At 35.9% G+C, this 72,089-nt stretch overlaps 1 protein-coding gene and 1 pseudogene across 1 annotated transcript; one reads left to right on the top strand and one right to left on the bottom strand.

The window, feature by feature from the left end:
* Positions 1–34,472: 34,472 nt before the first annotated feature.
* Positions 34,473–48,771, bottom strand: LOC110580780 (NKG2-D type II integral membrane protein). The gene is made up of 7 exons (XM_021690443.1): positions 48,732–48,771; positions 47,165–47,272; positions 42,601–42,693; positions 42,133–42,168; positions 41,607–41,758; positions 40,948–41,051; positions 34,473–34,590 (listed from the first exon to the last, which is right to left on the bottom strand). The coding sequence occupies exons 1-7, from the start codon at positions 48,769–48,771 to the stop codon at positions 34,473–34,475; spliced, it is 651 nt and encodes a 216-aa protein (XP_021546118.1).
* Positions 48,772–52,541: 3,770 nt separating this feature from the next.
* LOC110580781 lies at positions 52,542–66,416 on the top strand (annotated as a pseudogene).
* The last annotated feature ends 5,673 nt before the right edge of the window (positions 66,417–72,089 follow it).

Here is a 72,089-nt window from a genome sequence, read left to right as displayed (position 1 = left end):
CGGTCTGATGTCTGTGACCTGGATGGGGTTTTCCTAATATCACAGATATCAAAAGCCAATTCCCTTTTTTAAAACTATTGCATATACATCTTTAAAAATTTATATTGACACATCTTTTTGTTTTATATTTCAATTAAATTATAATAATTAAGAACCTCAATTTGATTTTTAATAAAGAGCCAGGAAGAGAAAAAGCCCTGTGTGTTTTAGTTCTTAAAATATAAGTATAATAAGGGGCGCCTGGGTGGCTCAGTGGGTTAAGCATCTATCAGCCTTGGGCTCAGATCATGATCCCAGGGTTCTGGTATCGAGCCCCACGTCAGGTTCCTTGCTCAGCGGGGAGCCTGCTTCTCCCTCTCCCCTTGCTGCTACCCCTGCTTGTGCTCTCTTGCTCTTTCTCTCTCTGTCAAATAAGTAAATAAAATCTTAAATATATATATAAGTATAATAAGACTACAAACTGCACTCTTCACATTCTCGTATGAAGATTAGGAAAAATGCACTTAAGTGATGTTATGAAAACTACAAGACAATCTAAATCAAATGTTTAACTTGGGCTAGGAGGACACACATTATACTTTCTGGATATTTAAACTGTTTTGGCTTTGGGGCGCCTGGGTGGCTCTGTCGGTTAAGTGTCTGACTCTTGATTTGGCTCAGGTCATGATCTCATGGTCTTGGGATCAAGCCCCAAGTTGGGCTCCACACTCAGCAGGGAGTCTGCTGGAGATTCTCTCTTTCCCTCTCCCTCTGTCCCTCCTCCTCACTCTCTAAAATAAATAAATAAATATCTCTAAAATGTTTTGGCTTTGTTGTCCATGTAAATTAAAAATAGTATATTTTTAATGAAATTAAAAAATAGAGATAAACATAATGAAAATTAATAGTTTTCAATCCCAACTATCCCATCTCCCTGTTCTCTTCTCATAAGGCGATTTCCTCTTGGTTTTTTGTTTGCTTTTCTATTTGGGGTGGTTTTCTCTGAAGTGAACCAAGGATGGTCTATTTTTTATAATTTTGTCCAGAATGAATCTCAAGTGTTTTCATTTAGCCACAGCCAAGTATACCTTCAAATTGTTACTTTTCATATCATCACCCTATGAGGTGCCCAGAGCCCTATCTGCCTTTATTCTGAGAACTCGTGAACATTCATTAAGATTGCAAGATCAGTGAGGAAACAGAAGGTGCTAAATATGATGAATTAGATCTAATTTCAGACAGTCATCTATGTAAAAAAAATTGTCTCTACTGAGAGAGGAAAATTCCTGTAGCCTCCCATTATAGCTTAGGTGGTTTTTTCAATTCCCATATAATCTCAGGATATTTATGATGGAAACTCCTGGATTGAAAAGAAGATACTAGTCCTCCACATTAGGGTGCCTTTCTCACAGCATGATCCCATCATATTAGTGACACTGAGTCCATGACCATTAGACCCATTTTATTTTAATTAGTCTTCCTCCTACTCTTACCTGCATATGGCCTTCCTTCACCTTGAAAATATCTTTGTCATCGTTGGGATAGGAAAGACTTCTTTTATATAAAGGTCTTCCTATTAAATATCTCTTTTCTCTTCTAACGTGATTTCTGATATATTTTTCTGGGGAGAAATGTTATTTTTCTTTTGTTCTTTGTTTTTTTTTTTTGTTATGAAATGGGCTAATGCACATGGAAGGATCTAGTTGAGTGAATATCTCAGTCTTGAATGTGAAACTGATGAAAGAGGGTGAGGGAATGTCCACCCCCCCAGTAACAAAATAATATTGCCAAGAGTTAGCTTATCCTTCCTTAATTTTATCCTGTTACCTAAGTGTATTACTCTGAATGTATTGGTGCATGACAAATTATGATAAATTTAGAAACTTAAAACAGCACATGTTTGTATGTCATAGTATCTATGGATCAGGAGCTGAGCATAGCTTAGACCTCAGCTCTGGGCTTCACAAGGCTAGAATCAAAGTCGTGGCCACATTGAATTCTCATCTAAAACTGAGTCCTCTTCCAAGTTTATTCAGGCTGATGGCAGAATTTAGTTCCTTGTGGTTATAGACCTGAGACCCTTGCCTCCCAGTGGCTGCCTCTCCTTATAGATGGTCACACCGTGGATGCTTGCTTCTTCAAGGCCAGAAGGAAAGCACTCCTTTCTCTCTCACCTCTAGAGTCTTTTTTAAGTATGCAACTGATTAGGTCAGCTGTACCCACAATATTTTCTTTTTGATTAACTGAAAATTGATTAATTTAGAACCTTTGTTACATCTGGGAAATAGCCTAATCTTTCCATTTAACGTAATCTAATCACAAAGCAACATCCCATCATCTTCATAAATCTCACTGAAATTCAAGGGCCCATGATTATACATATGTACACCAGGGCATGGGAATTTTGAGGTCATCTTAGAGCTGCCTACCATACCAACATATTCCTTAAAAATATGCTGTAAGTGCTGCTACATAGTTTATTGAATTTAAATATTGCCTTTTGATTCCTGGTAAGATAACTAAGAATTGAATTCATATATGCCAGGACAAATAATACTTTAAAAATTTTTTTCCAATGTATTAATTCTTAGTTCCTCCACTACTGACATCTAAGTTTGCTTATTAAAGACAAAGTTTTTATACAGCTGGATTGAGACAGCTCTTCGCTTATCTCCAGGGATGCTTGAGAGTTGATTTTTGACTCTTGGCTATGTAGGGCAGTGAGCTAGCTAACTAAGTAACTAAGTCAGTTAACATAAAATCTAACTAGCATAAAAACTAATGGTAAGTTTTTTAAAAGTTCAAACTTCCTGTGTGGAACCTAGAACCAATTTGTTTATTTATAACATACTTGAGATAATTAGTTATATTTCCTGTCTCTACCATATAACCAGACTATACAGGAAACTTCTGTCTGAGCTCTCCTAAAACCAAGTTTTTGCATATAAGAATCAGCACAAATATCAGCAGTTTTATTCAGGGATGAATCATGCCTTTGTAGAAGTAAGAACATTGGGAAGCTTTTTCCTACATGGTTTTTTGCTCCCCAACTGCTTATTTGAATTTTCTCCTGCTGTATTATATTATGTGCCTTTTTAAAAAGCCTTATATGGGTATGCTTACTAAAATCTTATGACTTCTTTCAATTATCTAAACCTGGAAATCTTTGGAACATTTATCTTTTTTTAAGGTTTTATTTATTTATTTGTCAGATAGAGAGAGAGCACAAGCTGGGGGAGTAGCAGGCAGAGGGAGAAGCAGGCTCCCCGCTGAGCAAGGAACCTGACATGGGGCTCAATCCCAGGACACTGGGATCATTACCTGAGCCAAAGGCAGACAGTTAACCAACTGAGCCACCCAGGCACCCCTCTTTGGAACATTTAAACCCCCTTTTTCATTTCCGTAATTTTGGACTTTTTGAATTTTTTCTCTTTATGTTTTAGTGTAGGAGTTAGAAAGCCTTCTCTGGGGGCACCTGGGTGGCTCAGATGGTTGAGCGTCTGCCTTTGGCTCAGGTCATGATCCCAGGGTCCTGGGATCGAGTCCCGCATCAGGCTCCCTGCTCCTTGGGAGCCTGTTTCTCCCTCTGCTTCTCTCTCTCTCTCTCTCTCTCTCTGTCTCTCATGAATAAATAAATAAAATCTTTAAAAAAAAAAAATAGAAAGCCTTCTCTGAAGAGCTGGATGGTAAACATTATCAACTTCGTTGGCCAATCTCTGTTCAACTATTCAACTCCGCCATGGTAGTGCAAATGAAGACATCGATAATACATAAATGAATGGTTTGGCTGTGTTACAAAAGAACTTCATTTATAAAAACAGATGGTGGGGTAAATTTAGTCTGTAAGTCATAGTTTGCCAACCCCTGCCCAAATGGCTAAAATGAGAATATGTAGGCACAAACCCTACTCTCCATGTTGCCTCATCACATCTTAGCAGTTGTAAATGTACTTATTAATTTTACTGTACAAAACCAGTTGTGTCTTTCCAGCTCATTGTAAAAGGTAAAAATCCATAAAGTATATGTGTCGGCCAACCTGCAGTATGTCTGCCAATGATCTCATCTTCTGGTGTTCATACCTTTGTATAATTTCCTTCCACATTGTACCGGGGTTGATCTGTGTCACCAATAGAATACAGTGGGGATCATAATATGCCACTTCTAAGGCTAAATCATAAAAGATAGCATGGCTTCCTCCTCTTTTCTCTCTCGCACATCACTTGATATAGGGGATGCCAACTACTGTATCATGAGAAACCCTGTTGCAAGGACAGTGTGACAATGAACTAAAGTATTTTATGCATAGTGAGCAAGGAAACCAAGTCCAACGTCAGGTAATGAGACTTCCTCTTCCTTGACAGCTTCTAACTCTCCAGCCTTAGACAAACCTTCAGACGACATAGTCCCAGCCAGCATCTTGATGGAAACCTCATGAGAAACCTTGAACCAAATTCATTCTGCTAAGTTGTTCCAAGATTCCTAACCCTCAGAAAGTGTGTGATATAATACCTGTCTATTTTTAAGCTACTAAGTGTTGGAATAATGTATTACATAGCAATAGATATTTCAGATTTTGGTACCAGAAGAAACCATAAAGAAACAAACAGAGTACTTGAACCATGACAGTGGATGGAAGCTGGGAGGCCTGGAAAGACCAAAGCCTTCTGCCTGCACCTTTTTTCCCCTCCCACACCCAGTCTGAGCCCCCACCAGCTGGCAAGTCCAAGCCAGGCTTACTTGCCTTCATTTTTAGAGACACTTTTCCATTCACTGTAAATTTACTTAATTTTTTAAAAGATTTTATTTATTTATTTGAGAGAGAGAGAGAGTGCATGAGACACAGGCTCCCCACTGAGCCAGGGGCTCAAAGTGAGGCTCTATCCCAGCACCCTGGGATCATGACCTGAACCAAAGGCAGACGCTTAACCAACTGAACCACCCAGATGCCCCTACTCACTATAATTTTAATTGTTCACTTTGGAAAATTTGGGAACCAAAAACCAGATACAAGCAAAAAGTGAATATGTGTATATGACACATGTCTGTACACATAAATTAGTACACATGTGTATATGCAGGAGTTAAGGTTTGTCCACCCTTTATTGTGAAATACAACACACTTACAGTGCATGAAGCAGAAGGCGTGTAGTTTAGCCAATAGTCATCACATGCCTGCCATGCCACTGAAGACCCCAGAGACGGTCCTTTGGGATCACCTGCTATGCTGTCCAGTGGCCCCCATCCTGATTCTGGGCATACCATTTCCTTGTTGTTCTTTGTAGTTTATAAATATGTATCCCTCAACAGGTTAGTCTGGCTTAATTTTCAGCTGTATGTGAATAAAACGACCCATTTATATTAAAAAAAAAATGATGGAAGGTTTCTAGTGAGGGCGTACAGGGAAGTGAGAAACATGTTTTAGAAACTGGAGTAAGAAGAATTCTTACTGTTCAGTGGCATCAAGTTTAGCATCACTGTAATATGTGGAATGTAGAAAATGTACCTAATAAATTGAGTGAACAAGCTAAAGTTATTTCTAGCCAGATTGTTGAAGATAGGGCCTAGTTTCTTCCTCTTGCTTATATTACAATGCAGTAGGAGACCCATTAGCTAAGGAAAGGCCTTTAAAACAAGGAGCCAGAGCTCACTGGTTTTGAATATATATACACACAATGGACTATTATGCAGCCATCAAAAAAAACAAAATCTTGCCATTTGCAACCACGTGGATGGAACTAGAGGGTATTATGTGAGCGAAATAAGTCAATCAGAGAAAGGCAAGTATCATATGATCTCACTGATATGAGGAATTCTTAATCTCAGGAAACAAACTGAGAGTTGCTGGAGTGGTGGGGGTGGGAGGGATGGGGGGGCTGGGTGATGGATATTGGGGAGGGTATGTGCTATGGTGAGCGCCGTGAATTGTGTAAGACTGTTGAATCACAGACCTGTACCTCTGAAACAAATAGTACATTATATGTTAAAAAAAATAGAAGAAGATAGCAAGAAGGGAAAAATGAAGGGGGGGAAATTGGAGGGGGAGATGACTGGACTATGAGACTACAGACTCTGAGAGACTATGGACTCTGAGAAACAAACTGAGGGTTCTAGAGGGGAGGGGGGTGGAGGGATGGGTTAGCCTGGTGATGGGTATTGAAGAGGGCACGTTCTGCATGGAGCACTGGGTGTTATACGCAAACAATGAATCATGGGACACTACACCAAAAACTAATGATGTAATGTATGGTGATTAACATAACATAATAAAATAAAATTTAAAAAAAATCATGGCTAGTTGAGCTGAAAAGGACAGTGACAGAAAAAATACATACATACACACAATACAAACACACACATAGATATGTACAAACATACATAAATGGGAATCTTGGTGTCCCCAAATATTTGCAAGTAGAAAACACCTAAGAAAACTATGAAGCCACAAACAAATGCTGCCTTTAATTAAAAAGGAAGAATGATTCAGGGAGAGAACCAAGAACCTAGCAGTTTGGTCTAGGAGTTATGGAGAAATATTTTAGGGCAAAAGTAGGACTAAATCTTAATCAAGTAACCTTGGTATATTATTTTATATTATTATATCACCCATCAACTCAATCCTCTATCGACACGTATCATCTATAGCACATTTTCTTTTTCAATTCATCTGTCAATGGGCATTTAGTGTGTTTCTACATCTTGGCTGTGGTGAATAGTGCTGCAATAAACATGGGAATGTTAATATCCCTTTTGATTCTGATTTCATTCCTTTGGATACATATTTAAAAGTAGGATTGCTGGATCATATAGTTTTATTTTTAATTTTTTGAGCACTCTCCATACTGTTTTCCCCAGCAGCCACACCATTTTGCATTCCCACTAAGAGTATAAAAATGTTCCAATTCTTCCATATCCCGGCCAACACTTTTTTTCTTCTTTTTTTAATCTCTATTCTAACATGTATGAGACGGTGTCTTGCTGTGGTTTTGATTTGCATTTCCATAAAAATTAGTATTATTGAGCATCTTTTTATGTGCTGTAAATTTGCAAACGTTTTTTAAAATTTATTTATTTTTTTTATTATTATGTTCAGTTAGCCACTGTATAGTACATCATTAGTTTTTTAAATTTTACTTTATTATGTTATGTTAATCACCATGCATTACATCATTAGTTTTTGATGTAGTGTTCCATGATTCATTGTTTGCATGTAACACCCAGTGCTCCATGCAGTGCGTGCCCTCTTTAATACCCATCACCAGGCTAACCCATCCTCCCACCCCCCTCCCCTCTAGAACCCTCAGTTTGTTTCTCAGAGTCCACAGTCTCTCATGGTTCGTCTCCCCCTCCGATCCCCCCCCTTCATTTTTCCCTTCCTGCTATCTTCTTTTTTTTTTCTTTCTTTCTTAACATATATTGCATTATTTGTTTCAGAGGTACAGGACATCATTAGTTTTTGATGTAATGTTCAATGATTCATTAGTTACGTAAACACCCCGTGCACATCACAACAAGTGCCCTCCTTAATACCCATCACCCCGTTACCCCCTCCCCCAACCTCTTCCCTTAAATTTGTAAATCTTCTTTAGAAAAGTGTTCATTCAAAATTTAGCCTATTTTTTAATTGTTATTAGTTTTTTTGGTATGTAATTGTAAGAATTACTTATCTATTTTGGAAATTAACTTTTTTTTTATTCTTATGTTAATCCCCATACATTACATCATTAGTTTTAGATGAAGTGTTCCATGATTCATTGTTTGTGCATAACACCCAGTGCTCCATGCAGAATGTGCCCTCCTCAATACCCACCACCAGGCTAACCCATCCTCCCACCCCCCTCCCCTCTAGAACCCTGTTTGTTTTTCAGAGTCCATCGTCTCTCATGGTTCGTCTACCCCTCTGATTTCCCCCGCTTCATTCTTCCCCTCCCGCTACCTTCTTCTTCTTCTTTTTTTTTTTTCCTTAACATATATTGCATTATTTGTTTCAGAGGTACAGATCTGAGATTCAACAGTCTTGCACAATTCACAGCGCTTACCAGAGCACATACCCTCCCCAGTGTCTATCACCCAGTCACCCCATCCTTCCCACCCCACCCCCCACTCCAGCAACCCTCAGTTTCCTGAGATTAAGAATTCCTCATATCAGTGAGATCATATGATACATGTCTTTCTCTGTTTGACTTATTTCACTTGGAAATTAACTCTTTATCTGGTATATGGTTTGCAAATATTTTGTCTTATTTTATAAATTGTTTTGTCACTCTCCTGATGGTTTCCTTGATGTGCAGAAGGTTTTTAGTTTGATACAGTCCCACTTGTCTATTTTTGCTTGCTCACTTATACTTTTGTGTCATATCCAAGAAACAATTACCAAGACCAATGTCTTGAAGGTTTTCTCCTACGTTTTGTTCTAGGAGATTTATAATTTCAGGTCTTTTGGTTAAGTTTTTAATCCACTTTGTGTTGATTTTTGTGTATGGTATAAGCTAAGGGTCAAATTTTGTTCTTTGCATGTGGATATCCAGTTTTCCCAACACCATTTGCTGAGGAGACAATTCTTTTCTCCATTGTGTATTCTTGGCACCCTGTCAAAGATCAGTTGACTGTACATGCCTGGATTTATCTCTGGGGTCTTTATCCTGTTCTATTGATCTATGTGTCTGTTTTTATGCCAGTACCATATAGCTTTGTAATATAATTTAAAATCAGGAAGCTTGATGCCTCCAGCTTTGTTTTTCTTGTGTAAGATTGCTTTGACTATTTAAGATCTTTTGTTAGTCCATATGAATTTTAGGTTTTTTTTCTATTTCTGTACAAAATGTCACTGAGATTTTGGTGGGAATTGCACTGAATCTGAAAATCATTTTGAGTAATATGGACATTTTAACAATAGTCATCTGATCTCACCAATCAGCCTGGCCAGATATTCTGCAGTACCTCCAAACTTTGTGCTAAGTTCAACCCTCTTTGTTCTTAGCAGCTCCCAGTCATCTAATGTATGCAAGTCTTCAGTGCTTTGGCATAAGGGACACTGAATCCAGTTCCTCAGGAAACCTCTGTAAAAGTTAGTTATCAGATGCTCTTTCCACTCTTTTACTCCCCAGGGAGAAGCTAGGAGCTGGAGGGTTTTGTCCACTCACTTTGTGTTGGGCCAGGGGGAGGATCTGTGGAGCTATGACAGCCTCCAACCCACACAATCATCTCTGTTCTCATTGGTACCAGGCAACCAGACTCTGCTGGGTCACATTAGCCCTTCAAGAGGGGCTAGACCGAAGTCAATCCTATGGGAAGCGTCCCAGAAAGTTAGAACATTGGATGTGTAGTCCACTTCTTTTCCTCCCCAGGGAGAAGCTGGAAGTTGGAGTTTTGTATTTTCTCACTCACTGCTGAGTGGGCTATGAGGGCTATGAGACTATGATGACTACCAGCCCATACCACTGTCAAAATTCTCACTGGACACAAGCAGCTAGATTCTGCTGGGTGTTATCAACACTCTGAAATAGGCTAGACAGAATCCAGTTGTTTGGGTAGCCTCTGGAAAAGTTAGGGCACTTAGACACTCAGCCTACCTCTTCCTTCCACAGAGAAAGCAGAGAGCCTGGAGTTGCCTCCTGATTGCATAGACCTGAGCCAGGGTAAACATTATGACAAGAGGGTGTCTCAATTTTCCCTACTGGCTTCCAAGTGGGTAGTTTTGCACTCACCCAGGCTACATGAAACCTCTCAGTTAGTTTTAGAATTTCTCACAAAGGGATTCTGTCTATGAATTGTTATTGAATTGGTGTGTTTGCGGTTGGAAAGAGGGTCAAGGGCTTCCTGTTTTGCCATCTTGCTGATGTCACTGGCTGATTTTTTTTTCCCCTAGAAGGAAAAATAAAAATTAGCTTATATTATATTATATTATATTATATTATATATATTAATTAGCTTATATATATTTATAATTTACATGTATTTATATATACATATTTCCAGACTTAAGTGATATAAAATAGAGATGCTTATTACTCAGTTTCTAGTTTATATCTAAATCAGGTTTGAATTGCAATCAAATGTAGTTTAACTGTATTTAAATGGACAAAAGTAATCACCCTGTGTAAGTGAAAGAATTGTGACTGGATTCATCTCATGACTGGGAGAGCAACTGCCATTGTAAATAATGCCATAAAACATCTCCTTATAACACTAACTAGGACTTCTAATATTTTCTAATTACCTGTTGAGGTTTTCTGAACCATATCCTTTGAGATGCTTCTAGCCCCTATAAAACCTACAGTGTAAAATCCAATGTGATACTCTTTCTCTGTATGTTTTTACTTGCACCAGCATTAAAATTGTTAGACTTGCATTTTTTTTCAGCTATTATGGACTACAGATGTTTGTTAAAACACTAAATAAATAACACAGAGGTGCTGCGAAAGAGAGCCAATGCATACATGGAGAACACTCAGTTTAGCATTTTATTTTTATTTTTTTAAAGATTTTATTTATTTATTTGACAGAGAGAGAGACAGCAAGAGAGAGAACACAAGCAGGGGGAGTGGGAGAGGGAGAAGCAGCCTTCCCGCGGAGCAGGGAGCCCGATGCGGGGCTTGATCCCAGGACCCTGGATCATGACCTGAGCCGAAGGGCGCTTAAGGACTGAGCCACCCAGGAGCCCCACAGTTTAACATTTTAGAATGCTTAGTCACTGAAAACTAATGAGTCTTCCATATAAGCTTTTCCTGGGTAAGACTATGAAGTATATTTTAGAGTACAGATCTAAAAGAAAGGGTATTTTAATAAATATATTAGCTAAGCCTCCAGTTTCATATTGCAGACGTTGCCTTTTTTCAAATATCTCCCAGCTCTTCCCCAAATACATAAACTCAATAAGAAAAACAGATAAACCACACAAGACCCATGACCTTTCGCAACTCCTGATACGGAGTACCACAACCTCCAAATTCACCATAAGCAGATAAAAGAAATTTAACGGAGTTCTTGCTCCAGCCTACTACTTAATGCATATATGGTGAAGCTTCTGGGGATTTCTATACAAAGGACAACAGAAGGCATGATGAAGCCAAGACGTAATCAATCCAGGAAGATAAAACTGCAATAAGAAATTCCAAAATACTTAACATGGTTTGGGACTTGTCTTTCATAAAGGGTTTGAAATGTAAGACATGTGAGAAACTTGGAAAAGCACTTTTTTTCCCCTTGTGGGAGAAGCAGATAATAATGAAGAGGTGGTGCCTCTTAGAGATGCGAGTGTGAAAGCAATAATAATAACAATAACAATAATAATAATAATAGGGATTTAAGGATCCTGAGGAAAAGAAAAAGAAAAAAGACATGCCTTCCCCCCCCCCCCCCCCCCCCCCCCCGAAAGGAAACTGACAGAACAAGGGCAAAACTGACAGAAGAGGGAGCTCTCTGATTAGGAACCTTGTACCGGTACATGACTAGGCATAGAAAAAAACCAGACTACATCTGTAGAAAATCTCTTTAACAATTCGAGAATATGAATAAAATATTTTCTACCTACAAAAAGTCATCCATCTAAAAAAGAAAACAACCATAAAGCTGATGAAAACCATAGTGCCACACAGCAAATTAAATACAAGATCCTCACACAGTCATAAAAAGGAACAGAAGTGTCCAAAAAAAGATTGAAATGAAGCAGAAGTCAATGAAACTCAGAAAAGCAACAGATTGCCCAAAGTAAAGCGATGAACAGAGATTTACAAGGCAAATGGAAACATAAGAAAGCAGGTGTTGCAAGCCCCATACCAGGCAAAGAGGTATACCTAAAGAGAATTAAATGAGACCAAAAAAAAGGACTCTTTATAATCTTAAAAGATAAATGCCACTATGAAGATTAATAGTTATGAATCTATTCAATAAGTAATAGTGACTATATATTATAAAACTTACAGTTGATGCAAGAAGAAATAGGCAGTAACACATTACTAAAAGGTGGTTTTAACAGGCCACTGTCAATAGAGGACAACAAGTTTTGAACAAAATAAGTTATGTTATAGAAGCTCTAAATAACATAGTCAGCATGGTAGATATTTTAGGTATATACTGACCACTATACACTGATAGTAGAAAATATACCTTCTTTTCAAATGCATTTGAAGCATCCACAAAAAAATGTATGGATACTTTCTGATCTGGATGAAGTACATACATATACCTAGTTGTGTGAATATATATATGTACATGTATGTATATGTTTCTGAGTATTCTAAAATATTTTGCTTTGCAGAAAAACTCTTAAGGTATTCCAATGGAGTTAGGAAAATGGCATAGATGCTGATTATCTCCACTCTTTATTAACACTGTTCTGGTGGTCTTAGCCAATATAACTAGGCTAAAAAAAAAATAGGCAGAAAGATAAAAAAAAAAAACCCTCCATATTTGCACATGTGATAATATACCTAAATAATATGAGATAGTCGATGATAAACCTAACTCTAATAATAAGAAATTCAGTAAGTTAACAGGTTGTGGAGTTTTAATATGCAAAAATAAATAACATCTTGGGCACCTGGGTAGCTCAGTTGATTTATCTACCTTCCCTGGGTCCTGGGATCTAGCCCTGTGACGGGCTCCCTGCTCAGGCAAGAGTCTGCTTCTCTCTCTGCCCCTCTCCCTGCTCATGCTTAAATAAATAAATAAATAAATAAATAAATAAATAAGTAAAATCTTTAAAAAATAACATCCATTTACAGAAATAAAACCAGTAAGAAGACATGATGAAGGACAAAACTCTATTTACAATCATGATAAATAAGATGAAATATTTGAGAATGAACTTAACAAGGACTATTTAAAATCTATTTAAAAAAATGTAAAACATTCCTGGAAGACAAAAAAATAGACTTTAAAAAGGTAAGAACATCTATTTTTGGTTGGGATCTTTTCTTAAGTTAATTTATACATTTGAAATGATCCCTCCAAAATCCAATGACTGATGGATCTGGGCAAGTTGACATTGAAGTTCATATGGAAAAATAAACACAAAATATGTAGACTGCAAAAGCATAGCTATGAGGAAGTGCTAGACCTACTAATTATTGAAACATATCTCAACAACCTCCAGTTACAGTATGGTTGGTAAAGACACACAAATAGACAGACCAAAGGAATAGAATACAAAGGCCAGAAATAGTCTCAACTACATATAGAAATTTAGATTATGATAAAGATAGTGATCTTAAATCATGGGATACATGTTGTTTGGACAACTGGATAGCTATTTGTAAAAGGTTAAAATTAGATATATTCCTTAAACCATATACATTTATTTATTCCTATAAACATCAAAGGGATTATAAATCTAAATAAATAAAATGAATAGAAGAAAACTGGATATATTTCTCTATGATCTGGGGGAAAGATTTCTAATTATCTTAAAAATTTCAGTGCTATAAATGTAATACTTGAAAAAATATAGCTACCTAAATTTATTTTAATTTATATAGCAAAAAATACCAAAATCAAAGTAAAAATACACATGAAAAACTTGGAAACAAATATTTACAATATACATTACAGGTAAAGGATGATATTCTTTATATATAGAGAATGTTTAAAGACAGAAAAAAGACTAAAAATCCCCTAGCAAAAACATGGGCAAAAACCTGTGAACAGTTATTTCATATAAATAGATATAAAAATGACCATTAAACTGAGAAAACCACTGCAGTCATCATAAGAGAAATGCAAACTAAAGTTAAAATGAGATTCCATTTCTTTTATTTTTTATTTTTTTTAAAGATTTTGTTTATTTATTTGACAGAGAGAGACACAGGAGAGAGGGAACACAAGCAGGGCGAGTGGCAGAGGGAGAAGCAGGCTTCCTGCGGAGCAGGGAGCCCGATGCAGGGCTCGATCCCAGGACCCTGGGATCATGACCTGAGCTGAAGGCAGACGTTTAACGACTGAGCCACCCAGGCGCCCGATGAGATTCTCTTTCTAATCTGCAAATAGACAAAAATTCAAAAGCTTGATGAAGTTGAGGAGAAATGGGCATTTTCATATATTGCTACTGGGCATGCTAAAGGCTACATCCCCATGGAGGAAATGTCTCTTTTCCTCTCTTCTCTCCCTCCGCCCCTCCTCACCCTGCCCCCCCCCCATAGACGGAGAGTTACAGATATTGATATAGACATAGGCATAGCGATAGAGCTATAGTAATGGGTAACAACAGAGACACTCAACACACCTGATTGCATATTCATGTATTCCTTAAGTCAGCAATCCCATTTCTAGGAATTTATTTTGAAGGTGATGTGCAAGGGGAAAGAAATAGAAACCCATGGGACATACATGCGCAGGGAAAGGAAGCTGGATTAGAGACGGTATAATGTATCAATTAAGGGTACTCTCTGAAGCAAGATTCCCTGGGTCTATAATTTATGCGACTCTGGACAAGTTATTTTTTCTCAGTTCACACCTCAATTTCCCAATTAGAAAAATGAAGACATTAATAGCATCTTCCTTGCAGAATTGTTTTTAAGAATAAATGAGTTAGTTTAAGTAAAGTACGTGCAATTATAGTGGCCCATTCAATAAATGTTAACTCTTTCTAAGGGAGGAACATTATTTTTATAATGAAATTACCTTAAAAAATTATCTTTTGTTTGCTTATCTTTTGCTCAAATATTTGAATGCATTTTTCCCAAAATGATATTTGCTTTCATGGATTAAAACAAAACAGCAAAATAAAAAATTGCTTCTCACCTTTATAGGTGTTAATTTAAAAAAATCTTGTATGGTGTTACCCTTTTATTTACTTTTAGAAGTAAGTGTATTCTCTACTTTTGATCATAGTATTATCCATTGCTCACAAAGACACTTAATAAACGTCATTTATATGTATGGTTTTTCTTTCTCATCTTTTAAAAACTTTTTCTACCCACATCTTTTTTTTTTATTTTTTATTTTTTTTTAAAGATTTTAATTTAATATTCCAGGAGAGAGAGAGAGAGAGCACAAGTAGGGGAACCGGCAGAGGGAGAAGCAGGCTCCCTGCTAAGCAAGGAGCCTGACCTTGGACTTGAGGGCAGACGCTTAACCAACTAGCCACCAAGGCACCCCTCTAACCACATCTTTTCTATTTCTTACTGCAGCTCAAATTCATGATCTGGCACCACTCTTCTCTCTCCTGCACTCATGGTCCCTTGTATATATCTTGGGACATTTTTTTTTAATTTAAATTCAATTAATTAATATATAATGTATTATTTGTTTCAGGGGTGCGGGTCTATGATTCATCAGTCTTTTATAATACCCAGAGCTCATTACAACACATACCCTTCCCAATGTCCATCACCCAGTTACCCCATCCCTCCGCCCCCTTCCCCTCCAGCAACCCTCAGTTTGTTTCTTATGATTAAAAGTCTCTTATGGTTTGTCTCCCTCTCTGGTTTCATCATGTTTCATTTTTTCCTCTCTTCCCCTAAGATCCTCTGCCTTGTTTCTCAAATTCCACATATCAGTGAGAGATCATATAATAATTGTCTTTCTCTGACTGACTTACTTCGCTTAGCATAAGACCCTCTAGTTCCATCCACATCATTGCAAATGGCAAGATTTCATTTTTTGATGGCTGCATAATATTCCATTATATATGTGTGCGTGTGTGTGTGTGTATATATATACACCACATCTTCTTTATCCATTCATCTGTTAATGAACACCTGGGCTCTTTCCACAGTTTGGCTATTGTGGACATTGCTGCTATAAACATCGTACCCCTTCGGATCCCTACCTTTGTATCTTTGGGGTAAATACCCAGTAGTGCAATTGCTGGATCATAGGGTAGCTCTATTTTCAACTTTTTGAGGAACCTCCATACTGTTTTCCAGAGTGGCTGCACCAGCTTGCATTCCCACCAACAGTGTAAGAGGGTTCCCCTTGCCAACATCTGTCATTTCCTGACTTGTTAATTTTAGCCATTCTGACTGGTGTGAGGTGGTATCTCATTGTGGTTTTGGTTTGTATTTGGGAACATCATTTTTAATGGAAGGTATGTGGTGCATGATTTCAGAAAAATAATAAGAAACTAACCCCTGTGTGTCAGCATGTGCCTGGGCCTGAAATTATTTAGGGCAATGCTTTTGTATCAGACAGTATAATTAATATTATAATTAAAAGACTGACATGTAAATATGCTTTTTACATTCATCTTAATTTCCTATTCTTCTGTAATTTATAAATCATTTTGTGCATTTTTCCCAAGGGTCTTAAGGAACAGATTGTATTTATAGTACTTGTGAATTCTGAGTGAGAAACTGAATTCATCTGGTTAAATTATGATCTACAAAATTCTAATATAGAAAAGCAAAATGAGACCAAATGTAAATGTCATAATGTATAATAGCCTTATATTAGCATTTAGCATGTTTGGTGGAATATCAAAAAATGACTCAGACTTACTAATCTTGGACATTACACTCTTATCATTGACCTCACTCTTCATGACCTTGAACTTCTGGTAATGTGAATTAACATTTTAACAACATTGAGGGATTTAGGAGGAAAAGCCAGTACCAGGTATTTTTATTTTGAGTAAATGAATATAAATGGCTTATATACCACAAATCAATTTTATGGAAAAGAATCCCAGGCCTCTTCCAGCCCCCAGTGCCCCACCAGTTCAGTATTAGCATATCTGCTATGGAACCTCCCCTGAAACCAGGTACAAAATTGTTTTCTTTTTTCCCCACATACTTCCACAAAGGTATATATACAGCTAGAAATAACTCAGAATACAACCTTCACTTGCATTGAGAAGGATATATTCCAAAAGAGTAATTTTATTTGTGACAATGGTAAAGTAGTTCAGATTTAAAGGCTCTAGCGGCTTAAACAAAGCTGAATTTGAATTCTTACTTGAATTCCTATTATATTTGAGACCCTGAGCAAGTAATATTATTTTCAGAGCCTCAGTTTTCTCATCTATACAATGGGAATATCTACTTTGTGAATTTGCTGAGAAATAAAAATAAATACTTGCAGAGCAAGCATATAAAACAGAAGTGAGAACAGAGTAGATGTGCATTAAATTGACTTCACTTGCTGTCTTCATAATGCTAGATTTCTAGGCTTCTTTGCCATTTTATTGTCTTCAAAAGCTCTGGAAAGATGCTAACAGGGGTAGGGAAGGAAGAGCACAAAGAATCTTACTGGAGAATAAAGTAATTCACTAAAAAATTATGGAGTTAGAGGTCTGAACAGAATGTCTTCCTTTTCCAATGTTTCACTAGCCAGATAACTATGTATCAAATAAATGACCTAAAGACTAAAAGATACTTTCATGTATTTATTGTATGGATCCTGGACCTTTCTGAATTCTCTCCAACTGCTTTTCACCTTTAAGACCTCCATCCCCTGAGTTCTTATCTTAACCTCTCCCCTTATCTCTCTTGCTTCCCCTGGACTGGTTCAGACTGTCCATTAAGGTTGATTTCTGAGACTTTAGGAGCACTGCACTTTGTATTGACAATCATGGTGTGACTCTTGTTACAAAAATGGTAAGTTTTTCTAGAGGAGTCTTTATGAAATTCAAAGCTTTTCTGAAGCATTTTGATCATAAAAGTTGTATTTCACCAATATATAACATGTCTTTTATTTCATGTTTTTCCCGAAAACCAAACCTAATCATATGAATATCTAATGATTCCGTCAGTGTTTTCGAAACACAGTTTTCAGGCAATATCCTCTCCAGGACCCACCATAACCACTCAGAAAGTAGGTTCTAATATGTATTTGTGAACTTCTGTGGTTGATTTAACCTGAAAATAGAGGGTTTTCTGCACATCACCACTCAGGAATGTGAGGGAGTATAACAAGGTAATAAAAGTTCCCTTTTCTCGATGTGGGAGAGTCCAATTCCAATGTTCTCTGAGATAAGGATAACAGCAATGTTCAACATCTGTATACTAAATGGATAATAGAAACATGAGCTCAATTTGACAGATTTTTCCTATGTGCATATGATTATGTAATAAGTGATAAATAAAATACCACAAATATTTCGGTGAATTCTGATGACCTGCCTGAGATTGCTCATAGCCCTTGCTTTCTTAACTCTCCCTTTGCTTCTGCTGTTAACTACATGACTCAGGAAAAAGTACAAATATTTTGCATTTCTAAGTCTTTCTTATTCTAGGAGCTCCAACTCAAAATCCAAATGCTATATGAATTCTTTCCTGAAGGCTTCCTGAAATGGTCCCTTATTCTTCCATCGTCAGGAAGCACTTCTTTCATAACTCATTTTAGTGATTTCTGTGCCATTCATTTGGCAAACACTTGAGTCCTTACCATAGGCTATGTCTTATGGACACTAAGGGAGAGGAAGTAAGACGCCATAACCTTTGGGGGAAAATAAAAACACTTTCTGAACACCTATGAAAGTTTTACCATTGAACTACCTAGTTATTGATGCTCAAGTAAAATTATTTTCTTAATTTATTTGCAACTAAACAAAAAATTCCACCATTACACAAGGGTCTTTCCTGACTCAGGAGAGGTGCAAATGCGATTTCTTTTGCCTGTTAAGCTTTTCCCATTTACTGCCCCCTCCAGTTAACTTCTCTTCACCCTTGAGAGCTCAGCTTACAGGTCACTTCCTAAAAAAGGCTTTGTCCTGAGCACTCCTATCCCATTCTCTGCTATAGGTTCTTTTAGCATACTATAGTTGTTTTAATACTTTCCAAAAGAATAACTTACTATAATTAATAAATTATTGGTAATTTTATCATCTTACTCTTTACCTCATCTTTTATAATATAGTGTAAAAGATCAGGTCTCACTTGTGCACAGTTATATCCCCTGAGTGCATCACACTATAGTTTATATAGTAGGTTCTCAATTAATATTTATTGATAGAAAAAACAAATAACAAGTGGTTTTTGACTGAGTAAAAACCAGTAAAAATTTTTGAAAATTCCAATATTGTTAACTACGTTTTATTTTTCACTCTTACGCTTTGGCTGCTCGTTGTGGATGAAGAAAGGAATTTACCAGAGAGCTAGGTTCTCTGTGCTACTCAGAATTCCATTATACTTCAGTGGGAAAGCACAGATGATTTAGTATGTACTTAATCTTGATTTTACACATTTTCCTTTGGCAGGCAGTTAGATCTTGGAAAACAAACTAGCCATGCAAGTTGAATGCTTTGATATGGCTCCTTATTCAGATATTAAAATTGATAGGTATCTTTGAAAAAAAAAAAGACTTCTTAATTTCCTGTACTTTGAAGTACTCATTACAAAACTGGGATAAAAAACAGGGTGCTTCATGGAGTGTAAACAACATTTAAGGGAAAATTCAATAAGAAATCATTCATATGTATCTAAAAATATAGAACATTGTGATGCCATGAAAATAATGCTAAAATATATGTATTCTATGTTGGCTGATGCTGTTTACAGGCCACTTAAGGAAACTTCTTAGTTGCATTTTTACCCTTTAGATGATTATAAGTAAAATATGTCTTATAATTTGAATGCTTAGTTTTAGAGTAATAAATACAGAAGATATGGTTTTATTTATTTATTTATTTATTTTAAAGATTTTATTTATTTATTTGAGAGAGACAATGAGATACAGAGAGCATGAGAGGGGGTAGGGTCAGAAGGAGAAGCAGACTCCCTGCTGAGCAGGGAGCCCGATGCGGGACTCGATCCCGGGACTCCAGGATCATGACCTGAGCTGAAGGCAGTTGCTTAACCAACTGAGCCACCCAGGGGCCCCCAGAAGATATGGTTTTAAGAATTACTGCATGCTTGGGAAAAAGTGGAACCTGTGCTGAGTGCAGAATCAACAGGGAGCGCCACCGGTAGTTACCCTTCCAGATAGCACTGATTTGGGATGTTGTGAGGCCAGGACCTCTGATTTTCTATGAACGTCATATTTCACGAGAACTTTAACAACCTTCATAAAATGTTTCTTGTCGTTTATCCTTAGGTAAATGAAATTTTTCTGGTTTTGTTTTGTTTTTGTTTTTCCATGGGTGGATGGGCCTGATAATGAGAACTATGAGCCATAGGACTGTCGCCTCTTACTAGAAGTTAAAAATGTTTTGTGATTGACTAGCCAAGTCTGAATCTGGGCTACTGACTTTAAAAAGAAAAAAAAAAAATGCATGGTAGCAAGAGCAGATTGGATTAATTTGATGTATTTGTCCTTGTTTCTAAACAGAGTTTTATGAACTCCCTACTACCTGTTTCCTGGACTGGGCTTTTTTGTAATGAAGATTGTCGAGGCTGACTCTGCTCTGTCCCCAGTCTATATGTTTCTGGCAGTTGGATATCTTTTCTGATCTTTGTAAATTTATTTTTATATCTGGTCAGTGCAGGTTACATCTAGTAGCACTGCAGTGAGAACATGTCTTTCACACATAAAATGTGTGCAAAAGAAAAACACATTTAGCCCCACCCAGAACTTCCAAGTTTATGCTCAAGTGTCATGGAAGTTAGCAGTCCTATGTCCTATGATACATTATTTTATGTCAAAATACTCTTTTCTGCTTTTCCTGTGGTATAAACATATGGACATACACACTATCCCTGATTCATCTGCTTTGGCAGTCAAGAGAAATTTATAAAGCCACTATTCATTATTCTAGAAGAGTCCACCATTCTTAGGTCTCACACTTTTTCAAAGATTTCAAGCTCATTTTCCATATATTTGTAATCTATGAATCACAATTCCAGTAATAATTATGGAATATGAATATTAATGCAATCCCAAATGTTCATCTCTGGTGTGTTTTCTCAGCCTGGATCAACCAATACATCTTAAAGAAAACAGAAATAAAGTATATAATACAGTACATACTCTTTTTGCCTGCATTCTTTGACTCAGGATTATATCTGTTTGGTTCTTTATTACTGTGTAGGTTTCCATCAAGTGAATATACAACAATTTATCAATTCTATTCTTCTACGTGTGATGGTTATTTTGGTTGTTTCCTATTTTTAATGTCATGAATGAAACCTCTCTAAACACTTTTGTATATTTTGTACATGCTTTTTTGCGATTATGTGTTCTCATTTCTCTTGTATATGTACTGAAGAAGTAAACTTCTAAGTTATGGTGTGAGCATGTATTTAGTTCTAGTGGATAATAGCAGTTTTATAAAGTGCTATAATTTTACCAGTAGTTTTATGTGACTTTCTGTTGCTCTACATCCTTGCCAATACTTGGTATTATCAATCTTTCTAATTTTACATATTCTGGATCATATTATGTATTGATATGTAACTGTAGTTTAAATCCCCATTTCCCTAATAATTAACGGTACTGATATCTTTTTGTTCATTAGAATATCCTCTTCTACGTAATGTCTTTTAAGTCTTTGAGCATTATTTATTGATTGTAAAAATGTCTTTTACAGCAACTTGTCAGATATATGGGTTGCAAATATCTTTTCTTATTTAATAACTTTGGTTTTCAATGTCCCTTGTGAACAGAATGGAGTTTTTCTATAAGTAGAAAATTTGATTAATAAATTCTGGTTAATAAATTTTTTTTCATTATGCATTATCCTTTTTTATCTTAAGAAAACTTTTACCTATAAGATCATGAATATACTACATTTTTTTTCTGGAAATAATTCTTTTCAAGTTAATTTTTTTTTGTCTACAGTATAGATGAAAATTACTCCATTTCTATCAAGAGCTATTTATTGAAAAGGTCATTTTCTTCACTGAATTGCAATGACACCTTTGTCGTAAATCAGGCAATACATGTGTCAGTCTAATTCTGGTCTTTCAATTATGGTGCAGTGATTTATCCTTACACAATACTATTCTGTCTTAAATACTATAGCTTTATAGTAAATCTTGACATCCAACGGTTTTTTTCTTTCTTTTATTTTTTAAGATTTTATTTATTTATTTGACAGACAGGGAGCACAAGCAGGGCGAGCTGCAGGCAGAGGAAGAGGGAGAAGCAGGCTCCCGGCTGAGCAGGGAGCCTCATGCGGGGGCTCGATCCCAGGACTCTGGGATCACGACCTGAGCCGAAGGCTGATGCTTAACAACTGAGCCACCCAGGTGTCCCTTATTTTTTTTTTCTTAATAATTTATTGATTGTCTTGGATATTCTTCTAGGTCATGTGTGTGTGCATGTGTATAAAAGAGAACTGATAACCTTAACAAAACTGACTCTTCACATCCATGAACAAGATTATCTGTCATTTTATTTATGTTGTCTTTATTTTCTCACAGAAAAGCTTTGTTGATCTCAGTAGAAATGTCTTGCAAAACTTGGTGCTAGATTTTTTCCCCTAAGCATTTGATAGTTTTTGCTGTGATAGGAAATGGTTCTCTTTATCTACATATTTTCTAAATTTTTATTGCTAGCAAATGTTTAAAAATTTGATTATTTTTGGCTTTATTGAGGCATAATTGGTATATAAGAAATACATCTTTAAAGGATACAATTGATTTGTTCTGTTATATGTGTATATCCATGAGATCACTATCAAGATAAAAAACATATCCTTCTTGCCCCCAAATTTTCTTATGCCTGTTGTCTTCTGTGGCTGGTGGTTCCATTTTAGCTCAATTTCAAAACCTTTGCTACGTTGCTTGGGGTCTGCCTTGTTTGTGAACCTTCAGTTCTTATGTAAGATTTGCATACATAGTGGGATATAGATCACAGTTCAGTTCTCAAAGTCTTTGTTGTCTTGGGTTTGTTTCGCACTTGTGAAGCTCATTGGTGAATCCCGGGCTTCTGTCAGCTCATACACAAAATTAAGGTATACTTTTTCAAACTTTCTCCTCTCTGAAATTTCCTTTATTCTCTCCAGAGCTCCAACAGTACATTTTCCTGTTTCATTTGTTTGTATGTTTTCTGGGCAGGAAAATACATTTCTCTCAGAATTTTAGCTTTCTCTGCTTCAATCTTTTTTTTATTTTTTCTTTTCCTTTTGAGAATGCAATGACACAAATGTAAAACCCTATTGGTATTATCCCACAGCCCTGAGTCTTTTTAAAATATATAAATATTTCTTTCTCTTCTTTAGATTAGATAATTTCTAATGATCTATCTTCAAATCACTGGCTCGTTCCCCTATCCTTTCTGTTCTGTTATTAAGCCCACCTACTGATTTTTTATATCAAATATTGTATTTTTAGTTCTAAAATTTCCATGCTGTGGAAGTGCTTATGCATATATAAATGAATATAAATGTTATATAATATCAAAAGCTGGATCCTGGAAATGTCAAATAAAATAAATCACTAAGGTATTTGATAAAGGAACAGAAAGTCAGTACCATAGAGTTATAAGTTTAATACAGCAAAAAAATGTTACTTCCATAACACAAGTTGAAAGCAAAAAATATCATTAGTTTTGGGTACACAATGGGAGTAAATTGGGAAAATTAAAGGGCAGCAGGTGATCTATCAGCAACACATAGTATCAAATTGCTCCTAGAAAGAAAAATTTGAACTCACTATAAGCACTGGAGTACTTAGAAAAAAATTTACAGCTTCAACATTAAAAAAAAAATTACATTCATAAAATCCTCCACATGGATTTTACTTAAACTTTAAAGAAACTTACCACTATCTACTTAAACTAGTCTAGAACATAATACAATGCCTCCAAATTTATTTTTTGCAGCTCACAAATATTTACCAAAACTTGATAGAATATTCCAAACTTGTAAGCTGATTCATTTGCGACTAAAAAAGAAAAAAAAATATAATAAATTTCAAATGTATATCAAAATAGTAATGCATCATGATAAAGTAAGAAATTTTACAGGAATGAAGGTTTCCAAGATTAATTGCATGAGCACATTAGAGAGAAATACCATTAGTTACTAAACTTATTTGATAAAGGTTGACAAAAATTTCTCATATGAGCTCTACGTAAAAATAGAAACAGAAGAAGAAATATTGATTTAAATTCTACTACCCCACAGTAACATCAAACCTGCAGAGTAGAGAGAAATTTGAGGGTATTTTCATTAAAAATCTTAAAAATTCGAATGGTTAGATATCACCAGTACCAGTTGATAGTATTTTTTGGAGGTTTCACCTAATGCAATGAGGTAAGAAAATAAATTACATAATATGAAATTGGAATAGAGGCAGCAAAATAAATGGTATGTTAATATATATGGTTATATCTTTAGGAAATCAAAAAGGTCCTTGTATCAAATCTTTTTCCCTATTATGTTATGTTAATCACCATATATTACATCATTAGTTTTTGATGTAGTGTTCCATGATTCATTGTTTGCATATAGCACCCAGTGCTCCATTCAGTACGTGTCCTCTTTAATACCCATCACCAGGCTAACCCATCCCCCCAATCCCTTCCCCTGTAGAACCCTCAGTTTGTTTCTCAGAGTCCATAGTCTCTCATGGTTTGTCTCCCCCTCCGATTCCCCACCTTCATTTTTATCTTCCTGCTAACTTCTTCTTTTTTTTTTATTTTAACATATAATGTATTATTTGTTTCAGAAGTACAGGTCTGTGATTCAACAGTCTTACACAATTCACAGCGCTCACCATAGCACATACCCTCCCCAATGTCTATCACCCAGCCACCCCATTCCTCCCACCCCCACCACTCCAGCAACCCTCAATTTGTTTCCTGAGATTAAGAATTCCTCATATCAGTGAGATCATATGATACATGCCTTTCTCTGATTGACTTATTTTGCTCGGCATAATACCCTCCAGTTCCATTCACGTCATTGCAAATGGCCAGATTTCATTCCCTTTGATGGCTGTATAATATTCCAGTGTACATATATACCACATCTTCTTTGTCCATTCATCTGTCGATGGTATCTTGGCTCTTTCCATAGTTTGGCCATTGTGGACATTGCTGCTATAAACATTGGGGTGCACGTACACCTTTGGATGCCTATATTTATATCTTTGGGGTAAAAATCCAGCATTGCAATTGCTGGGTCATAGGATAGCTCTATTTTCAACTTTTTGAGGAACCTCCAAAATGTTTTCCAGAGTGGCTGCACCAGCTTGCATTCTCACCAACAGTGTAAGAGGGTTCCCCTTTCTCCGCATCCCTGCCAACATCTGTCGTTTCCTGATGCTAATTTTAGCCATTCTGACTGGTGTGAGGTGGTATTTCATTGAGGTTTTGATTTGGATTTCCCTGATGCCGAGTGATGTTGAGCACTTTTTCATGTGTCTGTTGGCCATTTGGATGTCTTCTTTTTTTTTTTTTATTCTTATGTTAATCCCCATACATTACATCATTAGTTTTAGATGAAGTGTTCCATGATTCATTGTTTGTGCATAACACCCAGTGCTCCATGCAGAATGTGCCCTCCTCAATACCCACCACCAGGCTAACCCATCCTCCCTCCCCCCTCCCCTCTAGAACCCTCAGTTTGTTTTTCAGAGTCCATCGTCTCTCATGGTTCATCTACCCCTCTGATTTCCCCCGCATCATTCTTCCCTCCCACTACCTTCTTCTTCTTCTTCTTTTTTTTTTCTTAACATATATTGCATTATTTGTTTCAGAGGTACAGATCTGAGATTCAACAGTCTTGCACAATTCACAGTGCTTACCAGAGCACATACCTTGGATGTCTTCTTTGGAAAAATGTTCATGTCTTCTGCCCATTTCTTGATTGGATCATTTGTTCTTTGGGTTTTGAGTTTAAGAAGTTCTTTATAGATTTTGGATACTAGCCCTTTATCTGATATGTCATTTGCAAATATCTTCTCCCATTCTGTCGGTTGTCTTTTGGTTTTGTTGACTGTTTCCTTTGCTTTGCAAAAGCTTTTTATCTTGATGAAGTCCCAATAGTTCATTTTGGCCCTTGCTTCCCTTGCCTTTGGTGATGTTTCAAGGAAGAAGTTGCTGTGGCTGAGGTCGAAGAGGTTGCTGCCTGTGTTCTCCTTTAGGATTTTGATGGACTCCTGTCTCACATTGAGGTCTTTCAACCATTTTGAGTCTATTTTTGTGTGCAGCATAAGGAAATGGTCCAGTTTCATTCTGCATGTGGCTGTCCAATTTTCCCACCACCATTTGTTGAAGAGACTGCCTTTTTTCCATTGGACATTCTTTCCTGCTTTGTCGAAGATTAGTTGACCATAGAGTTGAGGGTCCATTTCGGGGCTCTCTATTCTGTTCCATTGATCTATGTGTTTGTTTTTGTGCCAGTGCCATACTGTCTTGATGATGACAGCTTTGTAATAGAGCTTGAAGTCTGGAATTGTGATGCCACCAGCTTTGCTTTTCTTTTTCAACATTCCTCTGGCTATGCAGGGTCTTTTCTGGTTCCATACAAATTTTAGGATTATTTGTTCCATTTCTTTGAAAAAAGTGGATGGTATTTTGATAGGGATTGCATTAAATGTGTAGATTGCTCTAGGTAGCATTGACATCTTCACAATATTTGTTCTTCCAATCCATGAGCATGGAACGTTTTTCCATTTCTTTGTGTCTTCCTCAATTTCTTTCATGAGTGTTTTATAGTTTTCTGAGTACAGATTTTTTGTGTCTTTGGTTCGATTTATTCCTAGGTACTTTATGGTTTGCGTGCAATTGTAAATGGGGTCGACTCCTTAATTTCTCTTTCTTCTGTCTTGTTGTTGGTGTATAGGAATGTCACCAGTTTCTGTGCATTGATTTTATATCCTGCCACTTGACTGAATTCCTGTATGAGTTCTAGCAGTTTTGGGGTGGAGTCTTTTGGGTTTTCCACATAAAGTATCATATCATCTGCAAAGAGTCAGAGTTTGACTTCTTTGCTGATTTGGATGCCTTTTATTTCTTTTTGTTGTCTGATTGCTAGGCTAGGACTTCTAATACTATATTGAATAGCAGTGGTGACAGTGGACATCCCTGCCATGTGTTGGACCTTAGGGGGAAAGCTCTCAGTTTTTCCCCATTGAGAATGATATTCGCTGTGGGTTTTTCATAGATGGCTTTTATGATATTGAGGTATGTACCCTCTATGCCTATACTCTGAAGAGTTTTGGTCAAGAGATGATGCTGTACTTTGTCAAATGCTTTTTCTGCATCTATTGAGAGGATCATATGGTTCTTGTTCTTTCTTTTATTGATGTATTGTATCACATTGATTGATTTGCAGATGTTGAACCAAACTTTCAGCCCAGGGATAAATCCCACTTGGTCATGGTGAATAATCCTTTTAATGTACTGTTGGATCCTATTGGCTGGTATTTTGGTGAGAATTTTTGTATCCATGTTCATCAAGGATATTGGTCTATAATTCTCCTTCTTGATGAGGTCTTTGGTTTTGAGATCAAGGTAATGGTGGCCTCATAAAACAATTTTGGAAGTTTTCCTTCCATTTCTATTTTTTGGAACAGTTTCAGAAGAATAGGTATTAATTCTTCTTTAAATGTTTGGTAGAATTCCCCTGGGAAGCCATCTGGCCATGGGCTTTTGTTTCTTGGGAGATTTTTGGTGACTGCCTCAATTTCCTTAGTGGTTATAGGTCTGTTCAGGTTTTCTATTTCTTCCTGGTTCAGTTTTGGCCGTTGATACATCTCTAGGAATGCATCCATTTCTTCCAGGTTATCTAATTTGCTGGCACATAGTTGCTTATAATATGTTCTTATAATTGTTTGTATTTCTTTGGTGTTGGTTGTGATCTCTCCTCTTTCATTCATGATTTTATTTATTTGAGTCATTTCTCTTTTCTTTTTGATAAGTCTGGCCAGGGGTTTATCAATCTTGTTAATTCTTTCAAAGAATCAGCTCCTAGTTTTGTTGATCTGTTCTACTGTTCTTTTGGTTTCTAGTTCATTGATTTCTGCTCTGCTCTTTATTATTTCTCTTCTCCTGCTGGGTTTAGGCTTTATTTGCTGTTCTTTCTCCAGCTCCTTTAGGTGTAGGGTTAGGTTGTATATTTGAGACCTTTCTTGTTTCTTGAGAAAGGCTTGTATTGCTATATACTTTCCTCTTAGGACTGCCTTTGCTGCATCCCAGAGATTTTGAACAGTTGTGTTTTCATTTTCATTTGTTTCCATGAAATTTTTCAATTCTTCCTTAATATCCTGTTTGACCCATTCATTCTTTAGTAGGATGCTCTTTAGCCTCCATGTATTTGAGTTCTTTCCAACTTTTCTCTTGTGAATGAGTTCTAGTTTCAGAGCACTGTGGTCTGAAAATAAGCTAGGAATGATCTCAATCTTTTCGTACTGGTTGAGACCTGATTTGTGACCTAGGATGTGATCTATAGTGGAGAATGTTCCATGGGCACTAGAGAAGACTGTGTATTCTGTTGCTTTGGGATGGAATGTTCTGAATATATCTGTGAAGTCCATTTGGTCCAGTGTGTCATTTAAAGTCTTTATTTCCTTGTTGATCTTTTGCTTAGATGATCTGTCCATTTCAGTGATGGGGGTGTTAATGTCCCCTACTATTATTGTATTGTTGTTGATGTGTTTCTTTGATTTTGTTATTAATTGGCTTATATAGTTGGTTGCTCTCATGTTGGGGGCATAGATATTTACAATTGTTAGATCTTCTTGTTGGATAGACCCTTTAAGTATGATACAGTGTACTTTCTTGTCTCTTATTATGGTCTTTGGTTTAAAATCTAATTTGTCTGATATAAGGATTGCCTGCTGCCCCAGCTTTCTTTTGGTGTCCATTAGCATGGTAAATTGTTTTCCACCCCCTCACTTTCAATCTGGGGGTGTGTTTGGGTCTAAAATGAGTCTGTTGTGATAGGTCTTGTTTTTTAATCCAATCTGATAGCCTGTGTCTTTTGATTGGGGCGTTTGGCCCATTTACATTCAGGGTAACTATTGAAAGATAGGAATTTAGTGCCATTGTGTTGCCTGTAAAGTGACTGTTACTGTATATTGTCTGTGTTCCTTTCTGGTTTATGTTACTTTTAGGCTCTCTCTTTGCTTAGAGGACCCCTTTCAATATTTCTTGTAGGGCTGGTTTCGTGTTTGCAAATTCCTTTAGTTTTTGTTTGTCCTGGAAGCTTTTTATCTCTCCTTCTATTTTCACTGACAACCTAGCTGGATATAGTATTCTTGGCTGCATATTTTTCTCACTTAGTGCTCTGAAGGTATCATGCCAGTCCTTTCTGGCCTGCCAGGTCTCTGTGGATAGGTCTGTTGCCAGTCTAATGTTTCTACCATTGTAGGTTACAGATCTCTTCTCCCAATCTGCATTCAGGATTTTCTCTTTGTCTGAGATTCGTACATTTTATTATTAGATGTCAGGGTGTTGACCTATTTTTATTAATTTGGGGGGGTTCTCTGTGCCTCCTGGATTTTGATGCCTGTTTCCTTCCCCAAATTAGGGAAGTTCTCTGCTATAATTTGCTCCTATATACCTTCTGCCCCTCTCTCTTTCTTCTTCTTCTGGGATCCCAATTATTCTAATATTGTTTCGTCTTATGGTATCACTTATCTCTCGAATTCTGACCTCGTGATCCAGTAGTAGTTTATCTCTCTTTTTCTCAGCTTCTTTATTCTCCATCATTTGGTCTTCTAGATCACTAATTCTCTCTTCTGCCTCACCTATCATAGGAGTTAGAGCCTCCATTTTTTATTGCACCTCAGTAATAGCCTTTTTGATTTCGACTTGGTTAGATTTTAGTTCTTTTATTTCTCCAGAGAGGGTTTCTCTAATATCTTCCATGTTTTTTTCCAAGCCCAGCTAGTATCTTTAAAATCGTCATTCTGAACTCTAGTTCCGACATCTTACTAATGTCCATATTGATTAGGTCCCTAGCAGTCGGTACTGCCTCTCGTTCTTTTTTTTGAGGTGAGTTTTTCCATCTTGTCATTTTGTCCAGGGGAGAGAACAAAATGGTAATGGGGTAACAACGACCTCAGAAAAATATACACTAAGCAAATCAGAAGAGACCTGAAACTGGGGGAAAAGAAAGGGAAAGAAAAAAAAAAAGAAAAAGAAAAAGAAAAAGAAAATGATAAAAACAAATAAAAACAAAACAAAACAGAATATGATCAAATATGATCAGGCTGGTGCATAGATCAGTGCCATACACTAGATTTTGGGTGATTTTTGTTCTGTTAGAAGAAAGTGCCTCCCAAATTTTTAAAGAAAGAAAAACTTATATATGTACAAAAATAAGGGTAAATATGATGAAGGGATGGAATATGACTGTAAAGATGAAAATTCTAAAAGATTTTATAAAAGGAATTGATTATAAGAAGTGGTTGAAAAAAGAAAGAAGAGGATTAAAAAAAAAAGGGAGAGAATGTGGTCAGGCAGGAGACTAGAACAAAGCCATACAGTAGAGATTTAGGGTATATTTTGGTCTGTTAGAAGAAACTATAGCCCAAAATTTTAAAGAGAGAACAATATATATGCATATGTATATATATATACCAAAAATAAGGTTAACTACTATGAAGGGATAGAATATGACTCTAAAAATGAAAAATAAAAGAGATTTTTTTAAAAAAAGGGGTTGATAAGATGTTGGTTGAAAAAGGGAAAAAGAAAAATTGAAGAAAAAAGAAGAAAAAAGAAAAGAAAAAAAATTAACTTTGAAAGACTAAATAATCATGGGAAAAAAGCCGTGAATTCTATGTGCAGTATTCCCCTAGCACTGGAGTTCTGCCATTTTCATTGATCGATAAACTTGGTCTTTGCTGGCTGTTCTTGCTGATCTTCCCAAATGTCTTTGCCAGAGGCGGAATTGCCCTGTCCTTGCCCTCCGGGCTAAGTAATCTGCTCGATTTTGCTCTTGGGAGATTTTGTTCCCTGCAAGCTTTTCGTTCAGCTTTAGAGGACAAGTGTGAAAATGGTGGCCTTCCAATCTCCACCCCGGAGAAGCCGAGAACTTGGGGCCCCACTCCTTAGTGCACCCACACAGAAAAGCAATCACTCCCATCTTCCCGGGCTCTGGCTGCACACTGTGCTCACCTGGCCTGTGACCGAGTGTTTCTATCTCTGGCACCCAACTCGGTGTGGAGTCTGCAAACCCAGCAGATCCCTGCAGTGCACTCCCGTGTCACTCCTCCCGGGGGAGGAAGGGGAGTCGCCCCGAATCTGCCACTTGTTTAGTCCCTGCTGGAGGAGCAGTGGCCCGACTGTGCTGCGGATCATGGTTTATGGCAACCCCGAGCTGAGAGCTTGCACCTCCGCTCCGTCTCTGCAGCTAGCTTCCCTGCTCCAATACTTGAGAGCTCTGCCACACTCAGGCACCCCCAGTCTTTCTGTGACCCCGAGGGTCCTGAGACCACATTGTCCCAGCGAGCTTCCACCCCAGCTTAGCCACTGGAGTGATGTCCCTCAGCAGAGCTGACTTCTAAAAGTTCCAATTTTGTGCCCTGCTGCTTTATCACTTGCCAGAAGCAGCTGACAGAGGCCCCCTTCCCTGCCATCTGTTCCAGTTTTAGAAAGATAACTTGTTTTTAACCCTTTGGGTAAGGTGGCCCCTAAGCTTTATCTGGTTTCCAGTGCTCCATGACAACAATCAAAACAGAAACTAAGGTTCCCAAGTTTATTTTAGACCCTCAGAATGAATGTCAGTTTCTGTGGTTGCTTTTCTCTTGGGAATCCCATTTTCACTGAATTGTGACATTCTGCCAAGTTTTTACCATCTTGTTGGTTTAGCAGTGTTTTCCCTAAGCTGGTATACATTATACAACAATATTATAAAACGTTTTTTTGTTATTTTCCGTGGGACCTAATAGCAGGCTACTTTCCCTTCCTTAATTCCAGAAACAGAAACATAGTCCAATTTATATTGCTTTATTTTTTCAAAGTAAACATATGCGCTTTTTTGCACACTTTCTATGATTTAAATATTTTTTTAAAGATTTTATTTATTTATTTGAGAGAGAGAGAATGAGAGAGAGAGAAACACATGAGAGGGGGGAGGGTCAGAGGGAGAAGCAGACTCCCTGACAAGCAGGGAGCCTGATGCGGGACTCGATCCAGGGACTCCAAGATCATGACCTGAGCCGAAGGCAGTCGCTTAACCAACTGAGCCACCCAGGCACCCCTATGATTTAAATATTTAATAATAAAATCTTAAAACAAATGTGACTAAATATTAAATTTTTTAAATTATGGGTGGTGCATATTACAACTTTACACAAGAATTTAAAAACTAATTTGGACTAACACATTCCTCAGCCCTTGATTGACTATGTAGAAAATAAATGATTTTCTCCATGGCATCTTATATTAATTTTCCCCCAAAATGCTGTTCAACCCACTTCTTCATGCCCCTCACAAAACACACAAATGGCAATTACACCTAGAATAAAAACCAAACTTATAATGGGGTACACAAAGCTCCACATGATTTAACCTCTGTTTTTCTCTCCTCAACTTCTCAGGCTCCTCATCTCTATCATTCTGCTCTGATCAAATTGGCTTTTTTTTTTTGGTAATTGTTTTGTTTTGCCATTTTTTAAATTTGAGTGTAGTGCATAGACAATATTACATTAGTTTCAGGTATGGAAGCAACCTAAGTGTCCATCAGTAGATGAATGGATAAGGAAGAGGTGGTATGTATACACGATGGAATATTGCACAGCCACAAAAAAGGATGAGATTGTGCCATTTGAGATGGCATGGGTGGACCTGGAGGGTATTATGCTAAGTGAAGTAAGACTGAGAATGATAAATACCATATGATTTCACTCATACCTGAAATCTAAAACAAACAAATGAATAAACAAACAAAAAGCAGAATCAGCACACATGAAAATATGTTCATCATCGTTAGCCATCAGGGAAATTCAAATCAAAACCACTTTGAGATACTACCTTATACCAGTTAGAATGGCAAAAATTGACAAGGCAAGAAACAACAAATGTTGGAGAGGTTGTGGAGAAAGGGGAACACTCTTACACTGTTGGTGGGAGTGCAAGTTGGCACAGCCACTTTGGAAAACAGTGTGGAGGTTCCTCAAAAAATTAAAAATAGAGCTACCTTATGACCCAGCAATTGCACGACTGGGTATTTACTCCAAAGACACAGATGTAGTGAAAAGAAGGGCCATATGCACCCCAATGTTCAAAGCAGCAATGTCTGCAATAGCCAACCTGTGGAAAGAGCCGAGATGCCCTTCAACAGATGAATGGATAAAGAGGATGTGGTCCATATATACAATGCAATATTAGCCATCAGAAAAGATGAATACCCAACTTTTGCATCAACATGGATGGGACTGGAGGAGATTATTCTAAGTGAAATAAGTTAAGCAAAGAAAGTCAATTATCATATTGTTTCATTTATTTGTGGAACATAAGGAATAGCATGGAGGACATTAGGAGAAGGAAGGGAAAAATGAACAGGGGAAATCGGAGGTAGAGATGAACCACGAGAGGCTATGGACTCTGAGAAACAAACTGAGGGTTTTAGAGGGGAGGTGGGTGGGGGGATGGGTTAGCCCGCTGATGGGTATTAAGGAGGGAATGTACTGCACGGAGCACTGGGCATTATACACAAACAATGAATCATGGAACACCACATCAAAAACTAATGATGTACTGTATGGTGACTAACATAACATAATAATAATAATAATAAAGCAGAATCAGACGTATAAGTACAAACTGGCTTTCTTTAGAGTCATAGACTCTTCCAACTTCTGCACGTTTGCAAGTAGTATCCCATTTGCCGAGAGTACTGTTATCCTTATGATTTCCCCACACAACTTCTAGTCACTCTGCAAGTTTCCACTCAGATGTCATTTTCCCCTTGAAGCCTGGAAAGTCCTTTTCAAGCTCAATTCTTTATTTTTCTGTGTTTTGTAGTAATTGGTGCTGTATTTTTACTGTGAGGAGTAATTCAATTTCTGCCAAACATCTCATGTACTGCATTGAAATTGTAGTGGCATTTTGAAATTTTGAGGGTATATTTGTTGATATTTCAACTTTTATTTTGAAAACTTTTAAATATAGCAAATGTAATGAACCCTCATATACCTTTCACCCAGCTTTAGATTTATTTAATTTTCAAAATTTTTGAGTTTGAAAAGTTCTAAAACCCTTTTTAGTGTAATATTTGTGCACATTTAATAAAATTGTAGTTTGAAGTTTAGTTTAACCCTGGGTTTTATCAACAGTTTATTAAATATAAAAATGAATCTGTTCATTACTAGAAATTTTACAAAAATTAAAGAAAACTTTCTTATAGAAGGTAAGTTCTTTAATTATTGGCCTTTGTTCCCCTGCAAGGTTATTTTTGTGTCAGGTCATAGATGGAAAAATAATTCAATAACTCTTGGCGGTATTTTCTTCAGGAAGTTTTCTCACAGAAAAAATTCAGAGAATGGCTTATTTTTTTTAAGATTTTATTTTTATTTATTTGAGATAGAGCAAGAGTGAGAGAGTGAGAGAGCATGAGCAGGGGGAAAGGAAGAGGGAGAATGCTGCTTCAAGGCTCATCCCAGGACCCTGCGATCATGACCTGAGCTGAAAGCAGACACTTAACCAACTGAGCCACCCTGGCGTCCCAAGAATGGCTTTTGTGTTTTTGAATTCTTTATATTTTTATAAATCATAAGCTTTTACACAATCCTCTGCATGCAGATGTATGTGTTTGGAGTTAAACAGTTTTCGGTATAACCTTTAAAACTTGATCCATAAACTGCACACGTTCCATTCTGCATTTCAACCATTGTTAATCTAGATTAGAAAGAAGGACAAATTATATTTGTGACTTTATTAATACATAAATATAAAAATGCAATAAAATATATTTAAATATAGGTATTGAAATAATATCATTTCAGAAGGTTTTAGGACCATGCCTGGTCTTTCTTAGTTAAAGATATGCAAAATATAGCTAACTCAGTTATAAAAGCAGAAGTTTCATTCTATTATAAATTATATGCCATTATTTTTTTCTACATTGGAAGTTAGTCAATTTAGGAAGTCTGAAATCTCTTGATATATGTACCTGAGTGAAATGAAAGTTTTTAAATGTTCTTTTTTTCAGCAAATAGATTAGAAATGAATTTAGAATTCAATTTAGAAGTCAGCAGATGTCATGTTTTATGCAAAAATAAACAATCTTCTTTGGATATATGCAACTTTACTTGGTAAGGAAATAAAAATTGTAAAATTCTCTTATATATTAAATATGTCTGTGTATATATATATATATAAGTATATACACACATACATAAATATAAATATATATGTGTGTGTGTAGGCATTCCATGTAGAGATAGTTATATCTGTGTATCTATTTTGCCTTGGAATCTGGTGATTTGTTTTCTTCCAGAAACAGGTGGGAAATAGAAGGCCAAGGAAAGAGTGAGGATGCATCAGCATGAATATGAACAATAAAATAGTTTGTATTCAAAAGGACAAGAGAAGAAACTCAGTCCATAGAAACCACTAACTGCTCTTAGTTGGTCTCAGTCTATGCACATTAGAGTCTCATTTTTAAATCTCATTTTGTTTTTGTATTCCTTCAGTTTCTGTGTGTGTTTCTTATACCATTCATATTCCATGTCTGCCAGAGTGCTGATTATTCTGGATTGTACTTATTTGCTTATAACCATATCTCTAACTGAAGTGTGAAGCCCTTGAAGTTGTGTCCTACTAATCTCTGTCATTATCTCTGCATAGTTCCTGGAAATCGAGTAACACTCAACAAATATTTATCACATGCATAAACTGAAACTTAATTTGCCAATTGTTTTGCTTTTGCTTCTAAAACAAACATTTACACTTGCAGGGTGGAAAATATTGAGATAAGGTGTTACAAATTTTATTAGTATTTCTAGAGAATAAACTTTTTTTGTCAAAAATAAAATCTCAAGCCATACAGAAATGAGGTCATCCAAGATCAATTCTAAGGTATACTGGGGCCTTCAAATTCCAAATATATAATGAGGTAGGAGGGTAAGTAGTACCTGTTACAATGAATATAAGGGGAGATATGAAAGAAACAGAAGGTTATGCATTGATTACTGCCAACTAACCATTAAAGAAGCAAAGTAAACTTCAAAATCAACGAGAAGAGATTCTTTTTAAAAAGATTGATTTATTTATTTGAGAGAGAGAGAGGGAGGGGGGAGGGGCAGAGGGAGTGAATTTTCAAGCAGACTCCCCTCTGAGCATGGAGCCCAAGGCAGGGCTCAATCCATGACCCATGAGATCATGACCTGAGCTGAAACTAAGAGTGGAATGCCTAACCAACTGAGCCACCCAGGTGCCTTGAGAAGAGATTTTTAAAAATCATTTAAAGATAATTCTGGCTGTAGAGTAAGAAAGACACACATTTGAATATCTACCAGAATGATTACTCATTTTATAGCTTAGGTGAATTATTCTACACTCTAAGACTCTGTTCCTAACCAGCAAAATTAGGTTAGAAATGACCCCTGTTATAGAGGTTTTTAAGAGTCCTTAATGAGAAGGTATATATAAAGTGCTTAAAACTATGTCTGACAGAAAGCAGCTAATTAACCCGACATTAACATTAATGTTGTTGTGATGTTTTTATTATGTACTACAGAATTAGAGGTTCAAATAAGTAAAATATACTTGAAATAAAGAATTAAAAACTTTTACAGTTATATATAAGAAAAAGCACCAGTGAACTTCATCCCAATTTTAATTTGCTTAATGTATTTGTGATTGTAGTGTGTCTGAGGGAGGGGAAAGAGAAATGGGGGAGGGACATTTGAAGAAATGATGGTAGTAAATTTTCTAATTTTGTTTGAAAATTATAAACTCATAGATCCAAGAGTCTAAACAAAACACAAGCACAAGAAATAAAAAAATAAAAAAATAAGAATCCCCAAAGTAATCCAAGGCATATTACAACCATTTCTCAAATCCAATTATAAAAACCAAATGGGATTTATTCCTGGGCTGCAAGGTTGGTTCAACATCCTCAAATCAATCAATGTGATACAATACATTAATAAAAGAAAGAACAAGAACCATATGATCCTCTCAATAGATGCAGAAAAAGCATTTGACAAAGTACAGCATCCTTTCTTAATTAAAACTCTTCACAGGGTAGGGATGGAAGGTACATACCTCAATATCATAAAAGCCATCTATGAAAAACCCACAGCGAATATCATTCTCAATGGGGAAAAAACTGAGAGCTTTTCCCCTAAGGTCAGGAACATGGCAAGGATGTCCACTATCACCACTGTTATTCAACATAGTAGTAGAAGTCCTAGCCACAGCAGTCAGACAACAAAAAGAAATAAAAGGCATCTGAATCAGCAAAGAAGAAGTCAAATTCTCACTCTTTGCACATGATATGATACTTTATGTGGAAAACCCAAAAGACTCCACCAAAACTGCTAAAACTCATACAGGAATTCAGTAAAGTGGCAGGATATAAAATCAATGCACAGAAATCAGTGGCATTCCTATACACCAATAAGACATAAGAAAGAAAAATTAAGGAGTCGATCCCATTTACAATTGCACCAAAAGCCATAAGGTATCTAGGAATAAGCCTAACTGAAGAGGTAAAGGTTCTGTACTCTGAAAACTATAGAACACTTATGAAAGAAATTGAGGAAGACACAAAGAAATGGAAAAATGTTCCATGCTCATGGACTGGAAGAACAAATATTGTGAAAATGTCTATGCTACCTAGAGCAATCTACACATTTAATGCAATCCCCATCAAAATACCATCCACTTTTTTCAAAGAAATGGAACAAATAATCCTAAAATTTGTATGGAACCAGAAAAGACCCCGAATAGCCAGAGGAATGTTGAAAAAGAAAAGCAAAGCTGGTGGCATCAGAATTCCGGACTTCCAGCTCTATTACAAAGCTGTCATCATAAAGAATGTATGGTACTGGCACAAAAACAGACACATAGATCAACGGAACAGAATAAAGAGCCCAGAAACAGACCCTCAACTCTATGGTCAACTAATCTTTGACAAAGCAGGAAAGACAGTCTCTTCAGCAAATGGTGTTGGGAATACTGGAGAGCCACATGAAGAAGAATGAAACTGGACCATTTCCTTACGCTGCACACAAAAATAGGCTCAAAATGGATGAAAGACGTAAGTGTGAGACAGGAGTCCATCAAAATCCTTGAGGAGAACACAGGCAGCAACCTCTTCGACCTCAGCCACAGCAACTTCTTCCTCGAAACATCGCCAAAGGCAAGGGAAGAAAGGGCCAAAATGAACTATTGGGACTTCATCAAGATAAAAAGCTTTTGCAAAGCAAAGGAAACAGTCAACAAAACCAAAAGACAACTGACAGAATGGGAGAAGATATTTGCAAATAACATATCAGATAAAGGGCTAGTATCCAAAAACTATAAAGAACTTATCAAACTCAACACCCAAAGAACAAATGATCCAATCAAGAAATGGGCAGAAGACATGAGCAGACATTTTTCCAAAGAAGACATCCAAATGGCCAAGAGGCACATGAAAAAGTGCTCAACATCGCGGCATCAGGGAAATCCAAATCAAAACCTCAATGAGATACCACCTCACACCAGTCAGAATGGCTAAAATTAACAAGTCAGGAAACTACCGATGTTGGCAGGGATGCGCAGAAGGGGGAACACTCTTACACTGTTGGTGGGAATGCAAGCTGGTGCAGCCACTCTGGAAAACAGTATGGAGGTTCCTCAAAAAGTTAAAAATAGAGCTACCCTATGACCCAGCAATTGTACTACTGGGTATTTACCCCAAAGATACAAATGTAGTGATACGAAGGGGTACCTGTACCCCAATGTTTATAGCAGCCATGTCCACAATAGCCAAACTATGGAAAGAGCCTAGATGTCCATCAACAGATGAATGGATAAAGAAGATGTGGTGTGTAAGACTGAGGAATCACAGACCTGTACCCCTGAAACAAATAATACATTATATGTTAACAAAAAAAGAAAAAAAAGAAAAAAGTGACTCCAACTGTATTCTGTCTATAAGAGTATTCTGTCTATAAAAGTTTACTTTTAATATAAATGCACACATAGGTTAAAAAAAAGGAATGCAAAATAAATACCGCATTGACACTAATCAAGGAGAACCTGGCATAGCTATATTTATGATAGACAAAGGAGGATTTCATAGCAGAAAATGTCATTATGGAAAAAGAGCTCATTACATAATGATAAGAGTCATAAATTCATCAAGAGTACATAACAATCCAAACATTTATCAATAGAACTTCAGAATAATTGAGAAAAATTGTTTGAAATGCAAGTAGAATACATAATTCCATAATTATAGTCCAAGATTTCAATATATGTCTCTCAGTAATTAATAGAATAAGTTGACAGAAAATCAGAAAAGATATAGAAGACTGGAGCAATACTCCCAACTAACTTGACCTAATTGAAATTATAGTACACTCTACCCAAGAATAATGTAATACACATTCTGTTCAAGTGCACACAGAACATTTCAGAAAATAGACCATAGTCTGGTCCATAAAACTAACCTCAGTAAATTTAAGTGGATCCAAGTCATACAAACTATGCTTTTTGACCAAGATGGGACTAAATTAGAACTCAATAAAAGAAAAATCTCTGGAAAATTCCTAATGTTGGAAACTAAATAGCACACTTCTGAATAATCCATGGATCAAAGAAGAATACAAAAGGGAATTTAGAAGGTATATTGAACCGAATGAAAATGAAAACACAGTATCTCAAAACATGTGAGGATGTTGCTAAATTATCTCACGTATTAGTAGCCTGAATGCTTCTATTAGAAAAAAAAATCAAATTAATAGATCAGTTTTCACCACAAGAAACTATGGTGATTTTCTTTCCCTTTTCTTTAGGGGATGGGTAAATGGGAGTCCTTTAATACAGCTGAAGGTTGAATGAGGAGCCTGTGTGAATGAATACTGAAAGAAATACAGTGGAAGTAGGGAGCAGAAATTAATGAAATAGAAAATTGAAAAATAAGTGGTAAATAAGCACCAAAGTGATGTTCATTATCATTAGTCATTAGCGAAATGCAATTAAAACCACAATGAGATATCACTGCACACCTATTAGAATAGCTAAAATGTTAGGGACTGACTGTAACAAGTGTAGACCAGGATGTAGAGCAACTAGAACTCTCACACACTGCTAGTGGGAATGTAAAATGGCACAGTTACTTTGGAAAATAGTTTGGCAGTTTCTTAAAAAGTAAAACACATAACCTATTATATTACCCAACCATTCCACTCCTAGGTATTAATGTAAGAGAAAAGAAAGCCTATGTTCATACAAAGACTTGTACACAACTATTCATTGCAAGTAGCTTTATTGTTAATAGTCAACAACTGGAAATTACCCACCTATCTATCCATCAGCAGATGAAAGGATAATCAAATTGAGCTACACTCACAAATGGAATCCCTCTCAGGAATAAAAAGAAATTAATTTTTTATACATGCCTTGAGGTGGCTGAATCTCCAAATAACTATGCTGAGTGAAAAAGCCAGATATAAGAATAGTACATATGGCAGAAATCCATTTATATTAAATTCTATAAATTGCAAACTAATCTACAGTGACAGAAAGCAGGTTAGTTGCCTGGGGACAGAAAGAGGTGGGCAGAAAGGGATAGGAAGCAGAGATTACAAGGGTGCAAAGGGAAAGTTTTGCAGGTGATAAATATGTTAATTATTTTGATGTTATTAATGGTTTTGTGGATGTATACATTTCTCAAAATTTATCAAATTGTACACTTTAAATATGTGTAGTTTATTGAATGTAGTTATATCTCAACAATTCAGGTAATAACTTCAAGAAAGAATATCTTTTTGATATTTAACCTCTCTGCTTTAGTCTCCTTATCTGTAAAATGGTCATAGTATTATGTACTGCTAAGCAGTCCTTAGCACGTAGCAAACAATTAATGTAACTCATTATTATTGGTATTGGCTGCTCTGCTCCATAATCTCCTAAATTTAGGTCCCATTTTAGAATATGGGAACATCCTGGCATTGTGTGAAATAATGTGATCTTGACTGACCATAGGCACAGCTTAGAGACAAATCCACAAATAGACACCTATTGCTACAGACTTACTGGCTGGGCAAGAGAATGGTGCCATCTTCCCAATGCCAAGATCCATTTGCTGGAATTTGTATTAGTCCCATCCAATGATATGACTTCACCAATTTAAAGAAATCCTGTTTGAGACCACAAATAAAATCAGTGCTCAGAATTTTAGTTAATACAAGGCCATAATCATTCAATCATTTTTTTCCCACATTTGGGGAAATGCATTCTGTCCTCTAGTCTAATTCCGACTTAAACACTGTACATAATACCTACAATTCCTGTGCTTTCTTATTTTTATTTATTTTTTTAAATTTTGAATTTTAATTTTTTAAAAAGGGTTTTATTTATCTATTTGAGGGAGAGAGCAAGGGAGAGAGAGAGAGAGAGCACACAAGTGGGGGCGGAGGGCCAGGGGGAGAGGGAGAAGCAGGCTCTCCACTGAGCAAGGGGCCTGACGCAGGGATCCATCCCAAGACCCTGGGATCAGGACCTGACCTGAAGGCAGATGCTTAAGCGACTGAGCCACCCAGGTGCCCAGTGCTTTCTTATTTTTGATGCAGAAAGATTTAGGGTGGATATATCTCAGTCTTAGTGCCTCTCTTATGTTTCAGGTTCATATTCCAGTGATTTGCCTCACATGTTAGGAATGAATATAGGAAAGGAAATTAAAACAAATACTCAACCTGATCCTCTCTGCTGTATATCTTCAGGAGACTGGAATTTTGAGACATACAAGAAGCTTGGCTCTGGTACCAGCTTTTGCTCTCATTAAAAAATTGATAGCAGTTATTTCTGTAACATATCCAGTTTTTAGGACATGGGCCACAATAACTTTCTGAAAGAGGGAATATATTCTTAATTCTGTACAAGTCTGAACATTATAACAGATTTTGTCTAGACAGGTTAAATACTCTTTTATTGTAACTCTAACATTCCAGATAAACCAATCTGATCATCTCCAATGACATATCTTTACACATTTATATATATAGAGAGAGAGACAGATGCCAAAACTAAGTATCTTCTTCTTTTTAGAAGCACTCTTTCATTGTTAACAAATAAAAAATATTGGAATGTTATGGCTCATGGACAAGAATTAATAATTTTCTTATACATTCTCTTGTTAACAACATTGGATATATGCCTATACTCAATTATATAGAGATTCATGTAATTTGTGCTTCAAAATATTAAAAAACTTTCACTTACCTTGCAAAGAAATTGGAGCTTCTTTGTTGAATAATGCTATTAAAATAATCATTAAGAGGATTAAGAGGTACCAACTTCCAGTTATAAAATAAGTCATGAGGATGAAAAGTACAGCATAGGGAATATAGTCAATAATATTGTAATAACATTGTATAGTGACAGATGGTGATTACACTCATCACTGTGAGCATGGAGTAATGTATAGAATTGTCAAATCACTATGTTGTACAACTAAAACTAATATAAAACTAATGTAAAACACAGTTCAATAATAAAAAAAATCAAAATTATTAAAAGGTTATTAGTAACATAGTCCTAGCAAAAGTAGACACATTTTTACACTAATAGGAAAAACATAAAGACACATACAATGTTGTTAGTTTATGTCTCTGTGCTTCTGAATGCTAATCAAAGTAATGCATTGCAATAGATCGAGAATGCTCTATCTACTTCTCTACTATCACTTACAATGTACGATTATGGCACCGCATATCATTACCATTATAATGACATGGATCCCCATGGCTACAGCAATGGCGCGGGCTACCAAAAATGGAGATGCTGTCCAAAAAAAAAAAAGAGTGAGAAAGAATAGAAAATAGGATTAAAAAGTTTTGGTATGTTCATGTTTGATATAAACGTTATGAGTGTTTTTTATGGGAGGAGTGATATCAGTACTTTTACCTTAATTATTTTTCTCAGAACAAGTAAAATATGTACTTTGTAAGTGATTAAAAAAAAAAGACAATAGAAATGCATATTCCCTCCTGTTTCTCTCTCAAAATTCTCCAGGTCCCTCCCTAGAATAAATCATGGTTATAATTTTTTATTTTTTTTAATGTAGATACCATAACAAACACAGACAGTTCCCTTCAATCCTTTTTTAAAAACATGTTGAAGAAAGTATGGAAAATATTGTGTTTTTTTTTTTTTTTGCTTAAGAAAATATCTTAGTGATTATTCTATATCATGTCTTATAAAGTCAAAATTTTATATATAGCTGTTTTCATTCCTTTCATTGGTATATGGACAAAATCTATTGACAGACATTTAATTTTTTCCAATGTGTATTTAAATCATTTCTTAGTTTTGCTATTAGATATAACAATATGAATAACATTTTATATATACCTGTGCATATTTTTGAGTTCCTCTCTAAGAGAAATCCCTGAGAGAGTAATTGCTGAGTCAAAGGGCATTTTCATTTAAAATTTTTGTAATGATTGACATTTTCAGTCCAAAGAAGAAATACCAATTTGTTTAGTACCAAAATAAATTTAAAAGCCTGTTTGCTCACATCTTCTCTGCATTAAATATTATTCACATTTTAAAATGTATAAATCTTATAAGCAATATTTTTAATTTAAATTTTATTTTTTCTCTTATGAATAAGATTGGCATTTACTATGGTTAAATAATGTTTTTATTTTGTTTCTCTGAGACTTCTCTTGTTTGTATTGAGTACCTAGTTCCTTTTTTACTTTTTGGGTTAAGGATATTAGTTCATTTCTTATCATATGTTTTGCAAACACACATCTCAAGTATTTTTGTTTTGACATTATGAAATTGTGGGGGTGCTGAAATGCATAATGGTTGACTTGATCAAATTTTCCTTTATGGCTGATTCTTTTTTGGATATGAATAAAATGTCTTCATTATTCTGAGTTTATAAAGTATATTACACTCATGTGTCATCATGTTATATTGTTTCCTTTTTTATCTGACCTGTTTGGTATTTGTGTGTGTGTGTGTAATAAATAAGGTAGGAACTTAAATTTATAATTTTTTTCCCAAATGGGCACTGAATTTTTCTAACATCATTTATTGAATAAGTCAATGTGTTCTCATTGATATGAAATACCACCTTTAGCATGTAATACATTCATATTTGTATTTTCATTTATTCCTATATTCTTTACGTGTTTTCCATTCAAACTATATGTAGAATTCCCTTAGTTTTATAATATGCTTGAGTTTTTCACCGTATCCACAATTGTATATTACATTTCTTTTTCAGAATAATTTGGCTATCATTACACTTTACATGTACCTTAAGAACTTAAAAAAAAAAGAACCTTAAGCTTTTCAAGAACCTGTACTTTTAAAATATGGTAATTTATCTTTCAATAGAGTCACATTAAATGCATAAATATATGGAGATAATTTACTTCTTTAAAATGTCTTTTCCCATTATGCATGGCATGTCTTATTTTATGTTCATCAACACAGCTTTAAATTAATAGGTTTACTTCTAGGGTTTTTAATTAAAAAGTTTATTTCTGTCTTTTCAAAAAAATTTTGGTGTTATATATATGACATTTTTGTTTCATCACATTTTTCTTGTTTTTGTAGTTAAAGCAATTGATTTTTATATCTTATTTTCAATCAAGTCCTCATATCAGATTTCCTTATTGTTTGTCATATTTTTGGGTGAAGCTCTTGAGGGCTTTTTAAAGTATTTTAAATTACAAATTTTTGCAAATAATATTAATTTTGCCTTTTTATTGTAATTTCATATCATTTGCTTTTTTCTTTTTCTTGGTTATTCATGTTGGCTAGCACCAGCAGAACAATTAATATTACTCAACAGCAATGATAGCAAAAATTCTTGCCTTTTCTAACTATAATGAAAATGCTACTAACATTTATCAATAAGCATAGTGATAGCTTCTGAATATATATATATATTTGAAAAACAGTATTTATATTTTAGAGATTTTAAAAATTAAGTCCTTTTTAAGAATTCACAGTGATTTTTATCCAAAACCTTTTTAACATTATGCATATGATCATGCAATCTTTCCCCTTTGATGACTACATATGGCACATTTCCATTCCTATAATCAACTCATAAGGTGGTGCTATCTGATAATCATTTATTTTTTAATATTTAATGAGAATTCATAGGTGAGAAGTCTGCTGTTTTCCTTTCTGTGTAAGCTATTTCAGGCTCTATTTTCAATGATATTCTGGCTTGATAAAAGACAGCTCGTCTTCATCAGTGCATTCTGAAACATTTCTGTGAATGGCAATCAAATTTTTGCTTCCACACCTTTTAAGAACAGAACTCTGAAAGATATTTTGTATTTCCTTTATCTTTTGTTTCCATTTCTATTTATTCCTCCTTAAAGTTAGTTGTTCAGTGCTCTCTTAGAAACTGCTGTCTCACATTCAATGCAATTTCTAGCAAGATTCCAACAGCATTTTTCACAGAGCTAGAATAAACAATCCTAAACTTTGTATGGAACCATGAGAGACTCCGAATACCCAAAGCAAACTTGAGAAAGAAAAGCAAAACTGAAAGCATTACAATTCTGGACTTCAAGTTATACTACAAAGGTGTAGTGATCAAAACAGTATGGTCCTGACACAAAAATAGACACATAGATCAATAGACTAGAATAGAAAATCCAGAAATCAACCCACAACTCTAAGGTTAACCAATATTTGACAAAGCAGGAAAGAGTATCCAATGGAAAAAGGACAGTCTCTTCAATAAATGGTGTTGGGAAAACTGGAGAGCAACATGCAGAAGAATGAAACAGGACCACTTTCTTACACCATATACAGAAATAAATTCAAAATTGATGAAAGACCTAAATGTGAGACAGGAAACCATGAAAATCCTAGAGGAGAACAGAGGCAGTAAACTCTTTTGACATCGGCTGTAGCAACTTCTTACTAGTATGTCTCCCGAGGCAAGGGAAACAAAAGCATAAATAAACTATTGGAACTTGTCAAAATAAAAAGCTTCTTCACAGTGAGGGAAACACTCAACAAAACTAAAAGGCGACCTACAGAATGGGAAAAGATATTTGCAAATGACATATCTGATAAAGGGTGAGTATCCAAAATATATGAAGAACTTATAAAAGTCAACACCCAAAAAACAAATAACCCAGTTAAAATGGGCAGAAGGCATGAATAGACATTTTCCAAAGAAGACATCCAAGTGGTCAACAGACACATGAAAAGATGCCCAACATCACTCATCATCAGGGGAATACAAATCAAACTATGATTAGAAATAACCTGACACCAGTCAAAATGGCTAAAATGAACAACACAGGAAACAAGAGATGTTTGTGAAGAATTGGACAAAAGGGAACCGTCATGCATTGTTGGTAGGAATGCAAACTGGTGTAGCTACTGTGGAAAAAAGTATGACGGTTCCTCAAAAAGTAAAAAATAGAACTATCCTACAATCCAACAATTGTACTACTAGGTATTTACCCAAAGGATGCAAAAATAACTAATTCAAAGGGACAGATGCACCCTGATGTTTACAGCAGCATTATCAACAATAGACAGATTATGGAAAGATCACAACTGTCCATTGACTGATAAATGGATAAAGAAGTGTGTGCATGTGTGTATAGTGGAATATTACTCAGCCATCATAAAGAATGAAATCTTGCCATTTGCAATGATGTGGGTGGAGCTAGAGAGTTTTATGCCAAATAAAATCAGTCAGTCAGAGGAAGACAAATACGATATGATTTCACTCATATGTGGAATTTAAGAAACAAAACAAATGAACATAGGGGGAAAAAAGGCAAACCAAGAAACAGACTCTTACCTATAGAGAAAAAACTGATGGTTACCAGAGGGGAGGTGGGTGGGGGCTGGGCAAGATAGATGATAGGGATTAAAGAGAGCACTTGTTGTGATGAGTACCGGGTGTTGTATGTAAGTATTGAATCACTAAATTCTAAACCTGAAACTAATATTACACCATATGTTAACTAACTGGAACTTAAATAAAAACTTGAAAAAAATATCAAGAAACTGCTGTTTCAGTTGCTATTATTATGTTAATGATAATCTCATCCTTTGTAGGGCATGAAAAAATCCTAAACTGAACAATTTCTGCTAATTGTATTATATATTCCAATATTATACTAGAGTTAATTTCATTTCTGCTTTTCTCATTAAGGTAAAAGAAACTGAATGCTTATCACTGATCTAATCATATAGATTCCAAGATTCACCTCACTATACTGAGAGAAGACAAATGGAATATTGAACTTACGGTTTTCTCCATGTTTCCTTGTGATTAATGTAGACTTTCTCTTTTGCCATTGTGGAGAAGTACCATGCTTTACCAGTTCAGAGTTATAATTATGGATTTCATTCACCTCTAGAGAAAAACAATTCAGGCCAATAGGAGTCATAGACTTTCAGCCCCTTGGGTCACAATTTTTTATAATTTAACTTGCCATACTATTCATATCCTTTTTTAAAGTATAACATCAAGTTACTTTTGTTTTATATTACTTCATTATTATGATTTTTGCACTTCATAATATGAATAAAATTATTTTTATTCTATGGCAAAATCTTTTTTTTTCTTAAGATTTTATTTTGACGAGAGAAAGAGAGAGTACAAGCAGGGGGAGCGGCAGGCAGAGGGAGAGGGAGAAGCAGGCTCCCTCAACAGGGAGCCCAATGTAGGGCTCCATCCCAGGGCCCTGGGATCATGACCTGAGCTGAAGGCAGATGCTTAACTGTCTGAGCCACCTAGGCACCCCTCTATGGCAAATTATCTTTAGCAAGATCTTATGTACCATAAAATAAGTTAATTCTTAGTGTGTAATAAAATCTAACATTAAAATAAAGACAGTGTATAATAAAAAAGACAGGGGCCTAGGGAGTTAGACATGTGTTTAATTCATAGAGCCACATTTGCTAAGTTAATAACTTCACGAATTACACAAAAAAAAAAAAAGGAAAAAGAAAGGAAAAGTAAAGAGGAAACAAAGGAAAAAAGGAAAGAAAAGAACAAAGGACATCAACACAACCTGTTATGAGTACTTTAAAAAGTGAAATTAAATAATATTCATTTAGAATCAATAATGTTAATCATGTAGTAAACAGTAAATGCCTTTTTTTTAGTGAAGGACATACAAATAATAAGGTGTAAAATTTCAAAATAAATACCAATAATCTTGCCTTTGAACAAAACAAGTAAAAAACCACTTTGCTCTCTTCTTGAAATAGTAATCATTACTGAATATGTAAAAACTTCTTATAATGAAATGTTAATACTAATTATCTTTTATACCTAAAATTAAACTAAAGCATTGTTTGTACATACCATATGTAACTTAATTATCAAACATGTGAAGAGGGTAGGTATTATTTTATGGATGAAGAAATTGAATGTTATAGGCGGCCAAAGTCATATTTGTATTTAATATAATGCTAGAAATAGAAATCTACTAATGTAAATATAGCATGTTTTATATCTCTGTTTGATAGAGAAAGGAAACTCAAGTGCATAGAAGCTGTGGATTGTCCCAGATCTCAAAACTAGAGACTAGTAAAAGTTTGACTAAAATTTTTCTAACTCCAAATCCTTATGCTGTCACTATTTCAGGCTACCTCAAATTGTGAAAGATTTTACTTTAGGTAGTTAATGAAACAAAGGAAGAAAAAAGTTCTCAAGTTTTTGAAAACTCCATTTAAAATATAACATGAAATGAACATAAGTGAATCAGAGTAATTTGATTTCTTATGCCTTGTATGCTAGTATCAAATTCTGGGTATCTTAAAATTATATACAGGCCAAACTGCACATTTATGTGGAGAACACATACCCATGTTGTGACCAGCCCACCGATCTCGGATCAACTTCATTGTTTGATTATGACTATTTACTCCAGAGATGAATCAAAAATCTTCATTTTGAAGATGACATATCTTCCTTAGAAAAACAAGAATACAAAAATATCTCTCCCATTCATATATATAAAGGGGAAAAATGAAAATAAGAGTTCATACAAAGCCAGGCAAAATTAATTTTTTACGTATCTCTTGGTTATAAAATAATAAATAATTATTTCAAAAATATAATGGGTGTTTTTAATTCACCTACATTAAGCTACTTAACCAAAAATATTTTCCATCACAGATCTTGAATGACAACACATATAGTTTTCTATTTATAGTTATTTTATTTAGTGACAATTTTTTTGGCAAGGCAAATTTGGGTAAGATATATGAATATTTGGATGTTTGTTCCTAATACATATTAATTCAACTTCTGTCCATATTATCATCATTATTATCATCATCACCACCATCATCATCATCTACAAGTTATCACCATCATTATTAGCAAAAATAATCTCATGTTTATTTATATAGCAACATCTTACAGCGTCTAGAAGAGCTCTCAGAGAGAAATGACTATTTAGGGGCGCCTGGGTGGCTCAGTCATTAAGCGTCTGCCTTGGTCTCGGGTCGTGGTCCCAGGATCCCAGGATGGAGCCCCACATCGGGCTCTGTGCTCAGTGGAAAGCCTGCTTCTCCCTCTCCCGCTCCCCCTGCTTGTGTTCCCTCTCTCGCTATGTCACTCTCTGTCAAATAAATAAATAAAATCTTAAAAAAAAAAGAAATGACTATTTAATAAATATACATAGTGAATAGATTTTTAAAAAGCTGTTTCATATTTGATCATGGTAGTAAGAAGTAACAACATGTTTTTTTCATTTTGCAAATAAAGTTGTGTATCACAGAAGATAAGTGCCTTGCACAAGAACAGAAAATTCCCATGTGTGAATTCAAATGGAAATTCAATCCTCTAATCCCAAATGTAGATTTATTCCTCTAGTTTTGTTTAATGACAAGACTCCATCTTATAGCAACATCATAATGTCTTATTCTTCAGTAAATATATCCTGCCTACTCACCACTGAATACAGTGAAAACCAGTATATACCTCAGAAGTAAGAAGCATCCCTTGACCTCTGTAATTCTATTGAAAGAAGCAGTTATAATTACCTTATGTTGTAAATATTTTTGGAAACTTTCTTGAGTTTGAAACCTCAAGAATTTCTCATTTCTTGAATAACAGTTGTTAGAAACACAAACACACACAGAAACACACCTGATCAAAGAAGGAAGGTCTTGATTCTTGCGGATAAAAGTCTCCTTTACAAATGAAAAATTTAGACATGTCTTGAGTTATCACTTTAGAACTAAAACTAGAGATGTACAGTCAATTCTGATTCCTGAGAAAGATATGACAAATGCTACTGTAATCTCATCTTGTGAAGAAGCATAACACAAACCACATTACTTCCACTTTATCACAGCACAGAAAATTCTACTAAGTGTAAAATAAATGCGAGGTGTTAACATGATTTTATGACTTAAATGATCAATGCAGTGATAAGAAGTTTCCTAGAGTTTTGAGAAACAATGGTGGGCTTAGATCATCTCTTTCTGAATTAAAAGTGAAAAGTTGTTCTAAAATATGGTTGTAAGTACTGTGTGGAAAAAAAAGAAAATTAAGTTAGCTTCATAATCATATTGTACACATGCTGTTATAAATTCAAATGGAATCAAGTATGCTGTATCATGTAAGTTGGAACCATAGAAAGATATCTTTCATACATATACACATATATAATTATATGCACACACATAAATGCATACAAGTATATAGACATCTATGTGTACACACATGACCTTTTAACTATAAAAATATAAAGTGCATATAAAATAAAAGTTCTATAATGAACCATCATACGCCTAGCTTCAACAATTATCAGTTTGTGGTTAATATGACTTCATTTATGATATATGTGGTGTCTCACACCCATCTCTGTGCCTATTAAATAGGGCCTTTTCTCTACTTTCCTTGTGAACATCACTCATTATATTACTCTCTATTTCTTAGAACATTAGCACCAAATCTTATGCCAGAATAGCAGTATAATCAACTAATGTCTTACTGTTCTGGTTTTCAGCTACTCACAATTGTTGTTGCATTAAAAAGTGATAAAGAGGACTGCCAGACCCAAAAGGAGCCTGTGGAGAAAGGGGAACCCTCTTACACTCTTGGTATGAATGCAAACTGGTACAGCCATTCTGAAAAACAGTATGGAGATTCTTCAGAAAGTTAAAAATAGAGCTATCCTATGACCTAGCAATTGCACTACTGGGTATTTATCCAAAGGATACAAAACAGTGATTCAAAGGGGCATCTTCACCCCAATGTTTATAGCAGCAATGTCTACAATAGCTAAACTATGGAAAGAGCCCAGATGCCCATCGACAGATGAATGGATAAAGAAGATGTAGCATATCTATACAATGGAATATTACTCAGCCATCAAAAAAGAGAAATCTTACCATTTGCAACGACATGGCTGGAACTAGAGGGTATTATGCTGAGTGAACTAAGTCAACCAGAGAAAGACAATTATCATATGATCTCACTCATATCTGGAATTTAAGAAACAAGGCAGAGGATCATAGGGGAAGAGAGGAAAAAATGAAACAAGATGAAACCAGAGAGGGAGACAAACCATAAGAGATTCTTTTTTTTTTTTTAAAGATTTTATTTATTTGACAGAGAGAGACACAGCGAGAGAGGGAACACAAGCAGAGGGAGTGGGAGAGAGAGAAGCAGGCTTCCCACCGAGCAAGGAGCCCGATGCGGGGCTCGATCCCAGGACCCTGGGATCATGACCTGAGCCGGAGGCAGACGCTTAACGACTGAGCCACCCAGGCGCCCCAAGAGATTCTTAATCATAGGAAACAAACTGAGGGTTGCTGGAGCAGAGGTTGGTGGGGGGAAAGGGTAATTGGGTGATGGGCATTAAGGAGGGCATGTGATGTAATGAGCACTGGGTGCTATATGCAACTGATGAGTCATTAAACTCTACCTCTGCAGCTAGTAATACACTATATGTTAATTAATTGATTTTGAATAAAATTTAAAAGAAGACATAATTACTAAATGTACTATGGTATCCTGGCTGGGATAGTGAAACAGAAAAAAATATTAAGTAAAAACTAAGGAAATCTGAATAAACTATGTTCTTTATTTAATAATATATCAGTATCAGTTCATTCACTATGATAAGTGTGTCATACTAATGTAAGCTATTAATACAGGAAACTGGAGATGGGGTATATGGGAACTCTCTTTATTACCTTTGTAATTTTTCTGTAAATTTAATACCATTATAAAATAAAAAGTTTATTTAAAAATAAGTATTGGGGCTTCTTTAGAATGTTATAATAACAACAACAATAATAATTTTATTAGTATAATACATATGGGAGACTTTAAAGAAAACAAAAAACCACTCTGAAAGGAAACATCTAAAAAATCACTCACTCATATTACCTCTCACTGAACATGAGCTCGTGAAAACAAACTTTAATCAGTAAATCTATAATCAGTCTATTCAATCAGTAAGAGCTAATGATTAGTCAATAATCTTTAGCTAATAGAACAATTAAACACTGTAAAAATCTATGTACAATATGGATGCGATAAAAATAATATAAGCAAAAGTGGATTCGGCAAAGTTTGATAAGGCTAGAAAAAATTTTAATGAAATCAGTAGGGTATTTAAAATCTTCCCATGTGGGGCCCCTCACTGACCCAGTGCAAGGCTATGGTGAGCCAGGTTATCAAGTGCAAGGCTGCAGTGGCCTGGGAGGCAGGAAAACCTCTCTCTATAGAGGAGATAGGGGCGGCATCCCCAAAGGCTCATGAAATTCGAATTAAGATTATTACCACTGCAGTTTGCCACACCAATGCCTATACCCTGAGTGGGGCTGATCCTGAAGGGAGTTGTCCAGTGATCCTGGGACATGAAGGTGCTGGAATTGTGGAAAGTGCTGGGGAAGGAGTTACTAAGCTGAAGGCAAGTGATACTGTCATCAGTGTAGAGAACGCAAATTTTGTCTAAACCCTAAAACAAACCTTTGCTAGAAGATGAGAGTTACTCAGGGGAAAGGATTAATGCCAGGTGGTACTGGCAGATTTACTTGCAAAGGAAAGACAATTTTACATTACATGGGAACCAGCACATTTTCTGCATAGACAGTTGTGCCTGATATCTCTGTTGCTAAAATTGATCCTTTAGCACCTTTGGGTAAAGTCTGCCCTCTGGGTTGTGGCATTTCAACTGGTCGTGGTGCTGCTGTAAACGCTGCCAAGGTGGAGCCTGGTTCTGATGTGGGAACCAAAGGCAGAAGAAAAATTATTAAATTTCCTTACTACCTGCAGCCCATTGACAAGTCACTGAAACAGGCAGAGTGATGACCGCCTCCCCCCCACCCCTCCAGGATCCTGTAAGTCTACTTTAAGGTATAAGAATTCCTCTGGAAACTTCCTTTATCTCTAAACCCTCCAAGATACGTGTTGGCAATCACACCCCAAGCACATGGCCCACCGATATACATCTGAAGGGTCTCATGACTAAGGTTTTATTAGACAGTAATAAATGACACTTTCCCAACAATAGCCAGCCCCCTCAAGGTCCTGGAAACCTTGCTTCCAAAATTCCTTAGAGACTTAACGCTATCCCTAACTCCCTCCCAACTTGAAAGTATATAATGGGCCACTCCTCATGACCCCATTGAAGCTCTTTCTGCCCACGGATCCTGTCCCTGTGCTTTAATAAGACCACCTTTTTGCAGCAAAGATGTCTCAAGAATTCTTTCTTGGACGTTGGCTTTGAACCCTAGTAACGTCTTTCCTACATCAGCTCTACTTGTACCGTCTTTGGCCTAGGAGGAGTTGGATTGGCGGCTATCATGGGCTGCAAGGTGGCTGGTGCATCCCAGATCACTGGTGTGGACATCAATAAAGATAAATTCACAAGGGCCAAGGAGTTTGGAGTCTCTGAATGTATTAACCCCCAGGATTTCAGTAAACCCATCCAGGAAGGTACAATTCATAACTCTCTAATCAAGGACCAGGCTGATACAGTCATGAATCTGTTTCCTGAACTCTCCTTCACATGAATAATTGCCAGCTCATTAAGGAACAGTCTAGCATAATAAAAGTCATTTCTGAAAAAAAAAAAATCTCCCCAATGGATAACACAAAAGCCAAATAGTTTTACAGGAGAGAAATAATAAACTTTTGAAAAAAAGATCATTATAATTCATGCAAACACTTCTAGATGGTATGGATAAAAGGAATAGTTGTCATTTCTTTCACTAAAATAGAATTAATTACCTTGGTGCCTAAATTAGATGAGAATATGTTAAGAAAGGAAAAAGAAAAGTCAAACTCATTTATGAAAATTGTTGCAAAATCCTAAAACAGTCCTAAACCAAATCAGTGTATAAAACTCATATAGGTAATCAAATTGAGTTTATTTCACAATTGTGGTAATAGTTTTCCTTTGAAAGAAAAATCATTAAATGTAATTTACTATAAACAATAGTCTAAAGAAATAGAACAGGATTGCATCAAGGTGGAAAGCCCATTTGCTATAATTCAAAACCTTTTCATGATAAAAACAATCTCTAGCATACATATGAGAAGACTTACATAAACATCATTCTTAATTTGGAGACATTAATAGTCTTTTAGAAATCCATGAAAGCAAACAATCACTAATATCACTTCTTTTCAATGTCATTGTAGACATTTTTCAGCACATTTAAGACCACCATAGGAAATTAAAGAGATAAGGACTTAAACATTTTTTTTTCTGATGATATGTTCATCTACATTATGGGGAGGAAGACATTTCTCTGACGTATGGTCATTTTGGTTGAACTTAGAATCAAATTGGCTTGAGACAGACTAACAGGAGAAAATCAAATTTAATAGGTATATGTATGGGGAATCCACAGACAGAAAAATTCTAAGGACAATGAGGCAACATGAAACTTATATGAGTAAAGGAGAGGGGGAGGGCCTAGGATACAAAAGGGAGAAAGCTCATTAGCAAAAAAGTAAAAGGAGATGTTTGAAAAAACAAGGTTACTCTATTATGCAGATAAGTTCCTTAGGTAAAGGGGAGTCTGTTAATAGCTCTCTTCTTAATACAGGCTCTCTTTTCCAGTATAAATTTAGGCAGTTGAGGAGGAGACAGATCTGTTCCTGTATCTGCTGGGTTTTAACTTTTACTTTTTTTTTTTTTAATTTAAGTAAGTTCTATGTTCAACATGGGGCTTGAACTCATTATCTTAAGATCAAGAGTCACAGGGGTTTTGATTACTTTTAACTCAAAATAATCTCTATGCCAAAGTGGCCCATCTTGGGGCAGCCTGGTCTGGGCCCGTACAGCATAGAAAATAAAAAAAATAGTTTAATGATCAGTTAATAGAAATAATATTAATATAACTGAATGTAGCATTAACTTCCCAAAACTACTACATTAAACATCACTAATAAACAAAAAAATTAATCTTTAAAAATATATCATTAACAATGACAATAGAAAGTAAGGTGCTTATGAGTAAATCTAACAGAAATAGAAAAGATATACATGGAACTTACATAACTCATATAATATTTTTTTTAAACCCTAAATTTTGATAGAACTACTGGATCTTATAAAGATGTCAATTAATCCTAAAATTTTTCAGAGAGTCTATTTAATTCCAATTAATATCCTAGGTTTTATTGTATGAACTACAAAATAGGATTCTAAATATTCATAAATTGCAAAAGCCAATAGTCTTATTGCTATTGCAGAATAAAAGGTGGGGGGTCTTTTCCTACTGATGTTAAGACCTTGTTTAAAGCTATGTTAAGTAAGACAAAATGATAGAAGAACATAGACAAAGCAGACAAACTGAAAAAGAGAAAAGATACAGACAAGGAAAAGTTATGTGCACAGATGAAAAAAGTATATGAGGTAGCATTGCAGATAAAGTAGAAAATGACATACCATTAAATAATTAGTGCTGAAAAGTTGTTTTAACAATATAAAAATATAAAATTTGATCTTTACCATATACAGAAGAATTAGGAACTTAAACACAGACCCCTGGTGTGTGTATAAGAAACATATGAGGGGCACCTGGATGGCTCAGTCAGTTGAGTGTCTGACTCATGATTTTGGCTCAGGTCATGATCTCAGGATCGTGAGATCGAGCCCTGCATTGGGCTCCACGCTGGGCAGGGGGCCTGCTTAAGATTCTCTCTCTCTCTCCCTCGCCCTCTGCCCCTCCCTCCCCCGCTCACACTCTCAATCTCTATCAAAAAAAAAAAAAAGAGAGAGAGAGAGAGAAGTAAATATATGAGAGTTGATACCAATTCATAAGATTGGCTCAGGATACATTTTATTTATATTCATTTATTCAGAATATTGGAAAAATACGAAGTAAGATAATAAAAGAATATGTAAAAAAAAAGAATATGTAAAATTTTAAGAAATGTAAAGTTATCAAACTCAAAATTCCTAAAGCTACAGTCAGGAAAGAAGGCAAACTATATGTGGTCATATGTTTCAAGGTTAGACAATAAACAAGTTTGCTCAACATACTTCTTTTAGTGACTACTATTTGCTGGTGTTTTTCTAGGCCTTGGGAACGCTGAAGTAAACAATCCCCAAAAAATTTCTTGCCCTTGTGGAGTTTACATGTTAGAGTAGGTGATGGAAAATGCACAAATAAATATGAAGCAAGTTCAAGAATAAACAAGACAAGTGAATATAAAGTAAGTTGAAGAAAAGAAGAATAATGTTATATCCTGACATTCTCATATCAATATTCTTTTCAGGTAATCAGCATTTTCTATCGACTATTATACATAAAATTAGATCTATATTTAAGAAATGTAAGCTGATATTTTCTTACAATCACAGTTTTACAGTTGGTTTATGAAAGGAAATGAATGGATGCTCAAATGTGGGCTTTTTAGGAGGAAATCTAAGTCACATTTGTCTGAAGTGTCATTTTTATGTTAGCAACATAAAATTTAATCAAATTGTGTGTCTCTTAAATAAAGATCGAGAAAAAGAAGTAGGAAATAGGGTATATACAGCATCTAATTAGTCTACTCATTTCATTTCATTCAAATAGGAACGTTTAACCCTGTGAGGAAGTTACAAAAACATACTTACAAGTTCAGTTTCTTGAAATAAATATCATGAGAAGCTAGGCATCGAAGCTCTGGTGTTATATATAAAGCAAATCTTAAACAAACTGACAGAGTGAAGAAAGGATTCTCTTTTTTTTAAAGATTTTATTTATTTATTTGACAGAGAGAGAGAGCAAGAAAGCACAAGCAGGGGGAGCAGCAGAGGGAGAGGGAGAAGCATACTCCCTGCTGAGCAGGGAGCCCAATGCGGGGCTCAATCCCAGGACCCTGAGATCATTACCTGAGCCAAAGGCAGACACTTAACCAACTGAGTCAGCCAGGCAGCCCTGAAGAAAGAATTCTTAAAGAGGCATATTCTAAAGTGAGTCCAGGATAGTGAATTAAAAAAAAAAAATTAAAAAGGAGGGGAAGAGTTAAAAAAAAACTTAACTTGTATAAAGAAATAATATATAAACAGACATTCTAATTTCTTCCGTGCTGCTGAGCACACACTCTGCATCTGTCGTGTTGGTACATCTGTTGAGGATTTGCTGAACATTAGTGATGCTTTGGTGATACATAAAATTACAAAAGGACGTGATACAATTTTCAGAAAACATACTTTCTGATACATGAAATAAAACCAACAAACATTTATGCAGAAATAATTCGGCTACAAAAATATATGCATGGGCTTCACATGGGCATATATATCCAACCTCTTAAAACTATTGGGAAAACTTACAATTCTTTGCAAACAGCCTGGGTTCAAGTCATTTAAAAACACCCACCACCACTTCAACAAACTGTTTAGAAATTACTTTTGTTAAATGAAAATAACCACCCACCAAGACCTAATCAACTGGCCTTCTTGGCCAGTAAGCTACACGTTCATGGGCTTACATGGCCTGAGTGTGTATTAAGCTCTTCCTGTGTACCCTAAAGGGAGGAGGTATTGAGGCCACAGTGCAACTTTGTGGTGAGAAAAAGTCCTCTGGGGCAGGATGCTCACTTGAAGCTGTGACACAGAGCCTGGATGTGGTCAGAGGTATATTGTGTGCAGTTGCCCAGAAAGGCAAGTAAAAGGTCTGTGGTTAGGACCCAGTGGAACTTTTGCAGTCTTAACATTTCTGTAAATATGTTTGAATTGATAGGAAACATGTCCGAAAGACAACTTCTAAAATTCACAAGAGCAAGAAAGTAAATAAAGAAGACAGAGAAATAGATTTGAGTCTGGATGTGGATGGACATATTTTAGCAAAAAGTCTGCCCTATAGAGAACAAACTGATGGTTACCAGAGGGGAGGTGGGTGGAGTGATGGATGAAATAGGTGAAGGGGATTAAGAGTACACTCTTCATGATGAGCACTGAGTAATATACAGAATTGTTGAATCACTATATTGTACACTTGAAACTAATATAGCACTGTATGTTAAAAGTACTGGGATTTTTTTTAAAGTAAGAAATCTGCAAACATACTTATTCAGAAACTAAATAATTATGCAGAACATTCAGCTAGGGATTATGTACTGGGCAAAGCAAATATAATGCCATAATAATGTCAACTAGTACATTTTAATAGGATGAGTACAAGGCAGAAATTCATAAATCTTGAATGTATGCTTTTGGGAGGGGAGGGAGAACAGGTCCCTATCTTCGTAACTAACTAATGTTGTTTGGCACAGTTTCTTGAGCTCTTAATGGATAAATAATTTCTTGGCCCCATCTCAGATAAAACTTTCTGTAATTAAAAATAAGCAATTCTAGGGGCTCCTGGGTGGCTCAGTCGTTAAGCATCTGCCTTCGGCTCAGGTCGTGATCCCAGGGTCCTGGGATCGAGCCCCGCATCGGGCTCCCTGCTCCGCGGGAAGCCTGCTTCTCCCTCTCCCACTCCCCCTGCTTGTGTTCCCTCTCTCGCTGTGTCTCTCTCTGTCAAATAAATAAATAAAATCTTTTAAAAAAAATAAGCACTTCTACTGAGATGTAATTTTATTCACAAACAAATATTTTCATTATGTTAACTTCTTATCCCATGCTAGGAGACTTAATTTTTTAATTTGTTTATTATCAATTTATATGACATAATGGGACAGAAAAGATTTTTTCCCTGTGCTATTACTTAGAATTTGTGAATAAACAGCTATATAAATAGCAACTCTTTTCAAAGTTGTTCTCAAGTAAATCACAAGCACGACTTACAAGTCGGATGATTTCAAAGTTCTATTGGCATCTTATTTATTTTTCTTTGATTGGTTGCCATTTAACCTTACATTTCCTGCCACAGTGGTAATCTCCACATTCATGAAAAAAATAAAAAGAATAAGATGCCATTTATAACTTCTGCATCTTGCATCTAAATGGATTTTGTGTTTATTTCAGTACTCTAAAGGTCAAAGACTCTTAGAATTTTGTAGATGTCATAAAATTTTGACATTACTTATCCCAAGTGCCTAAGGAAATGAATAAAATAACACAGAAGAAAGACAGTAAAATAAAGGGAGCTATATGAAATTCATTATTATTGGTTTATTAGGTGAGATTATGAATAGCTGGAGATCAGGATACAGCCTGGAACAGTCTGGAATGACAAGAAGCAAGTGTGAGAAGGAAGATTCATAATTTAAGCTATGTTTTTTGAATAGTAACATGTAGTAATAAAAATCCTTTGAGGAGTTTTAAGCAAGGACTGACAAGGTCAGATTTCTATGCTTTGGGTAGACAATTTGACTTCTCAGAGGACAATGGATTTGATAATGGGAATAAAGAACAAACAAGAACAGCAGTTATGGGCCACAAACTGTGGAAGTAAATAGGTTTTTTACCTAAAATTGTCATGTTAGGAATGGTGAGTATGACACTAGTTAGTGGACTAAACTGACACGGTGACACTGGATGACATTAAATCCAACAATTGGTGAAGACAAGAGTGGAGAGAGAAAAAGTATAGGAATGATGTATATGTGTCTAGATTTTGCCAAATGAAATGATTGTGCCACTAATCTCATACTAGACTAACCAGTTTAAGGAAGGGGATGATGATGGCCTAACCTATGGACATAAAGTGTATGTCCAATAGTGATGAGATAGGAGAAAAAGACCAAGAAAATGTGTTGTCCTAGGTGCCAAGTGAAGAAAATGTTTCAAGAAGGAATTAATGATCTACTGTGTCTAATACCGCAGCTAATTTAAGTAAGATGAGAGTTTATTATTGGACTTAGAAAATAGAGAGTAGTTCCAGTGTACTGTTGGGGAAAACATCTAAATTGTCAAAGCTTTAAAAGAAAATGGAAAGACAGGAATTAGAAATATTTTACTATGATGCAGCCAGTAGTTCATTAAATGTATCTGTTTTTTTATTTTATTATGTTATGTTAATCACCATACATTACATCATTAGTTTTTGATGTAGTGTTCCATGATTCATTGTTTGTGTATAACACCCAGAGCTCCATTCAATACGTGCCCCCTTTAATATGCATCACCAGGCTAACCCATCCCCCCATCCCCTCCCCTCTAGAACCCTCAGTTTGTTTCTCTGAGTCCATAGTCTCTCATGGTTCGTCTCCCCCTCCAATTTCCCCTCCCTTCATTCTTCCCTTCCTGCTATCTTCTTCTTCTTCTTCTTTTTAATATATAATGTATTATTTGTCTCAGAAGTACAGGTCAGTGATCCAACAGTCTTACACAATTCACAGGACTCACCATAGCACATACCCTCCCCAAAGTCTATCACCCAGCCACCCCATCCCTCCCACCCCCACCACTCCAGCAACCCTCCATTTGTTTCCTGAGATTAAGAATTCCTCATATCAGTGAGATCATAAGATACATGTCTTTCTCTGATTGACTTATTTCGTTTAGCATAATACCCTATAGTTCCATCTATGTTGTTACAAATGGCAAGATTTCATTTTTTGATGGCTGCATAATTTTCCATTGTATATATAAACCACATCTTCTTTACTCATTCATCTGTTGATGGACATCTTGGCACTTTCTGTAGTTTGGCTCTTGAGGACATTGTTGCTATAAACATTGGGGTGCATATACCCCTTCGGATCCCTACATTTGTATCTTTGGGGTAAATACCCAGTAGTGCAATTGCTGAGTCGTATGGTAGCTCTATTTTCAACTTTCTGTTTCCAGAGTGGCTGCACCAGCTTGCATTCCCACCAACAGTGTAGGAGGGTTCCCCTTTCTCCCTATCCCCGCCAACATCGGTTGTTTCCTGACTTGTTAATTTTAGCCATTCTGACTGGTGTGAGGTGATATCTCATTGAGGTTTTGATCTGGATTTCAGTGATGCCGAGCGAAGTTGAGCACTTTTTCATGTGTCTGTTGGCCATTTGGATGTCTTCTTTGGAAAAATGTCTGCTCGTTCTTCTGCCCATTTCTTGATTGGATCATTTGTTCTTTGGGTTTTGAGTTTAAGAAGTTCTTTATAGATTTTGGATACTAGCCCTTTATCTGATATGTCATTTGCAAATATCTTCTCCCATTCTGTTGATTGTCTTTTGGTTTGTTGACTGTTTCCTTTGCTGTGCAAAAGCTTTTTCTCTTGATGAAGTCCCAATAGTTCATTTTTGCCCTTGCTTCCCTTGCCTTTGGCGATGTTTTGAGGAAGAAGTTGCTGTGGCTGAGGTCGAAGAGGTTGCTGCCTGTGTTCTCCCTTAGGATTTTGATGGACTCCTGTCTCACATTTAGGTCTTTCAACCATTTTGAGTCTATTTTCGTGTGCAGCATAAGGAAATGGTTGTTTCATTCTTCTGCATGTGGCTGCCCAATTTTCCCAACACCATTTGTTGAAGAGACTGTCTTTTTTCCCTTGGACATTCTTTCCTGCTTTGTCAAAGATTTGTTGACCACAGACTTGATGGTCCATTTCTGGGCTCTCTATTCTGTTCCATTGGTCTATGTGTCTGTTTTTGTGCCAGTACCATACATTCTTGATGATGACAGCTTTGTAATAGAGCGTGAAGTCTGGAATTGTGATGCCACCAGCTTAGCTTTTCTTTTTCAACATTCCCCTGGCTATTCGGGGTCTTTTCTGGTTCCATACAAATTTTAGGATTATTTGTTCCATTTCTTTGAAAAAAGTGGATGGTATTATGATAGGGATTGCTTTAAATGTGTAGATTGCTCTAGGTAGCATTGACATCTTCACAATATTTGTTCTTCCAATCCATGAGCATGGAACGTTTTTCCATTTCTCTATGTCTTCCTCAATTTCTTTCATGAGTATTTTATAGTTTTCTGAGTACAGATCCTTTGCCTCTTTGGTTAGATTTATTCCTGGGTATCTTATGGTTTTGGGTGTAATTGTAAATGGGATTGACTCCTTAATTTCTCTTTCTTCTGTCTTATTGGTGTATAGAAATGCAACTGATTTCTGTGGGTTCATTTTATATCTTGCCACTTTACTGAATTCCTGTATGAGTTCTAGCAGTTTTGGTGGAGTCTTTTGGGTTTTCCACATAAAGTATAATATGAACTGCAAACAGTGAAAGTTTGACTTCTTCTTTGCCAAGTCAGATGCCTTTGATTTCTTTTTGTTGTCTGATTGCTGTGGCTAGGACTTCTAATACTATGTTGAGTAGCAGTGGTGATAGTGGACATCCCTGCCGCGTTTCTGATCTTAGGGGGAAAGCTCTCAGTTTTTCCCCATTGAGAATGATATTCGCTGTGGGTTTTTCATAGATGGTTTTTATGATTTTGAGGTATGTACCCTCTATCCCTATACTCTGAAGAGTTTTGATCAAGAAAGGATGCTGTACTTCTAAAAGTTCTGATTTTGTGCTCCGCTGCTCTATCACTTGCTGGTAGCGGCTGATGGAGGCTCCCTCCCCCCTGCTGTCTATTTTCCTGAATATCGCCTCGGATTCACTTCTCCGCACATCCAATCTTCTAAAATGTGGCCACTTTTCTGTTCAGAAAGTTGCTGCTAGTCTTTTCTTTGATCTCCTGTTGAGTTCATAGGTGTTCAGAATGGTCTGATCCCTATCCAGCTGAATTCCTGGGACCAGATGAAATTTAGGTCTCTTACTCCTCCACCACCTTGCTCCTCCTCCCCTAAATGTATCTTTTCTGATAGTGATGAACTGTGCTTCTTGAAGGTGTGTGCATCAATCAAGTATGCTTCCTCAGGTGTGGTATCAATCCTGACTACAATCACGTGTGCTCTCTTCCAATATTGCTTATCTGCATTTTCCCTATTGTTCCAATCTAATCTTCAAATGTTATCCTTCATGTCTGAGAAGCTTTCATAGTTTCTACCTTCTTTTCTCTTGTCTTCAATTAGTCTTTCAATTGACTTACTTTCTCCCTAAATGTTTCTTTTTGTTTGTTTGTTTGAGAAAGAAAAATAGTCTTTATTTAAATCTCAGTTGCAAAGTATAGCTATGAATGTCCTCAGTAAAAATACACTTTCAGTTGGAAAAGGCTTAATCAAGTCTTTATTTTTTTTAAACTTAAATTCAATTAATTAACATACAATGTATTATTTTTATTTTATTTTATTATTTTTTAAGATTTTTTATATTTATTTATTCATGAGAGAAAGAGAGAGAGAGAGGCAGAGGGAGAAGCAGGCTCCCAAGGAGCAGGTAGCCCGATGCGGGACTCGATCCCAGGACCCTGAGATCATGACCTGAGCCAAAGGCAGACGCTCAACCATTGATTTCAGAGGTAGAGGTCAATGAATCATCAGTCTTATATAATATCCAGTGCTCATTACATCATGTGCCCTCCTTAATGTACCTAAATGTTTCTAATCTATTCTTTACTCCATTGATTTTTTATATAAATGCCTTTTTTTAATTTCTAGACTTCCTTTTTAAAAAATTAGTTAATTATTTTTATTTTTATTATTATTTTTTAGGTTCTACTTATTTATTTGACATAGAAAGAGAGCACAAGCAGAGGAAGCAGAGGGAGAGGGAGAAACAAGCTCCCCACTGAGCAGAGAGCCCAAAGAGGGACTTGATCCCAGGACCCTGGGATCATGACCTAAGTCAAAGGCAGACACTTAACCAACTGAGCCACCCAGGTGCACCCCCCCTTTCCTAAATTTTAGAATAGTTGACAATGTTACATTAGTTTCAGGCATGCAACTTAGTGATTTGACTTGTTTATACATTATGCTATGTTTTGACTGTTTCAAGTTTCATCATAATCATCACAAAATATCCAATCTTCCTGATGGTTTTAAGGACATTTCCCTTCCCCCATGCCTTGTTTTTTTATTCTCTGTTTCTTATTTATGCTGAATATTTCTGAGGGGAGGGGGATTCAGATGTAAACTCTTCAATCATTACCCTGCTGCTTATTCTAGTTTTTATTTTTTTAATATTTGTTTATTTTAGAGAAAGAGTGAGGGGGAGAGAGAGAGAGAGGGCGAGCAGAGGGGAAGGAGCAGAGGGAGAAGGAGAGAGAATCTTCAAGCAGATTCCCCTCTGAGCTTGTAGTAGAGGCAGTGTTTGATCCTAGGACCCTGGGGTCATAACCTGAGCCAAAATCAAGAGTTTCCCATTGAACCTTCTGAGTCACCCAGGTGCCACATTCTGTTTTTGTTTTTGGTTTTTTTTGTTTTGTTTTTTGCCAGAGCAGCACCAGTTGAGATGAAGAGAGATTTAACTATATACACAAAAGCTATCATTTTCTCAAGATCATTCTTGGAAGTCTGATTACTTTTATTTGGAAATTTTGTCTTTGATCAATTAATTTTCTGTTGAGAGTTCTGATCATTTGCTGATTTTTTCTTTAAAAGTTTAGTAATCTTTGTCTATTTATATTGATGATTGATATCCATTAAAATTGAGCAATATTTTTGTCATAAAATCCTATTTGTATTACTTTGTTAATCCAATTAGATAACATACAAAGAAGTTTACTTCTGGCAATATTGAAACTGTGGGAGGAACCATGTTGCTGGACAGAGTATGAGGATATTGTATATTCTGCCTTATGGGATTTGCCTTCCTCCTTCAGCTGGTCATACTGGTGGTACACAACCCTCTTCAGCACACTTAGCATACAGTCTGGCATCTCTTATGCCAAAAATCACATTCCTGAGTGCCTTTCTCTTAGAGTCATAATAACAGGGCAAAATCTATTGATTTTTATTTTACTATGTTTCAAAAAAGGTCACATAGCCTAGATCATCTTAAAGTAAAAATAAAAAATTTAATGAAGGCATTTAAAACCTTCTCTGGCAATAGTCCTAAGCATCCAAGTACTCAATTACCTGTTACCTTTAAGCTGATGAGAGGATTAAATATCTTCACTCTGTTGAGCTCAAGTTGGGCACTTCTGAGATGAAATGCTAGGAGGCAAGTTCAAGGCTTTCTGTAGCTCCTTTCTCTCTGACACAAGAACCAGTGTTGTTCCAGATAGAGGCTACTTAATAAACCTTCATTCAGGGGTGAAGGTGATCTGGGTGAGAGGCATATGGTATAAGTAAGACATAAAGTTCTCTTGCTGCAGATATAATTTTTGTTGTTGTAATGAGATGTAATATTGGGGAATTATAAGACATTGTCAGGAATACATGGAGGAGTTATCATGTCTCTAGACTACACTAGAAGTCTCAGTATATTTTTAAAGGCTTTATTTATTTATTTAAGAGAGAGAGAGAGCAAGCGGAGGGGCAGAGGGAGAAGCAAACTCCCTGCTGAGCAGGGAACCTGACTACACAGGGCTCGATCCCAGGACCCTGGGATCATGACCTGAGCTGAAGGCACTTAATCAAGTGAGCCACCCAGGTGCCCCTATAAGCATCAGTATTGCTTTCAGTTGAGGAATTTGCTGAAGATGACTATTCCAGTTACAAAACTTGTGGGAGAGTACAAAAATCTTCCTTAAGACACAGATTTCTTAGGTCTAAATATTTCCCAAACCAAAAGCAATCAAAACAGCCAGTGCCGGGACTAAAATTGTAAATCCAGTGGAATGTAGAAGTTATGTCATTAGAAATGCCCCATACTCAATGTATTATCAGGGGTCCCGACATATAGAGATCAAAAGGAAAAGGACAATCTATGGATTCTGAATGTGCAAGTAAAGTACTTCAAGTATGACCTGGTCAGTTAAGTTGAAAACATTTTACATTTCTAAACTTTGCAAAAAAGGCAACATATCTAAGAGGAGATAATATTAGAGGTTTATTTTATCCCTGATATGTAAATATACTTATCACATTTAACTGTTTAAAGAAGACTTCTTCCAAAAATGTTAAGATCATATATCTAGCAAAATGAACAATTAGCATTTAAAAATCACAGTCACCCCAAAAAGGTTAAGTCAGGGATATTTTCCTTTTTTCAGATATTATTAGGTCTGCCATTGTCTTTGGAGACAATGATCTCTGGGCTCTGAGAAAATAATTTTGCACATAATAAACCCTAAGGGTGAGGAATCTTGTTTTATTATGAAGATGATGATTATGACAATGATGATGATGGTGACTATGTGGATGAAAGACTAGTGTTTTGATGATTTTATGCACTACTACACATTTGGAGATTTAAAAATAACAAACATAAGATTTTTGTTTGTTTTTGTTATTTGAGTATAACTGACACACAATGTTACATTAGTTTTGGGTGTAAAACAGTGATTTGACAAGTTTGTACATAACACTGTGCTCTCCACAACTGTGGTTACCATCTGTCCTATTTCTAAACCCATTTTTTGTGGTCAGAAAATGTTACATCTATATCAGGGGAAGGCAACCTAAGCTGAATCTCCCTAGGAATACTAACTTAATCCAGGCAACACATACTTTATGGTGAGAATAAACAAAGTAAGAGTTTGGGGTAGATGAATTATTTTCTTAATTATTTCTAGTCTTTTATATTACATAAGTGTTAATTTCAAAATTAAATTATTCTGGATTCAAAATTTGTTTTGTTTTTGTGCCTTCTATGCCTGCCTTCTCCAGGATTATTTGAATATTTTTTAGAATTTCATTCCAATTAATATATTGGCTTCTAGGCTGTCTCTGTTTACATCATATTGTGATTGTTCTAAAGATTACAGTACACACTCTTAACTTATCATAGTCTTGTTAGAGTTAATTTTCTACAACTTAAGAAATTTTGCACAAAACAGGTTTATTGATCATCTCCCCTAGTCATTATGGTGTAGTTATCATATGCAGTACAATCTACATACATTGCAAACACTGAAAGACACTGTTGCAAACTCTGCTTTGAGTAGACATGCATACTGCAAAGAAATTAATAGAAGATTGTCTTTCATATTTACCCAGATATTTATAGTTTCTCATGCTCTTCTTACCTTCCTAAATGCCCAGTTTTCTATGTGATACTATTACTCATAGCCCTGAAGAATTTCCTTTTTTTAGCACCTCTTGCAATGTAGGCATGTTGGTGATGGATATTTCCAGTAGTGTTTGAAAATGTCTTAATTTATCTTCATTCTGGGACACTATTAATGGTATCGAATTCTGGGTTGGCAGTTGTTTTTTTTTTTCTTGAGATGACTATTCCATTATTTCTTATTTTCATTACTCATGAGTTTCTGGGCATATAAGGTGTTATTCTCTGGTTGCTTTCAAGATCTTTTTTTTTTTTTATCTCTTTCAGAAGTTTGAGTTTAATGCATCCACTCATGACTTGGTTTTTATTTATCTTATTTGGGTTTTGCTGGGCTTCCTGAATTTAACTTTGTGTTTTTCAACAAATTTGGAATAGTTTCAGCCATTATTTCTTCAAATAATCTTCTGCCAATTGTTTCCTTCTCCTTGTAAGATCCTAATTATATGTCATAACTTTTGATGTTATTACATTGATCTCTTTTAAAAATTATTTTTGCTCTCCTCTGAGATTGCATTATTATTCTTACCCAATCCAGACCATTTGAGGGGGACAAGAGGTAGATATTTACATGTTGCCTTAGGAGGAACCACAAAGAAACATAGGTTGTAATTAAGGAAAGAGCCTCATAAAATGTAGGACAGAGCAACACTTTCTAAATGCTGAAGTCTTATTTTATCCACAAGTTTACACTCATTAATTACCAGGAAACAAAATTTTTACATTAGTAAATTTGGTACACGAGATTGGAAAGACACAACTCTGTACTTTTTGCATTCTCTCTGGAATTGAGTGCCTGCAAAGAACACACTTTCTGGTCTGTTCCAATAACAGTAAATTTTAAAAGGGCACCATCTTCCTCTGAATTTAGTACTGAAATGAATACTATTTAACTCTGGAATCCAGAAAAACAAGCCTATTCATTATGTTGAACACCTAATGTATATTCTCAGAAAGTTAGACACAGAGAAAACTACCATTTCCCTGACTTCTCCATGACTCTTTCTATTCTGAATTCACTTTTCACTAACACCCTCCTAATATTGTTCCATATTTATATAGCTCCAGTGGTTTTGGTGGATCCCCTAACCCAAGCTCACTCTACCAAATAATTCCTATGGCTCCTCATGGGTAGGTATAAGACTTTAGGCACCTTTTTATGAACGTGTTTAGATATGTAGAAAATACTTTGGAAGAAAATTGGGAGGTGTTCCACATCAGAATGTATTAGGCAGCTTCTCTCTTATTTCTCCATTTTCAATAGGAAAAGTACATACTTGTGGATGGGATTCTCCAACATTAGAAAGAAGAGGGCATTTTGGTGTCTTCTTCCCCTAGGACCCTGTAGGTTCTGCAAATCTAGGAATCAAACACGCTATTTTGTCAAACCTTGACAAGCCCTTTCAAATTTCTTCAATACAAAAAAAAGATAGCCTTTAAATATGTCCAAAACAACACATTGTGGGAGGACACAGGAGTTCTTCATCACTGAGAAAAGGAACAGTAATCACGACTTGATTTTCAAAATAGGAATGCATGTACAGTAAAAAATTACTCTTGTTTGGTGTCCATACATGATTTGCTGAATTTCTCAAAAACCTTGTTTAAAATGCAGTATCTTTGATGTATATGATTGAATTGGTTAAATCAGATGATATTTTTGATGCCACATTAAACTAATATATTGAAACAATAGAAATTTGGATAGGTGAAAAGAGGAAGACAAAGTTTTAGGCTTCAGGTCTTCTTGAAATCAGAGTTTATTAAATATTAGAAAAGCAAAATATGAAAAGAGGACATATAGCAAGAACTCAATGTGGTTACACTTTATTTTAAGGATCTTTAGGCATTAAATTATTTATTCTTCAGATCAGCTCTATTAGGTGGCTATAATTATGGTCCTCATGTCAGATAATGAAACTGAAGCATAAAGTTTTTAAGTAAAAACAACTGAGATTTAGTGAATACTTATGTGCCAAGAGGTGATTTCAAATAATCTTCAAGTAACTCTATGAATCAAACACTATTTCTATCATATTTTCCAGGAGAGGAGCCCGAGTCAGAGCAGTTCGATAACTAAGTCACAGGGCTAAGAGTGTGCATTCAGAAATTACATAGAAGTGACCTGGTTTCATTGGTGATGTCCTTAAACTTTACCCCATACTGCTTATTCCCCATTTTTACATTGATTAGGGACCCTGGTGAAAGCATCTATATGATGATGTTTATCACTAAATAAAACTACCTTCTGAGAATATTTGGCATAGAGGACACAAAAAAACTAGATGGGAAGTTAAAAAAGTAACTAAGCTTTTAAACTGTTTTCCAATATTGTTTTTTACAAACAAACTTATCTCATAAAATATAACAAGAAAAATATTCCCGAGGCTATTATAGTAGATTAGGTTAAATTTCAGTGATCTACATTTCTTCCATCTGACCATTTTGAAAAGAGTATACTTTGCTGACAATTAATGGCATGTTTGGTCATGTGACTTCTTTTCACAATATAACATGAGTGAGAAAGTGACATCTTACAAGTTCAGGGCCCAGGCATTAAGAAGCACATATCTCCCTTCCCCTATGGTCTAACTGAACATAATAAAATAATTAATTAATTAAGAATTAAGAATTAATCTTAAAAGAATAAAATATTAATTAAAATATTAACTAAAAAAAAAGCACATATCTACTGGCTTCTCTGAGAGCTATTGATCTCTGTTATATAAGGTCATATACCAGGTATCTCAGTCCTCTAAGAAGAAAATACATAAGAAAGATGTAAACTGAATCTGTAGTCTGGAGTCAAGTTCATACATGCCCAACCTACATCAACTGAAACACCCCCAAACTATAAGTGGTTGAATGAGAAATAAATTTAAATTATTTTTAAAGAATTTTTAAAAGATTTTATTTATTTATTTTTGAGAGAGAAAGAGAGAGTGCATAAGCAGGGGGAGGGGCAGAGAGAGAAGCAGAGTCGAAGGCAGCCTCTTAACAAACTGAGCCCCCCAGGCGCCCTTTAAATTATTTTTAAATGTCAACGAATTCTTGGACAGTTTGTAACACAACTTTAGCTATTAGTTACAGCTGCATTATATATTATACGAAGTTAATCTTGAATATTCATATAATTTCTCTATATGAGTTTAGGGAATAAATATAGAGAATATAAAGAACAAGGTTATGTTCAAAGAGATAATGTGTATGAAATACTAAGTTATTTTACAAGTTATAATCAAATGTAAGCTCTTTCCCTCTTGTGAATGAACTAGGGTAGAAATATCTCTGAATAATTATCAAATTACTAAAGGCTCTCCCAAATTCTGTCAATATCCAGCTGTTTGACCCACACAAGTATCATTATACTTTTAATTCTTGTTTTCTTTGTCATTTAACATTTTTTCCCATTAAAATACTTTTCTAAGCATCGAGGTGAAGAGTGGCAAAAATAGGGACAAGGAGAATTTAATAAAACATGGTATCTTCCAAACTATCTGCAATCCAGGTGAGAAAAAAAAAAAACAAACAAGAAAATGTATCAAAGAACATTGGTTATTATCCAATCAAAATACCAATCTTTGCCAGAAAATGAACCTAATCGTTAATAATGCTGCACTAAAACAGATTCAGAAGAGAGATGTTGGTTCCATTCTCTGGGGATGTGGGACAGATGTGAATGGCTCTTTTATAGGAACCCTGTGGTTGTTGCATGATAACCCCAAGTGTCTGTTTTTTCTGTTTTTTTGTTGTTGTTGTTTATAAAAATTTATTGAAATTGAAAATTTGATCTATCCCATGAACATCCATTCAGGTGCCTTTCAACTGGTAATCTGCTCTCATAACTGGATTGCTGCTCTCATAAATGCCCTCTAAATCTTCAGGTTGACAAGTCTGCCTTGGCTTAAAACTTGCTCCAGGCCTTGTAAGCTGTCCCAACTCTTCACACCTTTATATGAAAAGGTCTTCAAACTCAGCACCCAAGCAAGCCATCCAAGATAGTGGCCTGTAAGCCCAAAGATAGTAAGTCTACCCCTTCAACTTCCAGCTAATTATGTTTAGTGCATGTTTGCCCATGGCTAAGGTGTGAAACTTGAGCTTTAGGACCTTGGCAGCCACTTCCACCCCTTTGGCACAGAACTGTCCATCAGAAGCCATCAAAAGCCACATTGCATTCACACACAACACCATTCCTAGGGAAAAGATTAGGATTTTTAAGATAGCATTTTGTTCTAAAGTCTGTCTAAGCATGTCGTTTTTCTATCATCTATACTGGGTCATTTACAGCACCCATAATTTCATGACTATAAAGGGTGCTGTTCATAAGTTAGAAAAAGCATATTGCACAAAGGCTGGGAACCACTGACATAAATAATGGTGCACTACTGAATGCAGCCATTGAGAGAACCACATGGACTACCCCAACCACCGTCCTTCCTGAGCAAGGGGCCAAAGGAGGCCCTGGCTGAGGTCATTAACAAAGGCTCACTCAAGTGACTCAGCATGCGCAGACCCTGAGTGCCTATTAACCGTTTAGTACTCTCAGCTCCAAATGGATCTCTCAGTGCCCTGTTTTCAGGTAATGGAGCTAGGTGCTATAAATTCTCTTCTTTGTCAGCTCACATGAAGTTGAATTGTGTCGGTAGAAGGCAATGGAGAGACATTGCAGCAGAAAGGGCTCATCTTCCTAGTTTCATGGTGTTTTCAGGGTGTTTGGTCGCTGTGGCTTCGTTGCCTGCTGCATGCATCCAGGAAGTCCTGTGTATTCAGCCTCCAGCAAGTTTTGTGGCCAGTCCCAGTCAAAGCTTCCAGCCCTTTGTTCTGTGCC

This window comes from Neomonachus schauinslandi, chromosome 5, assembly GCF_002201575.2.
Source record: "Neomonachus schauinslandi chromosome 5, ASM220157v2, whole genome shotgun sequence".
NCBI lineage: Eukaryota > Metazoa > Chordata > Mammalia > Carnivora > Phocidae > Neomonachus > Neomonachus schauinslandi.
Note: the sequence above shows the minus strand (reverse complement) of the source record. Positions and strands in the feature narration are given on the sequence as shown.

What these genes read in the sequence shown, in the direction of transcription:
- LOC110580780 (XM_021690443.1), bottom strand. Translation starts at nt 48,771, where the DNA reads ATGAAGTTGATCCGAGATCGGTGGGCTGGTCACAACATGG. An exon ending in AAGGAAACATGGAGAAAACC is followed by an intron (nt 42,694 to 47,164) that starts GTAAGTTCAATA and finishes TTTTTTGGACAG; the next exon opens with CATCTCCATTTTTGGTAGCC. An exon ending in AGCTCCAATTTCTTTGCAAG is followed by an intron (nt 41,759 to 42,132) that starts GTAAGTGAAAGT and finishes TCCCTCTTTCAG; the next exon opens with AAAGTTATTGTGGCCCATGT.